The sequence below is a fragment of the Apium graveolens genome, chromosome 5, assembly GCF_009905375.1.
Source record: "Apium graveolens cultivar Ventura chromosome 5, ASM990537v1, whole genome shotgun sequence".
NCBI classification, from domain to species: Eukaryota; Viridiplantae; Streptophyta; class Magnoliopsida; order Apiales; family Apiaceae; genus Apium; species Apium graveolens.
This window is the reverse complement of record NC_133651.1, coordinates 31,522,877-31,594,965: the sequence shown is the minus strand read 5'-3', so window position 1 is coordinate 31,594,965 and position 72,089 is coordinate 31,522,877. Positions and strand designations below refer to the sequence as shown.

At 34.0% G+C, this 72,089-nt stretch overlaps 2 protein-coding genes across 2 annotated transcripts; both read left to right on the top strand.

The window, feature by feature from the left end:
* The first annotated feature begins 36,753 nt into the window (after window positions 1-36,753).
* LOC141659955 (uncharacterized) lies at window positions 36,754-39,428 on the top strand. The gene is made up of 7 exons (XM_074466900.1): window positions 36,754-36,813; window positions 36,924-37,094; window positions 37,238-37,303; window positions 37,759-37,848; window positions 38,359-38,417; window positions 38,517-38,586; window positions 39,339-39,428. The coding sequence occupies exons 1-7, from the start codon at window positions 36,754-36,756 to the stop codon at window positions 39,426-39,428; spliced, it is 606 nt and encodes a 201-aa protein (XP_074323001.1).
* A 2,316-nt stretch (window positions 39,429-41,744) lies between these two features.
* Window positions 41,745-43,030, top strand: LOC141723291 (uncharacterized). Its single transcript, XM_074525091.1, has 3 exons — window positions 41,745-41,847; window positions 42,454-42,589; window positions 42,660-43,030. The coding sequence occupies exons 2-3, from the start codon at window positions 42,464-42,466 to the stop codon at window positions 42,954-42,956; spliced, it is 423 nt and encodes a 140-aa protein (XP_074381192.1). The 5' UTR covers window positions 41,745-41,847; window positions 42,454-42,463; the 3' UTR covers window positions 42,957-43,030.
* Window positions 43,031-72,089: the final 29,059 nt, after the last annotated feature.

Genomic DNA, 72,089 nt, shown 5'->3' with positions numbered 1-72,089 from the left:
AAAATAGTCAAACAATGCACATGCAGTCATATTATGCATCAATCAGATCACATTTAACATGTAACACTTAAGATATTCGATCAAAATAATTTTTCGAAGAAGATTCGAGGTTAAAATAATTTTCCACGTATTTAATACGAATTTTTGAACATTTTTGGGAATTAAAACGGGTCTCTAAATTATTTTATAATTAAATAATAGAGTCCAAACACCCGAATCGAACTTTAAAAGAATTTTATAATAATTTTCGAGCTTTGAAAATAATTTTACATAATATTTTAAAGCTCGAAACTATTTTTTTCGGAATTTTTAAATCAAAAATAAATAATTAAATCTAATTATTGAATCAATTAAAACTAATTATTAATTAATTAAATTAACTAATCAATTATTATTTAAATTAATTGACTAATTAAATAATTAATTATTAACTAAAATTAGTTAAATAATTAATTTAGATTTAATTTCAATTTAAAAATAATTTTCCAGAATTAAATATTGATTTTTAGAAATTAAAAATGAATTTTTTAGAATAAAACAGAATTTCAAAATAATTTTTATATAAAACAAATTCAGAAACAGAATTCAGAGTTGGAAATAGAGTTTCAGAGGATCAAAACCGTGTCAAATGGGTCAGCTAAACGGGTTACGAAGAACTTGTTCAACCCGGAACCCAAACCCAGAACACGGCCACCAGAGAAAAATCCAGCGAGCCAAATTCATGACCATTCATGAATCATTTCATATCAACCTTGATGCCAATCAATTCTTGATCAACAGAGGATCGCCAGACGGTACTTTACTATCGTTAATAACCTCAGGAACAAATTTCCTGACGAACTCGCCAGTAACGCCGGCGAGTTCGAAGGTTTTCCGGCGGGTCAATTCTGACCTCCTTTTTCTGATTTATTTGCATAATTGGGCTTCTCATGACACGATCTACAAGTTAGCACTAGCTAATCATACCCAGAATCAATCAATTAGAAGTTCCCATTTCTAACTAAGGACATTCAAACATTCAAAACCCTAATTTCAGTTTTTCAGAATCAAACATCAATTTCTATATGTTATTGAACTCTATTTTTGACATATAATATACCAAAATGATCAGGAAGAAAAGATCTACATGATAATGCCATCAAATCACATCAAAAACATCAAGACTAAATATTCCTAATTTAATATATAAATAATTCGAATTAAAATAATTAAAAAGGAAAAATACCGTGATTTCTACACACAAATAGATGGTTGATTCAGAAAGAGTTTTTCGAGAGCTTCGTTTTGATGTATTGCACGCTTGAATCGGAGCTCGATAACGCCTTCGTTCGTACGTTTGATTCTTAAGAACGTAATATTTTTAGGGTTTTCTCTGTATTTCTTATATGTTTACTGATCGATTATAATTTTATGAATAAAATGAAATAATAAAAGGGCTATATATATTTATGGAATATTGGTTCGTGTTGGATCATTTTGGATCGATAAATTAGTTACTTAGCTAAGTAACTGCAAAAAATGATCTGATTTAATACCCGTATTGGATAATTATCTCAACCGGGCTTTTTATAAAACACTTTATATGGAAATAATATAATATTATCCCGTCTTTCGAGAATACGGGTTTTGTTGATATATCGAAATAATTATTATATCGAAAATTGTATGCTGGGACGCGTACGGGTCAAACCGTAATCCGGATCAAAAAATTCAAAACAGTAAAAAATGTCCGGAATTACTAAATTGGGTTAGGAAGGAGTTTTCGGACGAGTTTCGGGTTGTAAAAACGTAAAAAAGGTTGAGGTTGGACGATTCCCGACTTTATAAAATGATTTTGTAATTATTCAAAAAATAATTAATAAATTCATAAATTAATATAAAGTCATATAACATTCCAAAAATTATCAGAAAAATACCACACTTATCTATATTTTATTCTGGACATATTTGAATTAACATACCCATATCCTGTCACATATAAATATCTAAATATTATTATCAATCAATAGATAATTCACCAAAATTCACATAATAATTATTTATTGATAAAAATAATTACACGCGATATCCCAGATATTACATATATCTTGAGTAGTCATCCACCATCACCAGTGCATATTTCTTTCTAGAAATAGATAAGAAATTAACTGGTCTAAACAGGTCTATGTGAACAAGTTACCATCGTGCACTTATGGGATTCACAGTTTTGCTCTTGTGACTGGACCTCTTCATTTTTCCTCTCTGACAAGCCTCACAAACTTCATCTTGAGCAAATTCCAAATTTGGCATGTCTCTCTCTAATTCCTTTTTCACCAAGGTATTAATTGCTTTGTAATTCAGGTGAGAGAGTTTCTTGTGCCACAACTTGCTTTGCTCAATGGATGCATCGGTATAGAAGCAGAAAATTCCATCCTTAATTGATAAATTTAGATTTTAACAAACAAGCTTCCTTTTCTTACTCCTTTCATAGAAATTTCACCAGTCTTCTTGTTGATAACTGAGTAGTATTCTTTTTCAAAATTCACCTTGAATCCCTTGTCAGTAAATTGGCTGACACTTAGAAGATTTACTTCTAGTCCAGCAACTAGTGTTGCATCATCTATGATAACATTTCTTGAAATTAGCTTGCCATATCCCATTTTGAATCCTTTGTTGTTGTCTCCAAAAGTCACCAATGGGCCAACCATCTCCTAAAATTATGATAGCAAGGCCTTATCACCTGTCATATGTATGAAGAATCTACTGTCAATGATCCATATGACTCTCTTCATCTTTCCCTGCACATAATGAGGATTAAGTGTGTTTAGCTACCCAAGCAGTGTTGGGCACTTTATTCTTTCTTCATAGAAGTTGCAGAAATAGAATTTGAATTTTAAAAAAAACAGCATTCATGGTTTGATCAACATTTTCCCTTTTAATTTCAGATCCAAGATTAACCTTCTTGAATTCGTTTATCAATTTATGACAGCTTGTCATAACCTTCATATTGCAAGGAATGCAGCCAAACTTATTACAGAGTGAATAGGAATCTTCAGCCAATGCATCATTGTATTTGCAAGCTCCCAACTTTGGGTCACTAACAATCTTTTTACAAAGGTGACTTAGGTGATTTGTTGAGCCACATTTTGACACTATTTCCTGGGAGCATCTGCAATAAAAGCATAGTTGTTGCTCTTGTTCACACCTATTTTTCCATTCCTGTTTTTTTATTTTTTCCAGCATTCTCAGTTTTGACCTCCTTGGTTGGTGTCTTGATAACTTGATTGACTATTGGTTTCTTTTCAGTTTCATTTGTAGTAGTGGTTTCTGCATCTTTCTTTTCACTGTCTTCATCTGCAAGTTCTTGCTTGATGACCATCTCAACCTCACTGAAATTAACCTTACATGCCTTGAACAAATGTGCATTTACTTCTCTCAGCACAATTGGGACATCTTGATCTGTAATTTCTTTTCCTTTGTCACCTTCATTTTTTTTGTTTCCGTCCAAGGAATCAAAGTCCAAACCACTAGCTATGTTAGCACATGGTTTGTTTTTCTCATGGTAATGTCCAATCAGCTGAGATGTATTTTTAAAGGACTTCAATTTTACTTCATTCTTTTCCAATTTTTCCCTCAGCACTGCTTCAATTTTACTTGAACACTTGAGCTTGCTTTTTAGATATTCATTTTTTTGCTTGACTGTTTCAAGCACAACAAGCTGCATCTCCAACTCTTGCTTTTCAATCTCAAGCTTCTCATTGACTTTTGACAATCTACTAACTTTCCCAGTAGCTTCCACCATGCTTGCGTAGATGTGAAACATCTTTACACTCATCTTTTCAATAGTTTCTTTATATTTGTTTGTATTTAAATCAATTGTGGTTAGAGTTGGTACCTCTGATTTTGATGTGGATGATTCTCATTGCTCTAAAGCCATGAGTGCATAATTTCCATATTCATCATCATCATCATCATCTTCATCAGTGTCATCCCAACTCTTGCCTTCATCTATGTAAGTCTTTCCCTATTATTTTCTCAAGAGAGCTTCATAATTTGCTTCCAACTCCAAGTAGGCTTTATTCTTATTCACTTTCTTTGGCTTCCAACACTCAGCTGCAAAGTGGCCCAACTCATCACAATTGTAGCGCCTTATTTTTGATCTGTCAATAGATCCAGTTTTGTAGCCACCTTTCCCAACTAACTTGTACTGAGTTTTTCCTTTCCTGTTATTGCTGTTTGAGGTTTGTCCCTTGCTCTTAAAGTACTTTGACTTTTTCACCCTAATGTTAGAAAATTTTCTAGCAAGGTAAGACATTGATTGATCCATCTCACTAGTTCATCAAGGGTGTAATATTCATCCTCTTCTAGCTCCAATATGACCGATTTCTTGGGCTCCTTGTTCTTTTGCTCAAAATCATGAGTGACTGGAGTTTGAGCTTCTTGTTCATCTTCAAGTATTGTACTGTCATTGACCATCAAGGCACTAAATCCATCAACCACATGTCCTTGGTTTGCCTTCAATGACTTTTTCTGCAATATCTCAAGCTCATATGTTTTCAAAATCCCATATAAGACCTCCAATGTCATTTTGCTTAAGTCTATTCCTTCTCTAATAGCGGATATCTTCTTTTCAAGATGGTCAGGAAGGGTAAGCAAAAATTTTAGGTTAACCTCCTCACCTTCATAATACTTATCATGAAGTTGCAAGTCATTAATCAATTTGTTAAATCTTTCAAAAACTTCAGTAATTCCTTCTTTAGGTCTAGCCATGAAACTCTCATACTGAGACATAAGTATTCTTCTTTGATTTGATCTGACTTCCTCTGTACCATCACACATAATTCCAATTTTCTCCCAAATCTGTTTAGCTGTGTCACAATTGATAATGTTGTTGTACATTACATTGTCAAATGACCCAATCAGTATTAACTGCAAGCCACTATCCAATAAAACCTTTTCCTTTTCAGGCTCAGTGTATGTTACAGGGTCTTTATGTGCAAATAAGCTTATATGACCATATCTCCATCAGTAGACTCAGACCCCTTTCCATAGCAATGAAAGGTCCATTGTTGAGAATCTGAATGTACATGGGGTTGGCTATTCTTATGAACAGCATCATCTTCTTCTTCCATAGTATGTAGTTAATTTTGTCAACGGCTGGTATCTTGATACTGCTTATCTTTTGATCACTCATTCTTCCAAGATCTTTATCTATTTACTTTCAGATTTTGCTCTGATACCGTTTGTTAGATATTAAATGCAAAGAAAAGCAACACAAAGGGGGGTGAATGTGTTTATTGGATTTTAAAATTGTTTGGATTTGTTTGAACAAAATAGTTAAGAAATGTAGATATTATGACATAATTCACACAAAAATACAATATATGAAAAACTCACTTAATTTTATTAATCAAGTTTATCTTGCTACAAATCTGTGTTCTTAAGAAAATAAGAACTCAGCTTCTATGCAGAGAGAATACAAGAAAAATCTAGATTTGTTTGTTACTTCTAAACTAAGGGCCTGTGTATGCTTTATAGACTAGCAACACGGGTTCACAAAACTTGCACTAAATGTAATAAACCAATTTTTAAAAAAACCTCGTCTATTTCCTTTTCTAGTATTAGCAAATTTGTGCAGAATCTTGCAGGTCCGTGACCACCCTTTGTCCAGTGAATCTTGGCCCTTGATCTTGTATTCTTCAAGCTGCTTTTGTAGACTTTCCAATTCAGTGAGTGAATTGTTTGATGACTGATAATCTTGAATCTTGAACTTATCTGCATTCTGAATTTGAGATAGTATATCGAGATCTCCAATTGTTCTATAGAGAAGTGACATATCAATAAGTATAATGACTTATCGATATCTTGAGTTCTCTATATGCATATTTGACTTGTCGAGGTCTCTAGTTTTTTATATATGAAATGACTTGTCGATATCTCTGAAATCTCTACATGTAGAAGTGACTTGTCGATATCTCTGAGATCTCTATATACACCATTCGACTTATCGATATCTCTGAGATCTCTATATGAAAAATTGACTTGTCGATATCTCTAGTTCTCTACATCTTCATTTGACTTGTCGATATTTCTGAGACTTCTCTATAAGTCATTTTGGACTTCTCTACAAGTCATTTTGGACTTCTCGATATACCTTGATATGTGACTTGTCGATATGTCACAGCCCCAAAATAAAACTAACAAAATACTTCTGATAAATATAAATTTATTACAAACGGCTATTAACAACAAAATCCAAGATCGCAAAGGTACAGTGTTTGAACAGTCCAACACCACAACTATTATAACTTATATATATAAGGTCACTTCTACATGTAGAGATCCCTAGGCATCTTTTAAGCCTAATATAATAAGTGTAAAAAGGGCTTGCGTCTTAGTCCAGTCCACCAATCTCAAGAAAACATTCTTTTATTTGAAGAGCAATTATCTTTTATAAAACTTATGCCATGGAGAAATTTACAAGGATAATAAACAATAGAGTTTATATTATCAGTCAAGGATTGGAGTTATGGAACTCTTATCAGAAATAAATTAATTCTCACTAGCAGGGTCTTCAAAGATGAACATCAATGGTTTATCAACCAAGGAAGAAAGTATTGAAAAAGAATCATAACATTAATCAACAAGATAGAGATCTCAAATTTTGAGGGTTATATATGGCATATATCTAGTGACAAAGTTTGGGTATGATCATAAGGGTATATGTAAAGAGTTGAATTATTGGTATCTTGGGGTGTCGGGGTATAATGGAATAGCGTTTAATCAAGACAGGTTACATAATCAAGGCAATTGAAGTATTTTAGTTTATAAGGGTATCTCGGAATGGCAAAACATGTGGTTTAAATCAAAGGTAGGTACTAGGTCAAATTGAAATAAAATAGTGATAAGGGTATGATTTTTATATGAGCATAAATAGACTTGAAGCAATTCCAATAATCGTAAGCATGGCATAACATTTGAAATATCTGAATCTAAAATTAGAGTATTTGTGACGATATATCATGGTGACAATAATATCAATGATCATTATACAAGCATGCTATCATAATTCAAAGGAGTGGTTTGGAACACTTGCAATACATCTTAAAAAGTTCAAAATAAACTCACAACATATCTCGAGAGGGTTTAAGGACACTTGCTTTAGGAAGGCTTGACTAACTTTCGTCTTGATCGTGGAAGCAACCGGGAGCACTACTCGAATTTAAAAACAAGCTTACTATCTTCTCTTGATCTTACACAATAATATTAAATCTCATCATGATACATTCTTACAAAATCCATCCTAGTTTTAGAAGATTCGAATCATAGTGGCACTTAGGCCTATTTACACGTTCGACTCTTAGTATACACATTATAGCATCATGTCCCAAGTAGTCATTTAGGATCACATAACACATTTAGTCATATAATATATTATTTAAATCATAGTGCACTATTAAGTATTAAATGATCTCACTCCACCAACATAAATGACTCGAAGTGGTTAACTAGTCTAGTGCAACCCAACTATCTCTCCAAATTCGAAGTGTCCTAACTAGAAAATCTCATTTCACTTGACCACAACCATGGCCTAACTTCCTACTGACCTCTAACAATCATACAAACTCAATGGTCAACTCATGCCTTACCTCTAAGAACTCAAAAACTAAGTGTAAAGTCAAAATGTTCGTAAGTGCAACACCTAGGTGACATCGAATGGTGCTTAGTGTCATTGATCCCCCTTCAACTCAAAGTTTGCCATTCAAATTAATACACTGGAATATCAGAAAATAAATATAACTTATTCATTTGTAATGACACCAAGGCCTATCTAGGCCTCCCTAGGCCTTCTCTCAATGTTGACTCTCCCCTGTTCTAGTGACACTCAAACTGCTCTGTTTTGTTATTACTTCATATCCTTGGTTTTAAATCTAAACTCCAAAACTATGGATTTTAAACCTCCCACATACTCCCTTATATCAGTGCTAATTGAGTCCTAATGAGGGCCTACCGATGACATCACTTTCTAAGCTCAAACTTGCTCCTAACTCAAACTGTCCCTGTTATGGCAGAATTCATGTTTTGACTTGTGCACCTAACTAGATGGGTTGATTTCCCATATTTAAAACTTCTGGGATCGACTATAGGTCAAGTCCTAACCCCTGGTAGCTTGAGACTCCCAATGCCTAACATGTGGCCACTCATTTCTCACTCACAAACCAAACCTCAAATCTGGAAAAATTTTGAAAATCTATTCCAACTCCTTCCACGTTAACTCCCTCATTCGAATAAAACCAAAACCTTATGAGATCATTAAAGACATAATATCATGACACACTTAAGCTCTATATTAACTATCAAATAAGCTCATAAAATACTCTAAAAATAACCACAAAAATTGAATGACAAGAAGTCATGTTAAGCATATTAGCACTAGGTCATTGCTTTCGAAAATACAATATAATTTTGCTTCATAAATCCAAGTTTAAAAGCATAATATCTACTGGATTTAACTTTATTGACAACATGGCATACTCAAGTTTATTGAAATAAATCATAATCAATTGGATGCAATCAATTTAAGATAAAAAATCAAGCACATAGTCTAGTTTTCAACATGTATCCCTAGTACTACAAGTTTTTATGTATCAAACTAACATGCAACCACTATCAACATAATATCTAAACTATTCCATGACATGCAAGGGTTTTAAAGTAGGTGGTTCAAAACAAAACTTGGCTTTGAACAACATGCAACACATAACAAGTTCACTTAAAGCATGCTCACATCATATAACATTTCAAAATAAATTTTTGATCAACCAAACTCATTCCATTCGGGTCCAAAGGAGTAATTGCCGAATGGAGGGAGTGAAATGGTATCATGGGAGTGAAAATACTTTACCATTAACCATTTCCAATCTTGACAATTTTTCCTTATGATTTGGACCTTAAATTCATAAGAATCAAGGTCTTCATCTTTAGGCTCACCTTAACTTCAACATACAAGCTACAACCAAGTACTTGTATCACATAATTTACTCACTAACCAAAGATTTATGGTTCCAGGGAGTGATTTTTGTAGGTAACTTGAAGAATGGATGAAAAAATGGACAAGGGGTGAGGGTGGGGCTTCGGCCGAGAGAGAAAGGAGAGAGGGGGGGGGGGAGCGAGGGTGGTGTGTGCAAGTGGAGAATGATCACACTTTTGATCATTTTTTTTGTTGTGAAATTGGGTAGTGGAGTAGGTAATTACCTCTTTGTACCTCTCATTTAACTATCAAGAATTGCATGCAAGGTTATACGGGTAATTAGTTTAGTAAAAGTAGTGCTAGTGGGGTTGGAAATGTCAACAATGCCCTTCTCTTCTATTGAGTGGAAGTTGCATGCAAGGTTTTATTGGTAATCTACTAATCATTAATCTATTTAAATACAAAGAATAAATTTTGGAAATAAAACTACGAATCTATAAATTACAAGAGTAGCACCGTAAAATAGCTTAGAATTTTAGGAATTTAATAAGATCAAATTCGAAATTTATTAATAAAAATAATTTTATAAACGATTTTCTTAAATAATAAAATGCATTTTATAACCTACATATATAGCAAATAATGTATTTCTTATTTTCTAAAATTCTAAATAATATCACATAATTATTTAGCCTAATCTAATCATACAAACAAATATTGACAACATTTTTGTTTAACTCAATTAGTATATATATATATCAATTAAAGGATAAATGAAATACCGGTTATGACATCCTCTTCCCCATAGAGGATTCAGTCCTCAGAATCTAAGGAAATAAGTAAGGATATCGGACTCGCATTTCTGACTCTAATTCCCATGTCGATTCTTCGACTTTGGGATTCCTCTAAAGCACTTTCACTATCTTTACTGACTTATTTCTAAGACTCTTCTCTTGCCAGTCGAGTATTTTGACAGGTTGTTCCACATATGACAAATCTTTCTGAATTTCTAGCGGCTCGTACTCTATCACATGATTGACATCTGAATTATACTTTTTAAGCAAAGACACATGGAATACATTATGAACATGCTGATATTGAGGCGGTAAAGCTAACTCATAGGCTACTTTTCTTACTTGATTTAAAATTTCAAAAGGTCCAATATACCGTGGTGCCAACTTCCCCTTTTTTCCAAATCGGGTTAAACCCTTCCATGGTGACACTTTCAGCAATATGGCTTCACCTACTTGAAAACTCACATCCTTTCGGGCAGGATCTGCATACCTTCTTTGTCTGTCTTGAGCAGCAATTAGTCTCTTCCGAATTAAGGCGACTGTTTCCTTCATTTGTTGAATTAATTCTGGGACGAGAACTTTTCCTTCTCCTACCTCATCCCAATTTGTCGGAGATTTGCATTTTCTTCCGTATAAAGCTTCATATGAAGGAATTCAGATGCTAGAGTGGTAACTGTTGTTGTATGAGAATTCTATAAGTGGTAAGTGATCATCCCAGCTTCGTGCAAAATCAATTGCACAGTTGCGCAACATGTCTTCAATTAGTGGTGTTCATCAAACCGCACAAACCTCCCACCCTGCACCACCCCGCACCGCTCCGCGTGGTTTAAAATTTTCGTGGTGCGGTCGTTGTTTGTATTTTTGTCAAACCGCGCGGTGCGGTTTGCGGTTTGGGACTTTGCTCTCGTGGTTCAAACCGCACCGCACCGCATATTATTATAAATAAATAAATAAATATATATATATATATAATATTATTGTACCTTTATAATAAATAAATATTTATAATATTATAGTCCCTTTATAATATAAATAAATATATATAATAAGCATTTATGTAGTAATGTTGCAGTTTACAGTGGACGGTTGCATGCTACCGTTTATTATTTTTGTCAATGACTAAGATAATTTGAAATTTTATCTGATGTATGCCAAAAAAATAGAAATTATAGTTCATGATTTAGATTTACTAAAATTGTATTTTAAAGTAATACTATCAACTTGGAACTTATTTATTAATTTATTTATTGATGTATTGAAAATTATAAACCACCCGCACTAAAATTTATTATTTTCTTAAATAGTTTAAACCGCTCAAACCTCTTAAACTGCATGACCTCACCAGACGGTGTGGTTTGCGTGATTTAAGACTTACGCGATGTGGTTGCGGTTTGAGAATTTGGACAAACTGCACCCGCAGTTTGGTCTGCGGTTTTGGTCCAAACCGCACCACACCGCACCGCGAACACCCCTATCTTCAATTATTTGTATAGTTCGCTCACTTTGACCGTCCGTTTGTGGATGATATGCGGTGCTCATATTTAGCTTTGTGCCCAAACTTTCCTAAAACTGTTTCAGAAATATTGAATTAAATCGTGGATCTCGATCTGAAACTATTGATACCGGTACGCCGTGTCGTAATACAATTTCGCGCACGTACATATGAACCAACCTATCTAATGAAGTCTTCTCATTTATTGGTAAGAAATGTGCCGATTTTGTAAGGCGATCAACTATAACCCATATAGCGTCGTGTCCCAGTTTTGTTCGAGGTAGTCCCACTATGAAATCCATGGCGATATTTTCCTATTCCCACTCAGGAATCTTCAATGGCTGAATCAATCCACCTGATCTTTGATGTTCCGCTTTTTCTCTTTAACAAGTGTAACCAGGAGAAGAAAAATGAAATCCGTATTTGGACGATACTTGGAAATCCATTCTGCAATTTCTCTTTTCATATTTGGCCACCAAAATTTCTTTTTCAAATCCTGGTACATCTTTGTGCTCCCTGGAAGAATCGAAAATTTCGAGTTGTGTGCTTCCTGTAGTATCTCGTTCTTCAATTTCATCATTTGAGGGATCCAAATCCTTGATGAATATCTTAATATTCCTTGCTCATCCTTTTTCGTACATATTTCTTCTCCTGTCAGTTGATTATTCTCCCAACTCATCACTTCTTCTTGACATTTCTTTATCTTTTGTAACAGTTCTAGATGAAAAGTCATGGCATAACAAATCTCTTTCAATGTCCCACAAACACAAAGTTCTAAATCAAATCTTTCAATCTCTTCAGATAATTCCCTTGGCATGGTTACCATACTCAACCTTTCCTTCTTACTTAAGGCATCGGCTACTACATTCGCCTTTCCTGAATGGTAATGTATCAAACAGTCATAATCCTTGATTAGCTCCAACCATCTATGTTGTCTCATGTTGAGTGTCTTCTGGGTGAATATATACTTCAGGATTTTATGATCCGTGTAGATTTCACACTTCTCTCCGTATAGGTAATGTCTCCATATCTTGAGTGCGAACACTATGGCTGCCAATTCCAGATCATGGTTTGGATATTTCAATTCATGAGGTTTCAACTGTTTTGATGCATATGCAATCACCTTATTGTGTTGCATTAGCATACAACCTAATCTTTTATGTGAAGCGTCGCTATATATCACAAAATCTCCTTTATCATCTGGTAGTACCAATACTGGTGCGATAAACAATTTCTGCTTTAATTCTTAAAAACTTTCTTCACATTCCGCATTCCATTCAAACTTATGATTCTTCCTTGTCAGCTTGGTCAGTGGCGTAGCGATCTTTGAGAAATCCTTTACGAACCTTCTGTAGTACCCGGCCAATCCTAAAATGCTTCTTACTTCTGTAGGAGTCTTTGGTCTCTCCCAACTCATAACTGCTTTAATCTTTGCAGGGTCCATTCTAATTTCTTTACTTCCAATTATATGCCCTAAAAATTGAACTTCTTTTAACCAAAACTCGCACTTTGAATATTTTGCATACAACCTCTCTTGTCTAAGAATCTCCAAAACTATCCACAAGTGTTGCTCGTGCTCTTCTTCCATCTTCAAATATATTAGAATATCATCAATAAATACCACAACAAACTGGTCCAAGTATTTTTTGGAAATTCGTTTCATTAAGTCCATAAAAGCTGCAGGACATTTGTTAATCCGAAAGGCATTACTAAAAACTCATAATGTCTGTATCTTGTCCTAAATGTCATTTTTGGGATATCTTCTAGTTTGATATTCAACTGATGGTATCCGGACCTTAAGTTAATCTTTGAAAAACACTTTGCACCTCTCAGTTGATCAAATAAATCGTCTATTCTCGACAACGGATATCGATTCTTAATCTTCATCTTGTTCAGCTCCCGATAATCTATACAGAGTTTCTTGCTTTCATCTTTCTTCTTTAAAAAAAGAATTGGCGTTCCCCATGGCGACGTACTTGGCCTTATGACTCCTTTATCCAAAAGTTCTTAAAACTGAATTGCTAACTCTTTCATACCTTCTGGTGCCATCCTATAAGGTGCTTTGAAATGGGTTCAGTGCTTGGAGCAAGATTAATCTCAAACTTAATCTGTCGATCTGGCGGTAGTCCTGGTAATTCCTCTGAAAACATATTTGGGAACTCTTTCACTACTGGAATCTCTTCTATGCTAGGAACTTCTTTCTTTGAATCTACTACATAGGCTAAATATATTTCACATCCTTTCCTAAGTAGCTTGCTGGCTTGTATAGTGGTGAGAAATAGTCGCTCTTGCTTCTAACCTTTAAATATCACCTTACTCCCATTCTTTGCTCTTAAATAGACCTTCTTAGATCGATAATCTATCTGAGCATTATTCTTTCCTAACCAATCCATTCCTAACCAATCCATTCCTAACCAATCCATTCCTAATATTATATCAAACTCCCCTAACTTGAAAATTATCAAGTCGACTGAAAACTTATGCCCGGAGATGTCAATCTCACATTGAGGGAGAAATTGACTCACATGTATCTTTTCCTGATTGGCAATTACTATGTTCATCATTTCACTCATATTTTTCTTATCACAATTTAGTCTATTAGCAAAAGTTTTTAATATTAAAGACCTTGTAGCTCCTGAATCAATAAATACTTTAACTTCAATATTGTTTATCGAAAGCTTACATGTTATGATCACCTCGGAATTTTGAACATCATCCTATATTTTCAGATTAATAGTCCTTGTTGACGCTTGTGGAGTCATGGTAGGTGGTGGAGGTAACGCCAGCATTTCTGGTGGCATCGCAGTGCTAGTGCTTGCTATATTTATTATATTTTTTATTGGCCCGGTTGACCTACACTCCTTGGCGATATGTCCAACTTTTCCGCACTTTTAGCATGTTACTCCAGGTTTCTGCACCTTACACTCATTGGCCAAATGTCCCTTCTGATTATATCGATAACATGTCATGTTGAGCTTCTTGCAAATTCCCGAATGCTTCTTCCCATAATGCCCTCATTCGACCCTTGGCTGTTTGTCATCATTCGATTGACCCTGATTCTGTTGATGGTTCCCTTTATTGTCTTGTATGTTGTTCACTTCCCTTTTCTTCTGTGCATTCCATCCTTTCTGGAATCTAATTCTCTTCACATTACTGTCTTGCTGATATCCTGATTCTGACCTCTCCCTCTGATGAAAAACTTTCCTCTTCTTATTATCTTTTTTTTCTGTATAGTGCTCCATTACTTTTGATCAATGCCACCTTCTGAACTACCCCGACATAGGTACCAATCTCAAACATCGACACTCTATCTCAAATCCAATATTCGAGCCCTTGTTGAAATCTCTAAGCCTTCTCTTCATCAGTATCCACGTACTTGGTCACAAATCTTGACAATTCTGTAAACTTCTTCTCATATTCCAAGACTGTCATACTTCCTTGTTTCAATTCCAAGAATTTCATCTCCATCTGCTTCTGCATATATCGGGGGTAATATTTTTCCAAAAATAACTCCTTAAACCTAGTCCAAGTAACTGGTTGAACTTCTTCCAAAGATTTGACTGAATCCCACCAATAAATCGCTTCCCCTTTTAAAAAATATGTGGCATATATGATCTTCTGTTCTTCCCCTAGTCGAACCAATTCGAAAGATCTCTCTATTTCTCTTATCCAAGTGTTGGCTACAACAGGATCAGTGGTGTCATAAAATAAAGGTGGGTTCACACTCTGAAAGGTTTTGAAAGTCACAATTTGCTGAGATGGCTCTGGTGGATCTGGTTGATGTTGGTGTTGATCATGGTTCTCTGGGTTTCGAAGTTGTTGTTGTTGGAATTGTTGTTGAAGAGTTTTCTTTTGTTGAACAATTGCATTAGTTTGTTGTTACAGAGTTTCCAGTATTCGAAGGATATTGGGGTCGGTTGCAGAAGAAGTACTAGTTTACTTCATCTTTTTATGAGGCATATTTCTGAAAATAAAATTAGTAACAAGCAGGTGTAATTATAACATATATTTCAAAGCTAGGTTATCACAGGGTTAATATGATCATATGATTTCGATTATTTTATTTTATTTTTTAAGATTATAAGCAGAAAAACAGAAAAAGATAGGTAAAATTGGAACAACGAAAGTGCATAAATGAGCTTGGAACAATTGCGATAATCAAGGCATGATTCTGAAATAAAAGGTTTAACAAAGCAGTTATAAATATGTCTATCATTTCAAAGTCAAGGTGCTACGAAATTAAGGGGTCACATGCATTCATATTTTGATTATTAGCAATAAAAGTGATATACAATTCTAGAAACGAAAGCGAAATTGAAATGAAATGATAGTGCATTAATCATTAAAACAAACTTATATTACACCACAACCAAAATAAGGTTCCAATTTTAAAGGTCAACAACATTATAGTCCTGAAAGGAAATAAGGAAAGTACATAGTTCAAGAAATACAATCAACATAAAGGATGGCCAACTGGAAAGGAAATAGGAAATATGGCTCCTAATTCGGCCTAACAGTCATCTTCCTAAGTTTCCTCATTATCATCTCGAGATATCGGGATCTCTTCCCACTGCTCTCCCTGAAGTACCTTCACAATGCCCTGAAGTTCATCTGCTACCATCTGGATGGTGTACTGGCTGTTGTGGTCACGGTGTGCTGGTATCTCCCCGAGCTTAGTGTTAATGAACTGCATCAAGGACTCAAGTCTTGCAATCAACTATGCCTTAGGTTCTTCCTTAAGTCGAGTATCAACTTGAAAAGCTACATGCAGTCGCTCCATAAGTCGGTCGTACTTCCCTTGGAGCCTATCAAACTAAAGCCTCAAGTCACTGTACATGGAAAAAGCAATAGTGTCAGATGGCGCCGAGGACGAGGACGAATGCATCCTTTGCTGAGAAACAATATATACGAAGGAAAATATTAGCAACTTACTCGAATAATATCTACTTACACTCTCGTATTTCCTATATATATCCTATAACCTATGTGGACTGTTCAGGGACTCTAAACCTTAGCTCTGATACCAACACCTGTCAAAGCCCTAAAATAAAACTAACAAAATATTTCTGATAAATATAAAGTTATTACAAAAACTTGTTAACAACAAAATCCAAGATCGCAAAGGTTCAGTGTTTGAACATTCCAATACTATAACTATTAAGACTTTTATATATAACTACCGGTTCTCACTAGACGCCAACTATACTACCTGAGTTCTCACATAGGCCTCAACATCTCCACCAGTGGACTTACGAGCAGTCTGCTTGAATCTAACCATACTTGCTAGCTAAAATAACATGAATAAATAGCAAGAAGTGATCCAAACGCTCAGCAAGGTATATCATAAGACATAAATTAACATCATAGCAATTGATAAATTGAATTTGGGGTGTATGGCATCATTATTCAAGTCAATTTTTTTTAACAAAATCATTGCTCAAAATCATTTTATGACGCTACGGATTACAGCCGGTGATCATCCGCGAAGTAATCCCGAACCTCGCTGGGTTCTAAACAATTTTATAGGGATCCCTAGGCATATTTTAAGCCTAATATAATAAGTGTGAAAGGGACTTGTGTTTTAATCCAGTCCACCAATCTCAAGAAAACATTATTTTATTTGAAGAGCAATTATCTTTTATAAAACTGATGCCAGGGAGAAATTTACAAGGGTACTAAGCAATAGAGTTTACATTATCAGTCAAGGATTGGAGTTATGAAACTCTTATCAGAAATAAATTAACTTCTCACTAGCAGGGTCTTCAAAGATGAACATCAATGGTTTATCAACCAAGGAAGAAAGTATTGAAAAAGAATCATAACATTAATCAACAAGATAGAGATCTCAAATTTTGAGGGTTATATATGGCAAATATCTAGTGACAAAGTTTGGGTATGATCATAAGGGTATATGTAAGAGTTAAATTATTGGTATCTTGTGGTGTGAGGGTATAATGGAATAGCCTTTAATCAAGAGAGGTTATATAATCAAGGAAATTGAAGTATTTTAGTTTATAAGGGTATCTCAGAATGGCCAAGACATTCGGTTTAAATCAAAGGTAGGTACTAGGTCAAATTGAAACAAATAAACAATATAATTTGATAAAACAAGATCATAATCAATGATGGTTAAATACTTAAATAAAAACGTAAGTAATCTCATGGATATCTCAAGGGTATATCAGGATATGTATGAGAAACGGTTTTCAGTTTGTACAAGGGTCAGGTATTAGACCAGTAATGATTTTCAGGATATGGTTCTTTGATATTATAAAGAATGATTGGAATATAAAAGTTTATGTGTTTCAAATCATTCTCTTTCAGTGTTTGGTGTTTGGTAGTTATACTTTTGAAGAGTAGTATTATATTTGTATGGTTTGGTGTCTGAGGATCAACAAAAGGGCGGTTTGCAAAGAATAAGGCTTACGACTCAAGATCAAGAAAGAATCAGGGTTTAAGGGTAAATACTTTGAAGCATATGCATTATAAAATAGGAGTTATGTTTAATAATAGCAACATGTTATGAAACAGTTCGAAAAGATTGGTAATATATCTTGAAGAAAAGTTCAGAAATACTTGCCTTACAAGGCGTTACAACTAGTAATGATCAACTCTGAGTCGACTCTGCTGCTCAGGCTCTAACGTCCAATCACTAGATCTCATTGGATTCGACTTCGACACTTAGGCCTTTTTGTAGAAACTCTACTGAGCTCGTTGACTGACCACTAGGTTATCTTTAGTCCATCGTCCACTTTCAGGTTCCCGATTATAACCTACAGGGTCGAAATGCCCTACGTTAGACGTCTAGGTATGCTCGACATATCCTTGATACTAATTCTTACCCAATGATATTCAAACCCGACTCGTAATTATTCATATTAGAATAACACAGACAACAATTAGGGTTCACATTCTCGAAATCGATTCAGTATTTATTTTCCGAAAATACGTATACTCGTCATTTTACGAAATTAGGGTTATTGTGTTTTGGACAAAACATACAACACAACATACAATCAAGTTTTGTATAAAACATACGTATATATATTTACTTATACTCGCTCAACGTCCCTATAATCCTCGGATACGCTACCGTATTTCCGGAAATCGGACAGCGTCCCCTTTGTTTATCGGACTACCCGTCGAAACATCAATCGACGTCAATTCAACAACAATCCAATTTAAACCACGACAACCAGTTACAACTTGCAAATTCGAATCACCGATACAGTTTAGTTATTAATTATTATTACTCGTATGTTTATATTTTTATTTGTAGGACTCATAAATGATTCATCAGTGTCCACCGTCGGCTCGCCGAGGCTCATCGTCGACAACGGCAAAATTTTCGGGGCACCCAATTATTCGGGTTCCAACACAAAAATTCCACCAATTAATTCAGTTAAAATCAATCGCACAAAATTATTTATATCATGAATCGTAGTCATAATTCCCTGCAATTAAAATAGTTACACGGATTAATTCAGATTACTGAACCAGAATACAACCAACAGAACAAGGTAACAGAACAGGGCTACACGCACACAACGCGCCACAACACAAACACCGCAAAGCAACCAAGAACACAGGGACGACCGGAAAGCCCAAAGCAACACACCCAAACTTCACCCACATAGACACACACATACACGAATTGTACACACACATCAATACACATACATACAATCACGTATGTATACATATACATATAATAGCATAGATGAATTGATTAGCAATCGAAATAAAAAGGCTGGAAGTAGTTACCGGAACACAGGCGGCATAGGGAGTAATAAGAAGGAACGACAACAGGAAAAGAAAGGAAAGACCGAGAGAGATTGATGATAGAGAGAGCAGAGAGAGAGTAGAGTGAGAGAGAGAATGAGAGATGAGAGATTGAGAGATTACAGATTGATGTTTACAATATCAAATGACTCACACCTTTATTTCGCTTAACAACACGACACGTGTCCCGTTTAATGGACACGTGTCGTGTCCTGACTGATTACAAGCCGATTCGCATCATTTTAATCGATTTTAATGGTAAAATCTGCAAATAAATATTACCCAAACCGTACCAAAATAATCCTAAAATTTTCTAAAAGTCCCGAAACTAATAAAATAAAATTTTTATAATTTTTAAAACATTTTTGAAATGCAACACATATCGGCATTTAACAATTAATGATCTGAGCTGTACTTAAAATAATTTCAGAAAATCACGAAAACTGTCTTAAAATGTTAGAAATATCCCAAAGTTTATAAAAACGTAATTTTCAAAATTTTAGAGCAATTTTCTGTACCCGCTTTTTAACAATTTAATGAAACAACGCGCGGGTGAAATTAATCCCGAAAATTTCCAAAATAATTTTAAAATTCTCAGAATATTATAAACTTAGAAAAATATGAACTTCATAATTTTTGAAGAATTCTGGAATTAAATACAGATTTTGCAATTAAATGGAGTGAGAAAAATCATACAGGGTTAAATAATTGATAAAATATTGATTTCTAAATTTTGTAAAATCCCAAAAATAATTATTGAAATTATAAAATCATAAAACTAATTTTAGAGACAATCCAAATATTTATGGATTTAAAACTGTAATAAATTCACCTTTAAAATAAAACAGAACAATATAGCTCAACTTTTAGCTACACATTCCAATCCTTTACACCAAAAATTCGCAGATAAATAGTATATATTAGCACACCGCTGCTAACACCAAGACACATATTTTAGTTAATTAATACTTCCATAATTATATATTTAAATAATTCAAATATACACAAGTCGTTATATCCTTCCCCCCTTAAAAAGATTCTATCCTCAGAATCCGGTCTAGTTACATAAGTGAGGATATCTGTCAAGCATATCTGACTCTAGTTTCCAAGTAGACTCTTTTACTCGAGGATTTGGAACGTACTTACTATAGATATACACTCATTTCCAATTACTTGTCGTTAACGATTAAGAATTTAGATCGATTATTAAGTACAAATCAACTTGGACGAGAGTCCATTGGCTACTGATCAATCACTTGATTCAAATCAGATACTTATCGCCCTAACCTTGACAGGCAAAATAGTTTATATGTGCACACTGATGCGACTGTAACATCAACTCATGAACAACTTTATCTATATTTATCAACACTTCGAGAATGGTTTACTAAGTTTAGGACTTAACCTGTCCCTTCTACTTAGACTTATCCAATCTCTTTCAAGAAGACACTTTTACTATCACTACTGGTCCTATTTCTATACTTATACTTTCTCTTAATACAATTTCGCCTTCTTTCTTTGTCTATTCCGAGCTGCTTCAATCAATATTACTATGCTCTTGGTGTGCCGATTTAACTTAGAATTTGACAACTTTCTTTCTCCCACTTTATTTTAATAGAAATGGGGACCTACATTTGCGTTCACATAAAGCTTGGTAAAGTGGCATTCCAAGCTGACAGTGTTGATAAATAATCACTCCAGTGTTTCCTTAAAATTCAACCTCTCAACATACCTTATAGTTCCTGAATCGCTTTATCATTCTGACCCTTTGCTTAAGGATGATAGGCGGTGCTCATTTTCAACTTGGTTTCCAAACATTTAAACATCTCTTATTCTTTTTCATCAGTTAAGGCTGAAAAGTAATCTCATATATTCACGTATTATCACCTTTAAATATTTGAACTTCAGATTCCACTCTTTCCAATTCGTCTATTAACTCCTTAGTGGTCTTAATTGTATCCAATCCTTTTTGTCGGCATAAGGCATTTGTGAATATACGACTTTGCTTAGGTAGTTGTTAATGGATTAATTTAGAATCTTTTGTTATCCTTAAAATTTCATTTTCTTTTGAAAACTCAACGTATAGTTGCTTTCCTTCTGATCTTTGGAGAAAAATCCTTGGACATCCCACGCAGACTTTCTTATTCCTTGAGTAGCTGAGAATGTTATCAATAAATACAGTTTGCTTATCCAAGTACTCCTTATACACCACGTTCCTTAATTCCTTATAGCCACCTGATACACTTGTTATTTCACATATTATCACCAAAGCTTGCAATGCTCTTAACTTACTTTAATCATAATCTCTGATATTTTCTTAGGTCGGATTTGAAGTTAATCATCGAGATATAGCACACTTCTTAAATTAGGTCTCATAGGTAATCATTCCTCATAGGGGTCATTTATTCTTATTCGTTGTTTTATTGAACTCCCACTAATCAGTACATAATCTCATAATTGTATTCCTTTTCTCCAATAACATCACTGATACATTTTTACAATTTACTTCTTGTAAAATCACTTCCTGGGTCTGCCTTATCCACTAGGCCTTCCAATACTTCGTCTTAACTCTTTGATATGTCCAACACTTCCTGATCTATCTTGAAATTTCCTTCTTATACCTGGTTATCACTATTTTTCTTTAAATTTCCATATATCTTGGCATTTCTTCAGTAAATTAAATACTTTATATTGTGAATTCCCTGTGGCATCTCACTTTTTAATCCTTCTGCTTACAACATCCAAGTGTTGGAAGAAATCCTGGGGATATCATGATCATGCTTCTGGGTGTATAAATTTCCTCTTACTAACTGCTAACATCATGATCCATTATCTACTCTTGACATCTTCTTATCTTTCCTTTAACAACTTCGACTGAAAGGTCATACTATCCATCCTTACTCCTTTTGGATTATAAACTCTGACTTCCAATTCCAACTTCTAAAATTCCATAGATAATTCTTTTGGTGCAGTTTTTATGTTCGTTTTCTCCTTTTTGCTTGTCGCTTGCCTCCACATTTGCTTTTCCTCGTGAATACATACTTCAAACTCTTATGGTCTGTATAAATCTTACACCTTTCTCCATACATATCATGTTTCCCAATCTTTCAAAATGAATATTATTACTGTTAGTCCCAATTATGAGTAAGATACTTCTGCTCATAAGGTTTCGGTTTTCTGGGTGCATATACAATAACTTTATGGTGCTGCATCAACATACTTCCTACTTCCTTATGAGAAGCATCACTATACACTACCAAATCTCCTTAATACTTTTAAAATGATAAAGCAGGTGTTGTAACCATTCTTTCATTTATCCTCGTAAAACTTTCTTTACCCTTCCCCATTTTATATAAACTTCTTGCTTTTCTTGGTTAGCTTCGCCCAAGATGTTGCAACTTTCAAGAAATCTTGCACAAATTTCTGATAGTACCCGGCCCATGATAAAATTTTTTACTTTTGTTGGTGTTTCTGGTCTCTTTTCATTCATAGTAACTTTAATTTCTGCTGAATCTCTTTTGATCTTCACCACATTGACTATTTATGCTAAGAACTATATTTCATACAACTTCTTTCTTCTCCAACTTCCCAGTTATCCTTATATGATTTGCATGATTCTTCGTTGACTTTAAGTGTTACACTATAGCTTATCCAGATATTCCTTAAAGTTTCTGTCCATCAAGTTCAAATATTACTGGTATATTGGTTGATCCAAATGGCAGTACAAAAATTTTATAACACAATACTTAGTTCTGAAAATTATCTTTGATATATTCATAGGTTTAATCTTCAATTTTTGTTTGCCTCTAACTTTTATTTATCTCATAATTACCGTAATACTCACATCTTGATCATCGTAATCATCGTTAACCAATTCTTTACCTTCCTTTTTCCTTTATGCCTCATCATATCCTCATCTGACGTCTTCAGAGCTATCTTTTCATCACGACGGTTTGTCTGGGCATCATGCTTCCATAGTCAATCCATTCCTTAGAATAATGTCAAGTCCTCTTGTCTTAAATGACATCAATTCTTCACAACTTATTGCCAGAAATCTCAATTCCATCATTGGTATTCACTTATATAACAATTACACGTTCTTGACTTACTAGTCCTTTAATCATAATCTTATCAATTCAACAGAGTAATTCATCTCATCAACAAAACCTTGAGAGATAAACACTTTAGTTTCTCTCACATCTTTTGATACTTTAACGCATGAGGTATTTACCATAATCATCCATGTTATCACGCCCGTAATTTGAACAACATATTTCACAGGAAAATCGTATATTCTCATTCTCGAAGACGTATTCCTTATTGGAGTAGATTCCTTTGGTCCTTAGTGCATCCCTGACTGGGTTAGTAATTTGCAATTCTCGCCATATGCCCTTGTTTGCTTCCCATGCGTGAGAAGTAGATGGAACTTTGCCCGCTTGGTCCATAATTCGTTGATTTCTGTTTGAAAAACTCTTACAAAGAATGACAGTACAACGAAGCAACTGGAAGGATTCACAATTCAACAAAATTTAGAGTTGAAAAGAAAGAAGAAACAAGGATTTGAATATGAATGAGACAACCACATTGGTACTTAAGATGGCCAGTCTTTCATACCATTTGACATACAACACATGTTTAGGTGGCGTCCCACCTGACTCTTCGTCATTCCGACAAAGTTTCTTACCATAATACTATTTGTCCCAATCAGAAAGCAAAACTTGAGGAAACAATTAAATTTGAAAGGAATGCAATATCCTCCTTTTTGATATCATAGAAAAGAGTTTATTTAAGAAAAAAAGTTCATACATTTTTAGGAATTGAATAGGAATATATGCTATAATATTGAAGGCAAGAACGATACCATTGGTCACCATCCATATTTCATTTGTATTCATCTTTTGAGCTCATTCGATCATATCCCAATTGCGTCATATAACAACTTTAGAAAGTCCGCTGAAATGTCTTCACAAACCAAGAATTATAATGAATTCTTACTTGCTAAGTTTTGCGTCTTTAACATCGCACTTACATGTATAAGACCTTAACAATGCGATCATAATGGCATTCCTACTAGGTAACTTCGAGATTCCTCTTTTAATTTAGAATAACCACGTACCATTCGACATAATGATCCTTTTGTTAATAATATTCTGCTTTTAGAGAGGTCTGGAAATCTTTCCAATCTTCTGCGATCACGCTCCGACTTCTGTTAAATCAATGAATTCTTCGAAATCTGATAGTCCTAGTAATTGAATGTATAGTTACTCCGTACGCTGATTCTGTTGTAAATTTTATCAAACAATACTTGCACTTTACTGTTAGGAATAATCAACTTCTTCATAATCATAGGTTACTTCGTTCTTGAAATTAGCAATACTAAGTCTGAAGTAAGTATCCTTTTGGCAATCCAAGTTTTTAACAAACAAGAAACTCAAGTAGTAACTTGACAACCAAGGTTTAAAACTTATTTTATTCAAAAAGGCTTTTAGAAATTTGTAAAGAAAAATCTTTTTCGAAAACTTGTTTAAAAAGTTTGGAAAATCACAAACCTAGTTGTCTTTACTATATGAGTTGGTTGTTGTCCTTCCGACCTATAACAAGGTACCAAATTAATGGAACGATCATATAAAGGTCCATTCACTTCAATCTACCTTTTCTCCTTCATCGTGTCCACTTACCTTCCTTAATCGACGAAACTTCAATTGTTGTCGCACATTATCTTATTCGTAGCTTCACATCAAGGCTCCCATACTGGTAATACTCCCAACATTATCGTTGCAGTAGTTAAGTAGAACAGGCTATCCAATAGTCAACAAGTCTATTTCATAGAACAAAGTTTGCTCGTATCACATCACATCACTACTTTACATATCACATTTATCATAGCACTACCATTTGATTCCACCAAAATTCCAGATTTATACCTTTCTCTCTAACTTTTTCAAGATTCATCTAATTCATCCCATAATTATTCACGGGTGGCTTAGTCACTAATGGCTTCTTTTAACCCGATAACAGCTATCCTCTGAAACACTTAAATATCCTCTCTAAACTTCATCTCACCTTTATTTATATCTCAAGCGCTCACCATTTACTTAGCTCTCGAATCCATCCTAGCAGGTACAATCGCTTCATAGGACAAGTTCTAAACTGGGGGTATAGAACAGGATGTAGGGTAAACTAAAGAGATACACTCACAGCCGAATGTCCAGTGAAATAAGAATAAACAGATGGAGGTTCTTAAATAGGTAGTCTCATATCAAGAGGTGGTAGAATAGCGTAGAATATCTTGAAGGGGTGCAACTATCATAACAGAAGGTAATACCATTAATACTAATAAAAGAACAAGGTGCGAACCAAATATAGGAAAAGATGACGATCCTTGAACGAAAAGCTCCAAATAATCAGATGATGCATGGAAATCAGGATCTGCCATTGCCGTTGTCTGGAGATCACGTCGCAAGCTAAGAATCCTGAATCGTAACATGAACCGTGCCGGAGACCTACTATATAGTTGCACTCATCCTCACGACATCTTATCTTTCTATTTCTTATTCCTAATCCTAACCCTCTACCCAATCCCGATAATCCAGGCTTGTTTCAGTGACTTATAACCTGTAGCTCTGATACCAACCTGTGGCGCCCTCCAAACCCGGGTCAGAAGTTCGGGGTTCACAATACATACACAATATATAAACCTGTAAAAGAGATATTATATATAATGACCCTGCTTCACAAAACCACGGATCGCAACAGGTTAAAGTATGAAAACAAGCCACAACCTTAACTTTTATTACAACGTACCAAATTCCCCTTTTATTTAACTTACAACTAATAATAAAAGTATTCTTATAATTTGATTATCTCTCTACCGCATGAAGCTTCTGCTAGCTCAATCCAACTCAACTGGAACCTTAGCCCGCACTTTGGACTGAGGAACTTCACTATCATCCATATCATTTTCAAATGTAACATATATAAAAAGACTCGCAAGAGTGAGCTAACTAGCCCAGCAAGTCGTGATAACGATAACTGAGGTGAAACAATGATCAAATGAGATGATTCAAAGGAATCAAGTTTCTTTTTAACTAGTCATTAGAATTGGATATTCATTTTAAGTTTTTAAAACCAAGGTTAGGATGCTGATCAGTCACGCACTAACCTCGAGCAAGCACACAACACTGCTCTAATTACTGGATCCAAGGCACACATTGGCCTAACTTGACCATTGGTATGGTCTGACCACGAATCTGGTCCACATGAATAAAACTATCCAATCCTAAAGCAGTTCAATGTGATAAACAATATAATTCGATAAAACAAGATCATAATCAATGATGGTTAAATACTTGAATAAAAACGTAAGGAATCTCATGGATATCTCAAGGGTATATCAGGGTATGTATGAGAAACGGTTTTCAGTTTGTACAAGGGTCAGGTATTAGACCAGTAATGATTTTTCAGGATATGGTTCTTTGATGTTATAAAAAATGATTGGAATATAAAAGTTTTTGTGTTTCAAATCATTCTCTTTCAGTGTTTGGTGTTTGGTAGTTATACTTTTGAAGAGTAGTATTATATTTGTATGGTTTGGTGTTTGAGGATCAACAAAAGGGCGATTTGCAAAGAATAAGGCTTACGGCTCAAGATCAAGAAAGAATCAGGGTTTAAGGGTAAATAGTTTGAAGCATATGCATTATAAAACAGGAGTTATGTTTAATAATAACAACATGTTATGAAACAGTTCGAAAATATTGGTAATATATCTTGAAGAAAAGTTCAGAAATACTTGCCTTACAAGGCGTTACAACTATTAATGATCAACTCTGAGTCGACTCTACTGCTCAGGCTCTAACGTCCAATCACTAGATCCCATTGGATTCGACTTCGACACTTAGGTCTTTCTGTAGAAACTCTACTGAGCTCGTTGACTGACCACTAGGTTATCTTTAGTCCATCGTCTACTTTCAGGTTCCCGATTATAACCTACAGGGTCGAAATGCCCTACGTTAAACGTCTAGTTATGCTTGACATATCCTCGATTCTAATTCTTACCCAACGATATTCAAACCCGACTCGTAATTATTCATATTAGAATAACACAAACAACAATTAGGGTTCACATTCTCGAATCGATTCAGTGTTTATTTTCAGAAAATACGTATACTCGTCATTTTACGAAATTAGGGTTACTGTGTTTTCGACAAAACATACAATATAACATACAATCAGGTTTTGTATAAAACATACGTATATATATTTACTTATACTCACTCGACGTCCCTATAATCCTCGGATACGCTCCTGTATTTCCGTAGTTCAATTTTCCGGAAATCGGACAGCGTCCCCTTTGTTTATCGGACTACCCGTCGAAACATCAATCGACGTCAATTCAACAACAATCCAATTTAAACCACGACAACCAGTTACAACTTACAAATTCCAATCACCGATACAATTTAGTTATTAACTATTATTACTCGTATGTTTATATTTTTATTTGTAGGACTCAGAAATGATTCATCATTGTCCACCGTCGGCTCGCCGAGGCTCATCGTCGACGGCGGCAAAATTTTCGGGGCACCCAATTATTCGGGTTCCAACACAAAAATTCCACCAATTAATTCAGTTAAAATCAATCGCACGAAATTATTTATATCATGAATCGTAGTCATAATTCCCTGTAATTAAAATAGTTACACGGATTAATTCAGATTACTGAACCAGAATACAACCAACAGAACAAGGTAACAGAACAAGGCTACACGCGCACAACGCACCACAACACAAACACCACAAAGCAACCAAGAACACAGGGATGGCCGGAAAGCCCAAAGCCACACACCCAAACTTCACCCACATAGACACACACATACACGAATTGTACACACACATCAATACACATACATACAATCACGTATGTATACATATACATATAACAGCATAGATGAATCGATTAGCAATCGAAAAAAAGGCTGAAATTAGTTACCGGAACACAGGCGGCATAGGGAGTAATAAGAAGGAACGACAACAGGAAAAGAAAGGAAAGACCGAGAGAGATTGATGATAGAGTGAGCGGAGAGAGAGTAGAGTGAGATAGAGAACGAGAGATAAGAGATTGAGAGATTACATATTGATGCTTACAATATCAAATGACTCACACCTCTGTTTCGCTTAATAACACGGCACGTGTCCCGTTTAATGGACACGTGTCGTGTCCTGACTGATTACAAGCCGATTCGCATCATTTTAATCGATTTTAATGGTAAAATCTGCGAATAAATATTACCCAAACCGTACCAAAATAATCCTAAAATTTTCTAAAAATCCCGAAACTAATAAAATAAAATTTTTATAATTTTTAAAACATTTTTAAAATGCAACTCATATCTACATTTAACAATTAATGATCCGAGCTGTACTTAAAATAATTTCAGAAAATCACGAAAACAGTCTTAAAATGTTAGAAATATCCCAAAGTTTATAAAAAAGTAATTTTCAAAATTTTAGAGTAATTTTCGAAGTGCACTATGTACCCGCTTTTTAACAATTTAATGAAACAACGCGCGAGTGAAATTAATCCCGAAAATTTCCAAAATAATTTTAAAATTCTTAGAATATTATAAACTTAGAAAAATATGAACTTCATAATTTTTGAAGAATTCTGGAATTAAATACAGATTTTGCAATTAAATGGAGTCTGAAAAATCATACAGGGTTAAATAATTGATAAAATATTGATTTCTAAATTTTGTAAAATCCCAAAAATATTTATCGAAATTATAAAATCATAGAAAAAATTTTAGAGACAATCCAAATATTTACGGATTTAAAACTGTAATAAATTGACCTTTAAAATAAAACAGAACAATATAGCTCAACTTTTAGTTACACATTCCAATCCTTTACACCAAAAATTCACAGATAAATAGTATATATCAGCACACCGCTGCCAACACCAAAACACATATTTTAGTTAATTAATACTTCCACAATTATATATTTAAATAATTCAAAAATACACGAGTCGTTATATTTTTTGCATATTTCATCAACTAGAAACACCGAAGTGCAATCAAATCTCACTATATCACAGCTGAGAAGTATTAATAAGATCATTCACCTTTCTTGATGCTCAATCTATCCCCCGGACTTGCGCATGATCATGGTTAAATATAAATTGATCCATTTTGTTGGTAAATGCAGGTTAATATAGATTAATCTTCCTAACTGTGATACATGCAATTGAGCTCTCTAGAATCTCTAAAATGATATAAAATGACAAGTAATGTATTAGTGTGATTTATAAAATTGGATAGCTAAGTGTTTTTAAGCCAGCGGGGTATAATTTAGAGCCATAAACACAAAATAGAGGCGCAAGATTCATTAGGTATGATTCAACTGCAATATGTAATGTGTATAAGATTTTGCAATCTTTAATGTTTAATATTATGGAATCTTGTCTGATTTTATCCAAAACATATCTACCTGTATTCCTTGCTGTGAAGTCTGAATGTAGTGATTATATATGAACATGCCTATATTTGGATCTTTCATCTCTTCTATGCTAAATTTTAGGTAAAATTATAGAGTCTGGAATGATGTTATTTAATATTGTAAGAATTTTCCGTTTGGTGTTGTTATGCGTAGTTTTTATGAGTCCAAGTTAAGTAGTAGTTCTGCCCATTTTTTAATTATCATCTGCTATTATGCTTTAATTTGATAACACCATACGATGCGAAATAGGTTACACTGTGAGAAAGTACGGAAATATAGGATTATTTTGGAGTCTGTACTCTCTTTTGTTGTTCCATTATTGCTATGTAGAGCAGTTTTGAACAATTGTATTTCCTTTTTCTTGCCAAGAATAATGTTTGCTAACATTCCCACTACTTTCCTGAAATTTTAACAAGGTAATGTTATACACTAATGTAATTTTATATTTTGGGGTAACTATACTAGATCAACACAGTTTATTACTTGTCTGATATAATAAAGATGTTATATTACTTACATGGTTTATTTTCACCTCATATTTATTTTCCAGGAGAGTCCAGTAGAGAAGGCTACAACGGTGGACGACACAAAGGTTGTGATAGTGGATGGCACCGATAACTTTGTAAATGAAGACCCACACACACACATGTATCCTCTTCTTAAGGCCTACTACCTTATTTTTAACTTATCTTTTGGAACTTTTAGTTCAAGTATGTAATGAAAAATATTAGGCCATGTATGCAATAGAAAATATTGGGCTGATTTAGCACTTTGATTTTGGGTTATTAGTTATGATTTAACTTATTGTTACATGTTGTATTTTTAAGCATTATAGAATGTCTTGGATCATAATAGTATTTTATCACTTGTGAATTCTTATTTGGGGATTATAAATGCAAAATGAGATGTTGTGAGTGGTATTACTATAAACAGGTAGCAAATTTCTAAATTGCATATTTAATTTGATTGGAAAGCAATTAAAGCTTTAGTATGTTAAATACAACTGAAGTTTGACTAATATAGCTTGCAAGAAAAAATTCGGGTATATTATATTCGACCAGAAAAAGTATTTTTTAATGTTAAAATCAACCAAAGCTGGTCGAATTTATTACAATAAGATATGGTCGAATTTAGTGTCTGACTATATCAGGTCTAATTTATATTTGACCAGAGTTAGTCGAATTTGATTTGCGACTACATTAAGTCGAATTTAGGAATGACCATATTTGGTTGAATTTAGTATTTTTGCGGGATTTTTGAATTTTTTGAAATTTCATTCAAAAATTGGATAAAAACTTACAACAAAAATCAGTCGAATTTAGTCGGTCTAATTTAGTTGGTCAAATTTATTTGGTCGAATTCAAGTCGGTCGAATTTATCTAAATTTGAACGGAATTGTTATTCTCGACCAGCCTTTGTTCTACCAAAAAACTTCCGGTCGAATTTAGCTAAGTTCGACCAGAAAATTTCGGTCGAATTTAGGCGTAGTTCTTGTAGTGTTGCTAGAATATAAGCATCCAAATAACTCCATTAGTATGAGGCCTTTTGGGGGTGACCCAAAAACAAACCCGTGCGTACTCGGCCCAAAGCAGATAATAACATACTAATGTGGAGTTAAGGCTCGCTCGCAGCCCAACAAGTGGTATTAGAGTTAAGTTTGTAACGGTTCATAACAATCTCTATTGAGTTTCCTGATGGACCTATGAAAAGGTAGATGGGCTAACCCAATATGGACTCTAGAAAAAGGAAGATGATCCTTCCGATATGGGCCTAGGGGGAGTCAGAATGCCAGAAAGATTCCAGTATGGGTCAAGGGGGAGACATACCACACAATTAAGAGGCATAAACGATATGTGTCAGCCCGATGTGTAAAGGGGGAGATTGTTGGGAGTTGTCCCACATCATTTGTAGGAGGGGCAAATTCCTAGAATATAAGCAGCCAGTTTAACTCCATTCATATAAGGCCTTTTGGGAGTGACCCCAAAACAAATTTGTGCGGGCTCGGCCCAAAACGGATAATATCATACCATTAATGTGGAGTTAATGCTCGTTCGTGGCCCAACAAGTGGTATTAGAGTTTCATGTTCTAACGGTCCATTAAAATCTCAGACAGGCTCCTAGAATGGACCAAGGAGGAGGCAGATGGGCTACCCAGTATAAGCTCAAGGAAAAGGCAGTGGACCTTCCAGTATGGACTAGGGGAAGCCAGAAATCCAAAAATATTCCAGTATGGGTCAAGGGGAAGCTATATCACACAATCAGGTGGCAGATTTGGCAGGTGCCGAGCCCGATATGTGAAGAGGGAGATCGTTAGGAGTTATCGAGCCCGATGTATGAAGGGGGAGATTGTTAGGAGTTGTCCCACATCGTTTGTGAGAGGGGTATTTTACTAGAATATAAGCAGCTAGATAACCCCTTAATATGAGGCCTTTTGGGGTGACTCAAAAACAAACCAAAAACAAATTTGTGCTGATTTGGCCCATACTAATATGGAGTTATACCTTCTTAGAAAACCCAACATGGAAATGTTTCATTAGACACTTTTTTGATAAAAGAATCGATTTTTTTTCTTCATTGTAACTCCGTTCCCATTTAAATTTCATAATTTGATTAATTCATTGCGTATATTACTATTTTTAAATTGTAATTTCCTCAAAAAGAAGGTTTTTATAATTATTTTTTCGCAGCTAACTGACAAAAGACACATAGCCCTTGCATTTAATTGTATCGGTATAAATATTCATATTTTATGTCAGTAATATATTTTGCAATACTTGATAGGGTTATTACATTTACTTCTTCTTTTATCTATATATGGAACTCTATAATATATTATGCAACATATGATTGGGTTATTAGATTTAACTGTTTTATCGATATATTGAAATCGGTATTTATCGATACATTGAAATCAATATTACAGTTAATCTTTTCTCTATTATTTTTTCATCATTCAATAGTTATGCATATATATTTATATGTCTTTATCAAATGAAGTATATATAGTTTCTGATTGATTTTTTTAGGTCATGAATAGATTTATTTTAGACCATTTGATTAAAAATATTATCTATTTATTGATTTAAAATCTCTGATTTAATTATTGTTTAATTTCCTTGTATAATGTTAAGTTTGTATAATTTGTTTAAAAATTTTTTACCGTCAATATATTTTTCCTTAGTTCTTGCACTCCACGGTCCGTCACTCCGTACTCCCTATCTGGCACACCTTTATGAGCGTAAGACAAATTGGTCTCAAGCTAAGAATATATAGAGAAAGAGGACGCTGGAACGCAGGCAAGCTAGTTAGCACGCAATGACATCAGGGATTAGTCTAGATGGCTAGTACAGATATGTGAACTGTGTTTCTGTAGGCTTCATGTAGAACCTGATATCTTGCACAACTGCTTGAGGCTAATGGTGCAATGCTCCCAAGTTTGAAGACTGAAAACTAATATAAGTTGATGTTGGCTGTTGCAAATCTTGGACAACTTTCTGTATTAATATATTTCTGAGATGTAATATTTGTGAAGACTTAGCTGTAATTCTTTAAGGGGTCGTTTGGTTGGAGGCATTCCCGTATCAAGTATGGGTTTAGTTCATTCCAACCCCTTACCTGATATTTGGTTTATAATTTTTTTTTCTGCAAACCCATTCCTCATACCCTGAGGTATGAGATTTTGATACCCACGAGAAGAGGTGGGTATGAGAAAGGTGTATGGGAAATCAATTTTATTTATAATATTTCAACTTTATTTAAGCAATTAAATGTAAATATTTAATTTAAAAATAATTTAATGAACTAAAATTTATTAAAATAATAATTAAATAATATTTAAATTACTTTAAATTAAAAAATTAAAAAATACTTTAAATCTAAAATATTCATTCCAACACTCATCAAACACATGATATTATAAATGATACCTCAACCCCATACCACCTTAACCTGATTCATGATTTCAACCCAATACCACTTCTCGAACCAAACGACCCCTAAGTACCTTCTTGATTCGTAAGTTCGTTGTGATTTTTGACCAAGTTTGTTATGTACATTCTTGGGTTTGACTTAGAAATTTGGTTTTTTATTTTTAATTTTAAATACTTGAAATATTTTGAGTATTGTGAGAAAATATAAATCATCCTGGAGTAGTAGCTATTGATTTCGAGCATTACTTTATGGAAATTGTCAGACCCCAAAAATTGTTACAAAACTTTTTCTCAAATACTTTATAAATGGTAAGTTTCTCAGTTATATTATAATATGAGACACTGAATGCATTCATATGTACCCATGCATTAAATTTCAACACGCAATTTTGTAATTATTTGGATACAACTTTTGAATTACTAGTATTACTCTTACTTTATATACTTTATTGCTACACTAATTTACTGACGTTTCTTTAGTCCCTTATTGCCACACTAATGTAATGCTTCAAGCTAGCATCCATTTATTTGGATCAATTATCGTATTTTGTTGTAGCAATACTATACTGAGCTTGATTCTCTTGGTTCACATCAGAGATTGCATAGCTTACATGGATTTCTATGTAGGGAAGACACAGTTTAAGATTGTCGGACTATTTGTGAAAAAAGTAGAGCTGCAAAGGAATGGAACCGAGCCGAGTTCTGTCCGAGCCGAATTCTGACCGAGCCGAGCTGAACATAATTTTTTTTAAAACGAGCCGAGCCGAGTTTAAAAATCGAGCCGAAAAAAATGTTCTCGATCGCTTCGTTTATAAACGAGTCGAGCCGAGTCGAGCTGAACACGAGTTTGCTCACGAACAACCGAGCCGAGGCGAGTCGAGTTGTCCACTAATAGTTCGCATATATATATTTTTTAATCGACCAAACTTAAGGTATAATTTATAATTTTATAAGTTATATGGAGATAAAATACTAGTTTTCATCTTACAATTTTATACGCACACTCACACTCTACACTTGTTTCTTTATCCATATAATTTTATCAATTTATTTCACAAGTCGAGTTTTAAGAACTAAATCAATTTTATTTTAAATTATTAAGACATTCATAACTTTAAAAATCGTACATTACTTTTAAAATGTTGATGTCGATTGTCAAAGGTTTAGTAATTTTTGATATTTCAGTTAAATTGGTTTAGATTAGAAAAGACATATAAAATAAAATAAAGGGAGCAAGCCCCTTTAAGTGGTCGAGAAATATAAATATTAAAAATTATTTTATCTTTTTCTTAAAAATATTATAATGTTATAATTTATTTTAACAACTCACTATTTTAATTTATTTGTAATCCTAATTTTGGTCGATTTTATTATAGACTCCTCTAATAAAAGTGTGAGGTGAAATTTTAATTTATTTGAAATCGTAATTTTGGTCAATTTTATTATACATTCCTCTAATAAAACTGTGAGGTGAAATATAGGGTTAAGTTTAATTAAAAATTATTTGTCAAACTAATCAAGTTCCACTGATATGTATTAAATTAATTTAACTAATTATTTTATTTATTATTAAAATATGTATTAAATTTAAATTAAATTAATCATTTTACTTTAAAATAAGTATTTAACTTTAATTAAAAATTTTAAAATATGTATACAAGTAATTAGTAAATATTTTTTATTTGTTATATATAAAAATTCTATCCCATCTGAGTCGAGTTATCGAGTTCGAGCCGAGTCCGAGCTAAATGAGCCAGTCCGAGCCGAACATATAAAAAACTCGGCTCGGCTCGTTTAATTATCCGAGCTTATGTTTATGTTCGCGATCGACTCATTTAAGAAAACGAGCCGGGCCGAGTTCACTTAAATGAGCCGATCCCGAATTTTGTTCACAAACGACTCTGTTCGTTTGCAGCTCTAGAAAAAAGTGTTGCACGAAAATGATGTCCAGGGTGCCGTTGATTTTGCTAAAGGGTGCAAACTTCTTCTGAAAGTTCAAGAAACTTTTGCGCTATCTAGCCTACATATCTTTGTCCAAGTTTCCAGCGAACATGAGGGGTTGGATCCTTGGGCTGATTTCAAGACAATGAAGTAATATTTTGTGTGTTTTCTCTGGCTAAAACAATCAGACCAATTGGGTCACGTGCAGCCCACAAACTTCTCAATGAAGCGTGGGATACCCGGGAAAATAGTGCTCCTCATGAACGACCTTCAGATACTTTTTTGACTGAATTCCCCAATTGTCACTTGTCACTATGAATCTTATCGAGTTTGTCTAATCTGACTTTTTTCAATGCTGCTATCGAAGTCCCTCTCCAGATGCTAACCATAAATAAGGGATGAGCTTCGCTCAAGACACTGGTGACATTATCAAGAATGTGCTAGAAAACTACAAGTCTGTAGGAAGTGATTGTCAGAGAGGCACATTTCTTTGTTAGATGGGAAATTGCAGAAAAAGTATGTTAATCCAAGAGTAGCAAGGGAAATGGAAAGTAGACACTACAAGAAAAAGTTTAATAGACATCACACATTAGACATCGTCCAGTCCTGCAACTGATGATGTCTAATATTTAATAGACATCATCCCACGTAAATGTGATGTTTTTCTCTATTTAGGACATCGTCTCATATTCGAACTGATGTCTTATATTTCATAAAAAAAAAAAAATCAATCCGCGGCAACCCCAATTCTTTCCCCCCTTAGCCAAAATATTCCCTCTTTACCAAATTTTTTATGTTCCCCGTCTTTCATCTTTCACTAAGAAAAATTCTCTCTCTCAGACTCTCCCTCTCATCCCTCTCTAATCTCTCTATCTCTCCCCGACTTCCATTTTAAAATTAAAATTGGTCTTCAGCTATCTCTATCTCTGCTCTCGTATTCTCATCCTCAAACTCAAGCTTGCAAACCATAGTTTTTTAGATTGGTTTTTTTTTCAATTAAAACCCTAATTTTTAAAATTAGGGATTTTATAAAATTGAAACTCTTATTTAATATAATGAGCACTGTATGATTTTTAAGTTACTAACTATTTTGATTTCATTTTTGTACAGAATAATTGTTGTTGTATTTGTGGCGTGTTGTATAAGAGGAATGGCACGAGCTTTGATTCCAACTCGGTTAAACCCCAATAACAACACACCGAGTCAGCTCAGTTGTTTCAGGTATTGACTCAGTAACTGTTGTGCTTTTGAATGGTTCTTCTTATTTTTGTTATAGTTTGAAGAATTGTAGTGCTGGATTTTGATAGTTGTAGTAATATTGCTGATGTTTTTTGAGGAAATTTTTGAGTTATTTACATTTGAGTTGCAATGACAAAGAGCCTCGCAATTAAGTGGAATTTTGATTTCTTTTTAGTAATTATTGTTGAGGTTTCTTTGCTTCTTATCATTATTTGATTCTATTATGAAAATTTAATGGTTATGTTGTTATAATTGATGCATGATGATGCTCTATTTAATATATATATTGCGATTTGCAGAAGAATTTGCAAGATTTTGAGAACTTAGGTGCATTCGGTGGGCCAGGTTCTTCGTCGTCGGCAGTCAGAGCTCCGGTAAACAAAGATCAGAAAATGCAATCAGTGGAGCAGCTCGTGCTGGATCTCAGTAATCCCAATGTCAGAGAGAACGCTCTTCTCGAACTCTCTAAGGTTGTTTTACACACACATTGTTTTTATTGTTTGTTTTTAATTCAATTGATGTCTTTTGTGTTTTCTGCGATATCAATTTGTTGTTAATTAAATTAATATTTCTGTTTTATTCTTTTCTTACTTTTTCAATTATTTGATTTTAGTTTTATGAAGATTCTTCTGAAGATGCATACATGAGTCCGAATTGTTTGTTACTTTCCTTTATGAATGTTTGTGTTGGCAAAGATTAAATATTGCTTTTATTTGCAGAGGAATCTATGATTATTTTCGGGTTTTTAATCGAGATTTAATTTTTAAGGAAGCGTTTCTTCTTGTAAGGGGGACAATCAGTATCTTAGTATTGAATTTTGATATTTTTTGTGATCTATTAAAGCTAGAGCATGTCTGTTGGATTCCTGGAGGCGGTGGTTTATGTTTCATGTTAGTTTTTAGAATTTATTTATCATTATTTTATACCTACAGTAGAATTCATTTATAAAAATTCTTTATTGTGATATAGGGGTCTACCTGTGTATGTGCAAGTCACTAAACATGATATCCACTATTTGTTCCATGTTTTTGTCACACTGTAATAATTGAAATTAGTGGGCACCTGAGTTAAATTAGTTTCATGAACAAAGATTTATAATTAGGAATTGTGTGCATTTTGTCTTTATATTTGCAGGAAATTGTTTCAATTTACCCTGTCTTGTCACCACCAAACTTGACGCTAGTACAATCAAACAGAGTTTGGAATGCACTAGTGCTTCTCCAAGTAATTTTCTTTTTCTTTTTGTGACAAATTTATAGCAAAACATTCAGCAAGTGCAACACTAATTTACAGTAGTGTTAAGAGATGCCTTGATACTATGCACTTCAATTATATTATAATTATTTATAGATTTACCTACAGTTCTATACCAGTTCATTACTCGTGTTATTATTTTTGCAGTGTGTGGCTTCCCACCCAAATACGAGAATGTTGTTCCTTAATGGTAAATATATTTATTTTGTTCTAGCTATTTCCATTTTGATACAATTACAAACTACTGTTCAGTGACATAAGTCACTTCCTGTAGTTGCAGACTCCGTAGTGTCTTATGATTTTCTAATTCGATTATACTCTATAAATCTATTTTTTTAATTCATTTCTAATGTGTAGCAGATGTTGACATCTTATGAATGTTTCAAAAATAAGAGAGACAACTTGTATATGTTATTACTATATATAAGCTATGGAGTGAATTATCTAAAACAGTTAAGCCTGAATTATCCTCAATGTCAGGTGGCCACATTAATAGTGCAAAAAATCTTATTAGATGATGTTGGCTGGGATAATCCAAGGTAAATCATATGCTATCCACTTTCTTAACCTCCATTGGGCTTCTTGTGTTGCAACATTCACAATTTACAGATGTCTATATCTTATTATCTGTCGTGCAGGGCTTGTGATTTTTTGAGAAGTTGCCTGCTAGATATGCTGAGAGATTCTACATTTAGCAGCTGCCTAAGGGTAAGTACTTTTCAGAAGCGGTTATTGTCAAAGGAATTCTTGTAATGGTTCATGTGTAATCAGTGATGGTGTCCAAATATATTAGAGAAAACTTTATCTGGCCCACCGAATCAAAGATTTTGAGAACTTAGGAATTTGCATGATGGTTATTGTTGAGTGTTTGCTGTGTATGTATAATTGGTGGAGAATTTAGGTGATGCGATTGAGAACGGGACTCACGATCAGCATTCCGTTGCTCTGGTTTGTTTTCTGTTATTTTTGCGGATATCGAAATGCTATTTTTTTGGTTATGTAATTGTATTTGATTTGTGAATTGTTTGGTTAAATGGGAAAGGTCAACTAATTAAACAACCATTTTGAGAAGTGCCAGCAGCTTTTGAACTCCATTTCTGGGTCTATCAACGAATCGGTAGTTGCTTGCTTAGTGATTTTACTTTTGACGTATAAATTTTTTCTTTCGCCTTGCTACTGTTTTTATACGGCTCTGGCATTATCTTTGGTCGAAACAAGTTTTTCCTTTGTTAGTTTCTCAGCCAATAATGGCTTACGTATTATACATTCTTGACTGGTTTGTTGATATGAATTACGAATATGTTAAAAGGGATTCTATCATGTGATCTATGTTCTGCAAGATTTTGATTTTATATTTTTGCTGCTTGCATTTGTTTGAGTTGACTACAGTCGAAATTTAATTTAGCTGACGATATGTTTATTGTTTACGTCTTCTGGTCATTGGATAGTTTTCTTTACAGCTGACAATTTGGTGGGGGCTGACATCTAAAGTTTTTGAGAGCAGCTTGGTCACCGATTATGGGCTTGTGGAGTTGAAAATATGGCAATAAAGCTGATAGTTAATGAAGTTGGTGATTGCTAGTATATAAAGTTGGTGAGTGCTAGTATATTTCATAGTTGTTCAAACACAGATATGCTCCTCAGTTGCTTTGTAGTTTAGTTTTATTTTTTCTCATCAGGTTCTTATTGCATAGGTAGAGCATTTTGAGCGTTGGGTCCAGATAAAAAATTAAGAATTATGCGACAAAACACAATGAATCCATATGGTGCAGTTGTAGATGACTTTGGTCTGGAAACAGTGCGGGACAAGTTGATGGAAGAATTTATTCGTCCCATTTCTAAAAGTAATAAGTTTGGGGTGATATATAGTTAGGTTTAAATGTGTTAGTTTTAGTCGTATAGTTTTACAAATCAATGTGTTGACAATTTGGTTATGACAAAATAGTATGGAAGTTATATTTATTTTAATGTTATGAGAATGATATCATTCAATTTTTGTTGTTAATAACGAATTCAGTTTTAGTTATACTTTTGGAGCAAAAGTAATTTGGTTATTTTATTATATAAGTAGTGTAACACCTAAAAATAAAAATATTCATCACTTTTCCTGTGTTAAATTTGATGTTTAAGAAACAAATTCAAATCAATTTTCGTAATAAAATGGATGTCTTTAGGCACATTGACATCATGCAAAACTGATGTCTAACATCTTAATCAATATCGTTATTTAAAAAATAAAACTGATGTCTATATAGAAAAAGACATCGGGGAAAAGTGATGTCTAAGAAGCACAAATACATCGTTTTTTTAGAAAAATATCGATGTCTTGAAGAAAATAGACATCGTCCAAAACCTATGTTTAATACACCTTTGGACATCAGTATTTTTTTTAAAAAACGAGGTCTAAAAGCTCAAAGACATCGTTTTTAGGCAATGTTTAAGGTTTACAGAAACATCACTAATGTTTTAAAAACCGATGTCTAAGCCTTTTTTTTGTTATGTTAGTAGTTGTTCAATGTAATATATTTAATGTAATTATAACATAAAAATAATTATGTTTAACACATTTTGTAAAAATTGGGACCTTAGACATCAGAAAATTACTAAAAACTGATGTTTATGCTAGTACAGACATCGGTTTCTGGCCGATAATAGACATCGGCGACTAAGACATTCGTCAAAAACACAAAGATATCGGCCAGAAACCGATGTCTATTAGCTTTTTTCTTGTAGTGAGAGGTTATCAGATGGAAAGAAATATTTAAGGGGAACCAGAATTAATTATGTAATGGATCAATTGTAAATATCACGAAATGAGAGGAGACTAAGTTCTCACCTTTATACAGATTAAGAAGGTCCAAACATTCCAAGAAGCTCGATATTACAATTATGCCATTTGGAGCTTCTCAAAGTTATTATCAAGTATGTATAACTGCAGATGTTTATTGCTCAGTAGGATCTTAATTCTAACAAGTGAGATTCTGTTGATACCTACTGGCCACTGATGAGGTTCAGTACAAAGTGCTGTTTAAATTTTTATGCAGATACTTTTTTCGAGTGTTCTTCTAATTTTAATATTGCATGAACCCTGCTAGATGTTGCTACTTTCTGCAATAATTTTTCTTTATATTTAATTAACATCAGTTCACTCAATAAGTTCTACTCTGGATGTATATGATGAAAAATTACATGATCATCATTTTTAGCAATAACTAGTTTTAAAGGCTCATTCTTTTTTATTTATCTTTCACCTGTTACCTACATGTAACATTTTGCCAACTGTTTCCTAACAACTGTTTTCTAACAATCAAGACTTTTTGGTAAAAGCCAAGTAGATACTTGAAAATATTATTTTCTTAAATATGAAAAAGGCAAGAGCTGTTTTTGGAAAAGTAACCGTCCCTTTAGAGATAATATTTTGGTAGAGTATATAAGATATTCAGTATTTTATTATTAATATCATCATTATCATACAAATATTCACAACAGATTTTTTTCCTAATTTTCCTTCTTGAGATTTATTTTCTTTCTTAAATTGCTAAATCATCAGCTATATCTCTATTTTATGAAGACCAAGATGTCTACTTTCATGACAGTCTATTAAAAATTTATTGTTGCATTTCATAAGGAACAACTAAAATAAAATTGTGAGAATAATTAATTATAATTTTTTATGAAAAAATCAAATCAAATTCATTTTAGACTAGAATAATAATTATATTAAATTGAGAGGTATAAACAAATACCAGATAAATACAAAATTCACATTAAACTTACAGTCATATCTTTTTCCACGCGGGGCCCACTAAATTTGTAAATATGCAGATACTGTCCCGTCATTGCATCTACATTTAGCCCTGCCTGAGGTTTTAAAATGCATGCAGCTCAGTATATATATATACACATTATAGACCCCCTCTAAACACACACACAACAAAGCATCACAAACTTCTCAGATTCATAAACCAGGTAACAATCTTTCATAGATGTTACGGGCCGTTTGTATCTATATCTGCACACACCATCCACACACACTTGTATGTACATGTTTTTAAGCAAGAAACTCGGATTAGATTATAATTATTTTGGAATTGTTTGATGTTTTTTGTGGTTGATTTATTTATTCAGATTATATGAATTGGTTTCTGCTAATTTTCAAAAAATTAATTAATATTATATGTGTTTATTGTTCGATAACTTCAATTTATTGAATTTATTTATATATATTAAGTTTATTTGAATTCTTTTACATACTTTGTATGTTTAATTTTCACAATTTCATTTCATAATAGATGTGCTTATTGTTCGATCTAGCTTTAATTGTTGAAAGGATGATAATTTTTTATGTGTTTGATAATCTAATCTCCTTTTTTTTATATATAAGTGATGGACTAATATTTAATTGTTAATAGAGTTTAATTGTTGCAATTGGCACACATCAATTTAGATACACTATCTGCTTAAGATACCTGATTAATAAAAAATAAAATATAGATGCAGTGTGGATCTTTGTGTACTTGGTAGCATCAATTAGTTTTCAAACGATTTAGTAATTTTTTTGAATTTTTTGTTTAGGTGTTATACCATGTCTTCTGCCGGAAAGAAAGTCTTGGATGATCAGGAAGCTTCCAATGCTGGAGAGGAAGTCTTGGACGATGATCAGGAATCTTCCGATTCTGGAGAGGAATTCTTGGACCAGGAATTTGGACCGGTGAATAATCTTGAGAACTATCTGATGAATTATTACTATATCAATCTCTAATGATCCCAACTCCTTTCAGGTTGTAATCATGGAGCTACGAAATTATGGAAAACAGAAAGTTAATGAGAGAACTACAGCAATGATGCTCAGTGACCCGGAGAATATTACTGAGGACCTTGAGGAACTACAAAAAAGGCCTTTTATCATGTCTCTCCCAGCTCCCTCTATAGCAGCAAGGATGCGAAAGATATTGCTAACTGAGGACACTGCTGATGCACAGGGGGTTGCGAAGGAGGGCGCTGCTGCCCGCAAACTAAAAGCACTCAGCGATGACCTCAAGGTGTGGTCCGGATGTCAAGTTTGGTTCCTCCTCTAGGTGTATTTCTTTGGTTTTATGTATCTTCAATGGTAATCTTTATAGACGGGTTTTCAAGACTTTTCTGCAATTCTCATGTGTAGAGATAGGTTTCATTAGAAGTTTATGCCTTCTATTAATAAAATAAAAACTTAGCAAAAAATAAATTGCTTTCACAAGTTTATGTCATTTTATGTGTTACTTGATTTATTTAATACTAGCCTCTAACCCATGCGATTACTTTTAACATTCGATAGTTTTTAATAATATATTTTATAATATAATTTTCAATAGTTGAAAAATAAATCGAAGAATATAATAAATTATAACAATATATATTTTATAATAATTTGAGACTTGACTGAAAATAAATAATATAATATAATATATTGTTTAAATAAAGAATATAAAAGTTTAAATATAATAAGCTGTTGACGGGTTCGAACCCTGAATCTATGAGAGCAGTTTAAATATTAATATAATAATATTTTATTATTGTATCCAATGGTTCTCATTTTTCTGACTTTAGATCTGACGGTTGTTATTTGTCGTACCAAACGACCGTACCGAGCAACTACCAAATAACTGTACCGAGCAGCTACCAAATAGAGGGTGTTCTGCTTATAATAGTATAATATATGTTTTATAATAATTTGAGACTTGACTGAAAATAAATAATATAATATAATATATTGTTTAAATAAAGAATATAAAAGTTTAAATATATTAAGCTGTTGACGGGGTTCGAACCCTGAATCTATGAGAGCAGTTTAAATATTAATATAATAATATTTTATTATTGTATCCAATGGTTCTCATTTCTCTGACTTTAGATCTAACGGTTGTTATTTGTCGTATCAAATGACCGTACCGAGCAACTACCAAACAACTGTACCGAGCAACTACCAAATAGAGGGTGTTCTGCTTATAACAGTATAGTATAGATAACTTATAACCGGTAATATAATTGTTTTATTAATATTTTAAGTATGTTAATTCACAATTTTTACAATTTTATAAAGAGAAATAATTTTTAAGTTTAGACCCTCAATTCAACATTTATAACTTCAAGTGTTCACTCAACACTTACTAAACAATTTTTAATTTAGTGATGGTTTAACAATCAAAATTTAACTGATATTATCTTGAAAATATATATATAAAAAAAGACTGATACGAAATTTTTTATTCACTATAAAATCGTACTTATATTTATTTTAATCATTAAAAATATGGGTAAAAACTGAATGAACATGATAATATAATTATCTAAGTATTTCCCCAATTAACACATTAATCTCACTATATAGTTTTAATATATCATATTATATACATATATGATGTCATCTTTTTGATTATAAACTTATCTTGTTCAAAATTTCAATCAGAATTAGAATTAATGATTCTTTTTCATTATCTAGGAGAGTAATATTTTAAAAAAGAAGTAATATTTATAATTTCAGTTAATATATGATTTATTACATAATATCTACATGTATACAATATTAATTTAATTTTCAACATTATTTTTTATTATATCCAATTTTTTACACCCAATTAAGTGTGGGTTAGGCTCACCTAGTCAAACTAAATTTCAATTTTTAGAATATTATTTTTAGTGTAATCTTATTATTTACCCGGGCTCTTGTCATTTAACATGATATACATGTTCCACAGTTACCCTCTGGCCTTTGTATCAAGTAGTGGAAATAGTCACTTTAGCTCTTTTGTGTAAATTTATTATTTAAAATTATTTATATTTCAAGTTTATTTTAATTTTTTAAATCTATAATAAACATGTTATATACAAAATGTTGTTTATTATATATTAAAATATCTTATTGACAAGATTTTTTTTCATTATTGAGTATCGAACCTCAACCTTTGATAATACTTTGAATAAATCATTTTTACTGGTATTTTATATATGATATAATTATGATACTTATTCTACTTATAATATTTTAAAGATAATATGAACCTTTCTAAATTCGAATACATGCTCGAATAAAAATATGATAAAAAATTAAAACTTCTTTCCTTTGTAAATTAGGATACCGTTTTTTCTATAAATTTCAAAATTATCTCATTGATAGTTTAGGATACCTATTTTACTTTAAAAGATAATTTAGTTATCAATATTTCTTGCAAAAAGAATACCAATATTTTCAGTCCTAAGATATAATTGTGTATAATTAAATTTAAGTAAGTATTTGATGAGTTTCGAACCCTTCACAATAGTACTTTAAAATTATCCTGATTACTCATATTATATAATATGATATAATTCAACATCAAATGAGTTGGTAGCTATAAAATGTAGCAGTATCTCCCTCTCATTCTCATAAGACCAATTAAAATTTAAAATAATTTTTGATAATCAGATTTAGGTACAAAAAATTCAGATTCTTTTCAAGATTGATGTTTATTTTCAATCTAAATTTTCATAATTTGATTGGTTCATTATTTACATAACTATTCATACTTTGTGTTTATAATTAACGAAACATTTGATTAATTAGTAGAATTATATTAACTTAAATTGTTTTATGGATATGGAACTGCGCTACTTAGGGAATTTGCAAATGTTTTTAAAGTTTTTGTTGGATTACTTCTTTAACTTGTTACTGAATTTTTGTTGACCAATGTAAATCCCAATATATGGATGTGCTTATTTACATTAGGATAATTTTATTGCATGGCTACCATCTTAGAAAAAACTAGTTTTGAAAAGTTTGAGTGCTTGCAATAGTAGTAGTACTGTCACCAGAGAAAGCCTCAATCTTTGTTTTTATTGTATACACACACATGGGGAAGAATCCGGTAATATTTTCATACTAATAAAAAAAAATCATATATTAATTTAAAATGAATTAGCGCATGAATAATGAAAGAAAAGAAAAACAAAGAGCTTTTCTGATAAAATAAAATCATGTTTACAAACATATATTCATTTTTTCTAGTTTGGGGCTTTAACTAGTTCTATTCGTTTTATTTTTTATCAACTTCGTCTCCAATTGTAAGCTTTATATACTTTTTTTTCAAGAGTTTTGTCGATGATTTCATGGTGTCGGGAGAGGTTTTGTTAGATACACGTTCCTTGTTTTAATAAGAATGCTTTCACTAGTTCTTGTCCTATTTTTTATTGCGTTAAGTACTGTTAACTGATTTGATCTTAACCTAAAATGATTCGGTAGCAAAGGTAAATGAATTAGACGAATAAAACATAAAATAATTTCTAGACAATACAATGCTAGTGATGTTGATAATCATATTTATACCTATAAAATTTATATTTCTTTCTAGATTAATGTTGTTCATTTCCATGTAATTCCATTGGTTTGTTATTTAATTTCCTTTGAAAGCTTTCACGACTGATTATTGGATGACACTATCTCTCCATATTCATATTAGGCCTCAATAATTTGCGAAATTTTTAACTAAGGATATTAAATTTACTTAATTATTAGGGAATTTGTAATTGGTTTTAAGTTTTTGTTGTATTGTCTTCTCAACTTGTTACTAGATTTTTATGGATTATAGTAAAATAAGTTTTCTATATATATATATATGTGTTTTTAATACTGCCCTAGTATGAGTTTATTAATTCCATTGATTCCCTTGGTACTTAGCTAGTTTTATCTCAAGTATTTATTTCTTGATCCATTATTATATTTGGTTGAAACAAATACAATACTGAGCTTTATTTTTTGACAACCCCCTCTCTCCCCTTTCTTTTAATAACAAAAAAAATGAAGTTAAAATTCCAATCTTTCTGGATATCTTCATGGATGTTTCTCAATCCTCACCATTTGTATCTGCACACACGCATCCCCACACTTTATGTTCATATTTGCAGTCACAAAATCCCTTATAGTGGTTTCGATCAGAATCATTTTGTGATTGTTTAACAATATTTTTTAGCTAATCTATTATCAAGATGTTCGAGTTTTATCTTATCATTTTTGTTATAAAATTTATGAAAGTTCACGGTATTAGATTTATTATATTCCTACTAGTAAAAAAAAAAATCTCATGAGTATCATTTTAGCAATAACTAGTTTTAGAATCCTTGGTACAATTGCAACATTTTTTATATTTTATATGCCACACGAAATGTGGAAACATTTAATCAGATACATATATTTGTGCCTATTTTTATAGTATTATTATTTATATGAGCCATTTATTCAAAAAAGTAGTTAAATTTTTGAATTCTAAAAAAGGTTGTCACCTTGTGTTTCCGCTCACATTAACTTCACTGTTAGATCCAAATTTTATAAGAATAAATAAAATAGTTGTGGATGCACTTTACATTATTTTTTTAAAAAGTGGCCGTACATTCAAGTTTTCAAAATAATGGGCCATTTTTTTATGCTTGTGTAAAGTACTATCACAAGTATATATGCTATGTACTGTAATATATAATTGATGATGTCAAAAAATATTGGAGATAACAATGTCATTAGCATCTTTGATCAAAGTATGAAGTAAGTCAAATGGACATCTGATCTTAGTAGAAGATTAATGAACAGTTATTTTCAGTAATCAGTTAAGCTTGGGGTCTACCCTGAATAAGTTGTATTGTTATCTAAATTTGTATTTTGTATTTGTAACACTTAAAGTCTGTTAAAATGTAAAGGAGTAGACTGCAGTCTTTTTCCTAAAACAGTATCAAGCCTAAGGATTCTATCTGGAAGAAGATCAAGAAGATCATGGCTCAGAAGAATTTTGAAGAAACTTGGAGTTGAATAAATCTGTTTGGAGAAAAATATTATAAGTCAAGATCTCTACAAGTCACATATTTAATGTTATAGAGAAGTCATTCGAGAACTCCAGAATGGCTTATCGAGAAGTCATTCAAGTTGCAGAGAGTACCGACGGATGAGAAACATCCATCGGGATAATAGTTTGGCTAGCCGACGGATGACGGCTGTTGGACACATCCGTCGGGATACAATCATTACTCGACGGATGAGTAATAACCACCGGGTTAGAAGAAATGAATGAACTCGGAGTGGAGAAGTCAGGAAAGCTACTAGAGAACTCAGGAAGATATCGACAAGTAAAATTGAAGAACTGGATTAGAGATATCGACAAATCATTCCTTCACTATAGAACTTAGAGTTATTGACAAGTCTACATTCAGTAGAGAACTCTGAGTTATCGATAATTCAAAGTGAAGATGTGAAGACTAGAGATTTCGACAAGCTGAAGACCTCTACAAGCCAAACTCAATATGGAGTGCTAGAGATCTCGATAAGCCTATGTACTTATCGAGATGTCAAGTGTTCTATTTATTCAAACTGGAGATCTCGAGGTATAGTCTCAAAGTATAGAATTGCAGATCACTTTAATATCCAAGATAAACGATCAACAAACAATCCAACAGCTGGATTGACAAGTCTATAAAAAGTAGCTTGAAGAGTGTGCAAGATCAATAGCAAAGATTAACTGACAGAGGAAAATTAAAGTAAACACGGGATGCTAAAGATATGCTAAGCCAGAAATGGAATATTTGCTTTTCTATCAATAGAAATGACAAGTGACAGTTTAGAAAAGCTAATAGCATATTTATTATCCACTGTGTAAACCAGCAGTTAACTGAGTTATAAAGTTAACACTGGTCCTCTAGTTAGAATTAACAATTTAGATCAAATCTCTTGTATCACTCTCAAGAAGAAGCTGAGCTCTTTAACATCAAAGAGCTTAGAAATTTTGTAGCAAAATAGTCTTAATTTTTAATATAAAATATAAGTGAGTTTTGAATATCTGTGTTATTTATTTTCTGCAAGTTTAGATTCTGCATGAACACTTTTATATACAAGATTTAATTTACTTTGTTCAACCAACCATTAACTTTCAAGAAATGCCTAAAATCAGAAAAACACATTCACCCCCCCTCCCTATGTGATTCATTACCTAACAAGTGGTATCAGAGCAAAATCTGAAAGTAAACAGATTCAAGATCTTGGAAGAATGAATACACAGAAAATCAGTAGCATCAAAATTCCTACCTTTGACAAAGCTAACTACACTCTTTGGAAAAAGAAAATGATGTTGTTTATCAGGAAGGCCAATCCACTCCATATTCAGATCCTCAAGAATGAACCCTTCATTCCTATGGTAAGAGTTGAGGAATCTACAGATGGAGACATGATCATACCAGCTCATTATGCTCCTAAAGATCCAGCTGAGTATTCTGACCCTAAAAAGGAGAAAGTCTCCCTGGATAGCAGCTTGCAATTGATATTGATTGAGTCACTTGACAATGTGATGTACAACAATATTGTTAACTGTGACACTGCCAAGCAAATATGGGAGAAGATTGAAATACTCTGTGAAGGAACTGAGGAGGTTAGATCTAATCAAAGAAGGATACTGATTTCACAGTATGGAAAGCATATAGAGTCTACAATCTAAGAATCTACATTGTTATGGAATCAGTACGTGTTGTGTTTGATGATAAAAAGATTGAAGGACTACAAGATGGAGATTTCCATGAAAGCCTCAAGTTTGATAATGTGGAGATGATTAGTGATGACAGTGATGATGAAAGTGATCAAGAAACAGTGACTAAGGATAATGCAGAAAAATCTACAACTAATGAAGCACATAATTCAACATATGTCGAGTTACAAAATGTTTCATCCATCGGGAGACAATCTGCCTTATCCGTCGGGAGACAATCAGCTTCATCCATCGAGATACAAAGTGCATCATCCATCGGAACAATGAGAGAAGCTGAGAGTCATAATAGATCACCTACAGAAAGTACCCCTTTCTCAAATCAAATATTAATAAATTCAGGGGGAGTTTCTCATAATCAAAACTCAGTCACACATCAAGACAACAATAAGGCCTCTTCATCTAGAGCTAATCTACCTCAACAAAGAAAATGGATTAAAGATCACCCTTTTGAGCTCATCATTGGTGATGCATCTTCTAGAGTTCAAACAAGGAAAGCAACTCAAGAAGAAAGTCTATATAGCAGCTTCCTTTCTAAGGAAGAACCGAAGAAGGTAGAAAAAGCTTTGTTGGATCCTGAGTAGATTTTAGCTATGGAGGAGGAGCTAAACCAATTTGAAAGGAACAAGGTATGGAAGCTGGTAACAAACCTAAAGGAAAGAATACAATTGACACCAAGTGGGTATTCAGAAATAAGATGGATGAAAATGGCATAGTGGTCAGGAACAAAGCTAGATTGGTTGCTAAGGGCTACTGTCAATAAGAAGGAATAGATTTTGATGAAACTTTTGCTCATGTTGCAAGACTTGAAGCCATCAGAATTTTCTTAGCCTATGCATCCCATGCTAATTTCAAGGTCTATCAAATGGATGTCAAAAGTGCCTTTCTGAATGGAGATTTGGAGGAGGAAGTCTATGTTAGTCAGCCTCCTGGTTTTGAAGATCTAAATTTTCCAGAATATGTCTACTATCTTTTGAAATCACTTTATGGACTGAAGCAAGCACCTAGAGCATGGTATGACACTTTATCAAAGTTTCTTTTGGAAAATCAATTCACAAGAGGTACTGTTGATAAAACTTTATTCTTTAGAAATGTTATTGGCTCTAGTGTACTTGTTCAAATTTATGTAGATGATATTATATTTGGCTTTACATATAAAAAACTTTACAGAAAGTTTTCCAAATTGATGCAAAGTAAGTATGAAATGAGCATGATGGGAGAACTAACTTACTTTCTTGGTTTACAAGTTAAGCAAGTTAGTGATGGAATATTCATTAGTCAAACTAAATATATTTATGATCTTTTAAAGAAGTTTGATCTAATGGATTGCACATCTGCAAAAAATCCCATGGCCACTGCAACTAAACTTGAATTAAACACTATTGAAAAGTATGTGGATATTTTAAGATATAGGGGCATGGTTGGCTCACTTATGTATTTAACAGCTAGTAGGCCAGATATAATGTTTGCTACTTGTCTTTGTGCTAGATTTTAGGCTGACCCTAAAGAATCTCACTTAGTAGCTATAAAGAGAATTTTCGGATATCTCAAGGGAACACCCAAACTTGGCATTTGGTACCCTAGAGATTCTAGTTTTGATCTAACTGGTTATCCAGATGCAGATTATGCAGGTTGTAAAATAGACAGAAAAAGTACAATAGGAACCTGTCAATTTCTAGGGAACAAGCTTGTGTCCTGGTTCAGTAAAAAGCAAAATTTAGTTTTTACTTCTACAGCTGAAGCTGAATATATTGCTGCTGGTAGTTGCTGTGCACAGATTTTGTGGATGAAAAACCAATTGTTGGACTATGGTCTACAAGTGGACAAAATTCCCATTTTCTGTGATAACACAAGTCCAATTTCCATCACTGAAAATCCAGTACAACATTCAAGAACAAAGCACATAGACATCAAGTACCACTTCATTAGGGAACATGTGATGAATGGTACTGTGGAACTTCATTTTGTTCCAAGTGAAAAGCAGCTTGCAGATATCTTTACCAAGCCACTTGATGAATCCACCTTTGGCTAAGTCAAAATTTACATCTCGACGGATGCTCATTATTCATCGAATTTGATCATCCGTCGGAATAGTATTTTTTAATAAAAATCAATTACTTTTCTGGATTATTTTATAACCCGACGGATAATTATTTTATTATCATCCGTCGAATTGTCTCAATCTTAGTCGTTAAATCTCTGAACATTATCCATCGGGTATACTTACAGTTTGTAAGTATAACATGATGAAAAATTCACAGAATTTTGACAGTTTATTTATTTTAAACGGCAATTTTTGGCTATTTTGATTGGTTAATTTATTTCACTTTATTATTTTTGACAGTTTATTTCTGAGATAGTATAAAAGCAGAACTCATTTTTATTCTATTCTTTTATCATTCTCAAATCAATTACTCTAACTACTTTCTTCTCCAAAGCAAATACTCTCTCTACAAATTTCCATACTTTAACAATGGCACCAGTAGTCAAAATCATGTCCCAGTCTGGATTTATCTATGAAAAGTACAACTTTGTAGCTCTTGTGAACAAGAAGATTCCACAATCTGGAGATTTTCACAAAATGATGGACTTTGTGAAGGGCTGTAAACTCAGTTATGCTATGCTAGAATCACCCACAATCTATTGTGAAGTTGTGGAGGAGATATGGACAACTGCAGTGTACCAATATTCTGACAAGACCATAACTTTCACTCTTAAAGGTAAGCAGTTATGCATTAACAGTGATACAATTCAAGCTTGCTTTAAAATTCCTCAAAACACTACCACTGTTCCACACACAGATACTGATTTAGTTAACATACTTAATTCTATTGGCTATGCTCTCCCTACCTCTAAATTAAGTGAGATTAGGAGACTAGGTCTTAGAAAAGAGTGGAGTTATGTGTGTGATGTAGTTACCAAAGTATTTTCTGGTAAAGTGAGTAATTTTGATTATGTTAACATTGTCATTCTTAACATGCTTTATATGTTTACCTTCAGTGTCTATTATGCTAGATTCTTTATGATGTTTGCTAACCATCTTATTGAGAATATTGATGTTGAGAACCCATCCAACAAACTGAATTGTTGGGTTCAAGAAAGGAGAATCATTGCAGATCTCAACAGAGCAAGTCACCACAAAGAGGTGCCCCTCTTCTACTTTCCAATCATGAGGGGGACCTCAGATAAGTGAGGTAAGCACCATTGTCTCTGCTCTTCCAACCTCACAAATTTCTTTGCCTTCAAGTGTAGCTATGGCATCTGTGTTAGTGACCCAACAGATGCCTACCCAAGCTACCAAAACAACAATTTCAAAATCCAAAGCTAAGAAAGCCCCCTCCGGTTTCTCTCAAAAGAAACCAGTTGCAAAAACTATCAAACACAAAGAGGGGAGTGTGAAGGAGAGTGATTTAGGTGAGGGACAGAGTGAAAGTAAAAGAAACTTTAAGGATAAGGCTGGTGAGATTAGTGTACCCAAGCCTACCCACACCACAGTTTCCCAACAAACTGTGGTTGTTGATAAGGAAATCAGCTCAATTCTAGTTTCATCCTCCCAAAATGATGTTACTATTGAAACAAGCTCGCAACCAGGAGCACAGGCCAAGAGGTTTAGGGACACAAGTTCACCACAGACTTATGCCAGAAAGAAAAGATCTAAAACCCTTGGGGATGCACAGGGAACACACACAGTGCAAATTGGAGCTAAAGACTCAGTCACTGCACCATCTCAAAGTCAGCTTGATGTGGCTCCAATAAATGTGGAGTCACAGCCAAAATCATTAATAATTGAAGCACCCCAAACAACAAATTAACCCATACACTCATTGGATATAAACATGATTCATACATCACTTCCCAATTCTCCATCTTTAACTTTATTGGAGAAGCCAAAAATCCAAGCAAGTGAACATCATCTTTTAGATGATTTGTTGGCTCACTTGCCAAAATTTTCTGAGTTTACTGAAACATCTGTGCCAAATCTTAAATCAATCACCACAGATGCAATAGTAGTCTCCACTCCAAACTCATTCATTTCTTCTATCTCGACGGATATTGTTCATCCTTCGGGTGGTGATTGTATCCCGACGGATGTGCCTAATAGTAGTCATTCGTCGGCTAGCCTAACTACTATCTCGATGGATGTTCCTCATCCGTTGGTATTCTCTGCACAATTTCAATCCCAAAAATTGTCACAAGTGCAGATGACCTAGTAGTGTACAATCACCGTTAGGACTGAGGGCAGGGAGTGAATTGAGTGAGAGAATCAATCTATAACGACTCGTGTATTTTAGAATTATTTAAATATGTGATTATAGAAATTATTAAATAAATAAAATATGTGTATTGGTTTTGACCGCTATGTGTTGTTTGATTATTATCTATGTGTGATTTATGGTGTATCGGGTTGTCTGCGTGATTAATTATGGAGTCGTATTGAATTGTTTTCAATTTTAAAAGTGGATTTAGTGCAAATTTATTTGTATAAATATTTGGAATGTCTCTAAAATCATTTTTCTGGTTCTATAATTACAATAATTAAATTTAGGAATTTATAAAATTGAGAAATCAATAATTTATTAATTATCTTTAAATGATGTTCTGATTGCTTTTATGTGTAAAATCTATATTTAATTCAAGAATTCTTCAAAAATTATGAAACTCATATTTATTTAAGGTTGGAATATTCCGAGAATTTTAAAATTATTTTGGTAATTTTTGGGATTAATTTTACCCACGCATTGTTTCGTTTTATTGATAAAAGCGGGTATAAGTGGTATTTCAAAAATTGTGTTAAAATTATGAAAATTACGTTTTTATAAACTTCGGGATATTTGTAACATTTTAAAATTATTCTCGTGATTTTTTGAGTTTGTTTTATCGTAACTTGATTCGTTAAATTGCGAATTTCAGAATGAATTTATGCTAGCAGCCAGTAAGTAAGGACGCGTGTTTGGGTTTTATGCAGTTAGAGACACGCGTCATTGTTTCAACTGTAAAATGAAATAAAATAAAAGAACAAAACATAACAACCACCGCAGCATTGCCTTCATATGCTCGGCGGTATCATTTGTAGTGGCGTTCGATCTCTCTAGTCTTATTCCTCCTCTCGACCCTCCCTTTTTCTTTCTCAGACTTCCTGTTATCCCCTGTGTTCTGGTTTGCTATCGGGTAATTACCCCGCTGCCGCCTTGCTTCCCGATTGATTTTCCGATTGATTTTCGGATGTGTTCTTGCTTATTTGCTATATATACATACGCATATTTGTGTTAAGTACGTATGATATGTGTGTGCAGTTTACTTGGTGCTACTGTGCTGTCGTTCTTCTTCTCTATTATTACCGTCCGCCACCGTGACTTTCTCCGGCGAGGTGGTCGGCGTGCGTGTGACGCACATGCGTGCGTCCATTTGTGTTGTTGTTGTGCTACTGTTGCCTTGCCAGGGTGCTGTCTGTTGATTTCTTTCCGGCCGCCGCCGGATTCTTTTTCGGTTAGGTGGCCCGTGACTGTGTCGATATTGTTACTATTGTTCGGTTGGGGATTGTTTTATTTTTTTATTACCCTGCATACTAATGATTAATTGATTTTTTTTCTTTGGGAAATAATAAATTAATATTGTGCGGGAAATTAATGTTTAATCGGTGAAATTTATTTAGAAACCCGACACGTATCGTGCACCGATAAATTTTACCGCCGTCGATGGTGAACTTCGGTGAGTCGGCTTGGACGGTGATGAATTTATTCTGAGTCCTAATTTTATAAAATACATAAAATGAGTCATGTAATTAGTTTCGTATGTGAATAGTTGTGGAACTGTGAAAATTGGATTGTGATTTGTTGTTATTGACGTCGATTGATGTTTCGACGGGTAGTCCGATAAACAAAAGAGACGCTGCACGATTTTCGGAAAATCAACTATGGAAATGCGGGAGCGTATCCAATAATTATCGGGACATCGAGGGAATATATATACTTATACTTTATACGAACTTGATTGTATGTTATGGTGAATGTTCTGTCCAAAATTCAGTAACCCTAATTTCGTAAAATGACGAGTGTACGTATTTTCTGAAAACGAACACTGAACCGATTTCGAGAATGTGAACCCTAATTATTGTTTGTGTTATTATGATATGAATGATTAAGAGTCGGAATATGTTATCGTATGGGTAGGTGGTTAGCGAGGATATATCAAGTATAACTGGGTATCTAACATAGAGTATTTCGACCCTGTAGGTTCTAGTCGGAAAACCGAAAGTGGACAATGGACTAGAGATAACCTAGTGGTCAGTCGACGAGCTTAGTAGAGTTTCAACAGGAAAACCTGAGTATCAAAGTCGAACCGAATGGGATCTAGTGGTTGGACGTTAAAGCCTGAGCGACAGAGTCGGCTCATAATTGATCAGTAATAGTTGTAAAGCCCTGTAAGGCAAGTACTTCTGAACTTTTCTTCAAGATGTATCGCAAATATTTTCGAACTGTTTCATAACATGCTATTATTCAAAATTACTCCTGTTTTATATTGCAAGTATTTTAAACTATTTAACCTTGAACCCTTATTTTTCTTGATCTTGAGCCATAAGCCTTATTCTTTGTAAACCATCCTTCATTGATTTTCAGATACCAAACCACCCAAATATGATACTGCTCCCCAAATGTATAACTACCAAACACCAAACACTGGAAGAAAATTGTTTGAAAACACAGAAACTTTTATACCCCAACCATTCTTTATAACATCAAAGAACTATACCTTGAAAAATCATTATTTGTCTAATACCTGATCCTTTTACAGGCTGAAAACCGTTTCCCATACATACCTTGATATACCCTTGTTATACTCATGAATCATATTACGCTTTTGTACAAGTGCTGTATCAATATTGATTATGATCTTGCTTATTGAATTACATTGTTTATTACACTGAATTGTTTTAGAATTGGACAGTTTTCTAAATGTGGACCAGATTCGTGGTCAGACCAGATTCGTGGTCAATTATAGGCCAATGTGTGCCTTGGATCCAGTAATTAGACTAGTGCTGTGTGCTTTGCTCGGGGTTAGTGCGTGACTGATCAGCAGCCTAACCTTGGTTTTAAAACATAAAATGAATATCCAATTCTAATGATTGTTTAGCAATAAACTTGATTCCTCTTAATCATCTCGTTTGATCATTGATTAACCTCAATTATTGTCATGGTGACTTGCTGAGCTAGTTAGCTCACTCTTGCGAATCTTTTTATGTATTCTACAGTTAAGAAGGATACGGTTGATAGCGAGGTTTCCCAGTTCAATGTATGAGCTAGGACCCCAGATTGAGTTGGATCGAGCTAGCAGGAGTTTATTGCGGTAGTGAGATAGTAAGATTGTAAAAATAATTTCATCATCAATTGTAAATTAAATTAGTTGGGATTTGGTGTGTTGTAATAAAAGTTAAGGTTGTGGCTTGTTTTCATACTTTAACCTGTTGCGATCCGTGGTTATGTAAAGCAGGGTCATTGCAATTAATATTTCTTATACAAGTTTTTATATGGTGTATGTGTTGTGGACCCTAAACCTCTGACACGGGTTTGGAGGGTGTCACACAATCCAGACCATTTCTTCAGGTCTAGCAAAAGTGAGTGAGGGGAGTTCCATCTTAGTAGGTGAAGGTGAGGGTGTGAGGGTGGTGAGCCAAGGGGAGTCCTTAATGCAAGAACAGAGAGAAAATGAGAGAAATGCAGGTACAGGAGAAATAAGGATGGACATCATTGTTAGTGAGTCAATGAATGTCAATGATGCAGAAAGAGAGAAACTATCTCAGCATGATCAAGTTGTCATAGATTCCATCTCTTTTGATGCTGACACATTTACTCATCCTGTTCCAGCATATTAACTTTTGGCTGGACAGGGCAATGAAAATGCAGAAAAGATGCTAAACTTGGTGCATACTACTCAATCAATGCAAAGAGCAAAAGATGCCATCACAGCCATGGCACCTAGAGCTAGTGATGATGTTGACTATGGTACTGGTGAGTCTATAGATTTCTTTGGAGATGATGGTGATGATAGTGAAGAGCTCATAGACATAGGGGGAGAAACAGGCCCTAGCTCTGGATCAAATATTCCTTCTTGGGTGTTTTCTAAAGAGTGTGATGAGCATCATTTCAAAACAACTCTTTTTCACATTATCTAACAGACACAAAATGCTCTTCAAGCCACAACCAATGCTAGCACCAAGAAGCTTCTTCAGGCACATCTCAACTCTCTGCAACTCCATTAAATACAAGTTCTTCAACACAACCAAGATGTCACTTCCATCAAGACAGAGATTGACCAAGTCAAGAAGAATGTCTCTGAAAGATTGGATGCTAAATTTCCAAACACAACAATGCTTCACATCAACAGACAGTTAAGGAAAAATTTTGATCTTGCAACCAAAATGGATTATTTTGACACTACACTACAAGTTATGGAAGCCTCTCTAATAGCCATTCATCTTCATCAAGCACAGCAAACTCAGTTGCTACAAAAGCTGGTGGCTGCACAAACTTCTGCATCTACTCTACTTGCTGATAACAAAAAGGGGGAGAAAGAATCAACAATTCAATTCAGTCAAGCAGAGCCAACCTGTGAGGGGGAGCATGTGAAAAATGTTCAGATCAGTCAAGTAATTGTTCCAGAAATTACCCTGCCAAAGCCACCAGTATTGGACAGTATTGATCTGATCCAAATAGCAGCTGCTAAACTTAATTCAAAGACAAATCCCAAGATGCTTGATATTGCAGCTGTTGAGAAGGAACTAGATGAAAAATGGAAGATTATTGATGTATATATTCAGAAGAAATTTGGTCTGCTACAGAAGTCAGACAAGACTTTTCATCACCATTCTCAAGTCAAACATATCTCAGTGCATGAAATGAGTCTGGGCAACTTGGAAAAAGGACAAACTTTATGCATCAAATCTCCAAAAGCTAATCTGATTTTAAAGCCTAAAAGGAACTATCCAAAGCTCTTAGACAAAAACCCTGTGGATCTCATGTTTGAGACACCTAGGCCAGATGAGAAGAAGCTGTTGGAAAGGTCAATTGCATTTTACAAAGATCCATCTGATTCAGTTCAAAAGAAGAGAATTGCCAAAATCTACAAGAATGGAAAAGAGATCCGTGTGGTGGCTGGACACCCTCTGTTTGTAGAAGCTAAGAAGGAAGAAAAAGAAAGGATCAGGAAAGAAAAGAAGCATGCTGCTTTAGAAGCTAAGAAGCTCATATAAAAAAGGAGCAAACTCCTATCTTGGCCAAACTTCAAGCTGTCAAATCTACAACTGAGATTTATGAAAAACCACCTGTGATTACTGATGCTCAAGATTAACAAATACAAAATGAACCTCCACAGAAAAGAAAATTCGGATACAAGCTTCATTCTAAAAGAAAATTGGACTTCAGTGATGAGGAAATGGAAGACTACATTCCCAAACAGTCTACAACTTCAACTCAAACATCCAATCCCTCAGTGGTGCATGAGGAATTCAAGGTGGATCCAAAAAAGAACTTTCATGGTGAGCCTATTATTCCCAAGGATGAGCCAATATACTGGGAAAGTTTACCAATTCCTGAACTCAACTTACCTATCTTCAACAAGCCAAAGAAAATAAAGACTAGAGCAATCAAGAAAGTGAAGCCTGTGACTCTTAGATCCAAGACCCTAACTAAATCTCAACCCACAGTCAACAAGGAGGATCTCTTATACATCTGTGATATCAAGGAGTTTTCTGAAATAAACCTCTACTTGGATGAATTGGAAGAAGTAAGAGGGATTGATGCTCATAGACATCTTCCTGAAAGGCTGGTGTTCAAGTACAAGGGAGGAAAAGAAATCACTTGGCCACTTCACAGGATTCTTCAAGAAAGCCAATATGTTCTGATGAAAGTCTTCTCATCCTTCAAGAAGAACTTTGGGTTCAATGTAATTGCAAGGAAACTGGTTCTAAAGAAGATAAAAGATCTAAGGAGTAATAAATCCAAGAATGCACTTCCAAGAACTCTTACAATCCCCTTCACAGGAAAGAGAGTGCATTTTAGGCCTTATTAGCTAATGGAATTCATGGATGATAAGGGAGTTAGAAGATTCTTCAGACTGGATGACCAATTGAGTATCTCTAGCAATGAGACTCTATTGGAAATGCAATAAATGTTGGATTTATCTGAAGCTGATGAACTTGAATTCCATAGAAAACTCCAGAATCAAATAGAGGAAAACAACAGGAAGCTTGAGAAGAAATCCAGACAATCAAGGAAATAGAATCATCTGCTCAGGCTAGAGGATTACCTTGAAAATAATTGTGAGAACTCTTTGTACACTTTGCTTTGTTCAATTTTCAATAAATTTTGTAGCACTTATCAATTTTATCTACTACTTTTTAATCTGTATTTTTAGGGTGTTTTGTTATCATCAAGTTTCTCTTAATTTTTGGCTACAATTCTAGTAGACATAAATTGGGGGAGATTGTTAGGAATATGTTGTGAACTTGGTGATAAGTTAAACAAAACACCTTAGTAGATTTAACTTAGTGAAATTTGTAGCACTCGATGGATGATCTAATATAGTCCCGACGGATGAACTTTATAGTCCTAACGGATGACAAATTGACATCCATCGAGTGAGTAGCTTATGTAAAAAATAAGTACTTTTGAATCCCCAACAATGCAACAAGAATTACAGAAGGGGGGTTGAATGGAATTCTTGAAACTTTTTCTGAATTGTAAAATGTTCTAACTTAAGATTATATATGACAGTGTTTTGATTTGTAAAGTGCGGAATAACAAGTTAAATATGAATCAAAACACAAAATAATAAAAACACAAGTCTTTAAAACTTTCCGGTGGATTAGAATGTATCCGCTAGATATATATATATATATATATATATTAAGAGAACTCTGTGAAGCTTGAATAGCTCACAACTGCTTACAACTTAGAACAACTAAACTTACAGAGAAATGCTAAGGATACAAATTACTAATGTTTCTCTGAGAAAATATTTGCTTAGTCTTCTTTTTGTTCTAATTGCTACTCTTGGTTTATATATCACCAAGATTACATAGTAATAAGACAAGATGCTAAAACAAAACCTATTGAGTCTAACATTATGCTACTTCATTACTCTGTTCCAGCATCTTTGAATATCTTCAAAATAGCATGGAAATGGCAATGCTTCTTTGTTCTCAAAAACGCAGTTGAGTAGGCTTCCACATTCCTTTTGCATACATTCGATGCATGTGACTATGTTATCACTGTCAACAGATGTTTGAATTGATTATCTGTCGGGCACATGATCATCCATCGGGTTGCCTTGTTGATCATCCGTCGAGTAGCATTGTTGATTATCCGTCGGGTAGCTATTTGGCACTTGACTTCATTTCATTTATGCAGAATTACAAGACATCATCTATGTACAATTAATCAACCTATTCTACATATCTAATCAAAGTCAAAGTGACTTATATGCTACTACAGAATCTAAACAAAGGTGTTTGCAGAAATGTGCTACATGACTTATTGTTACATAAGCTACTCACTCGATAGATGTCAAATCATCATTCGTCGGGACTATATTGAGTCATCCGTCGGGACTATATCTGCTTATCCATCGAGTGCTACATTTTTCACTAAGTTAAATCGACTAAGGTGTTTTGTTAATGAAATCATCAAGTTCACAATATATACACAACAATCTCCCCCAATTTATGTCTACAAGAATTGTAGCCATAAATTAAGAGAAACTTGATGATTACAAAACACCCCAAAAAAATATAAATTTAAATAAAAGTAGATAAAACTGTAAAGTGCTGTAATTAACAAAATGTACAAAGATTTGCTCACATTCATTTTCAAGGTGCTCCTCTAGCCTGAGCAGATTAATCTATTTCCTTGAAGATCTGGATCTCTTTCCAAGCTTCCTTTTGTTTTCTTCTATCTGATTTTGGAGTTGTCTGTGGAATTCCAGTTCATTAGATTTTGAGAGATTTAGCATTTCTTGCATTTCCAAAAGAGTCTCATTGCTAGAGATGCTCAATTGGTCTTCTAATCTGAAGAATATTCTAACTCCTTTATCATCCATGAATTCCATCAGCCAGTAGGGCCTTAGATGCACTCTACTCTATGTGTAAGGCATAATTAGAGTCTTTGGAAGTGCATCTTTGGCCCTAATACTCCTCAGTTCTTCAATCTTCTTTAGAACAAGTCTTCTAGCTGTCACATTGAATCCAAAGTTCTTCTTGAAGGATGAATAAACCTTTATCACCACAGATTGGCTTTCTTGAAGGATCCTGTGAAGTGGACAATGTATCTCTTTTCCTCCCTTGTACTTGAATACTAACCTTTCAGGTAGATTCCTGTAAGCATCAATCCCTCTAACTTCTTCCAGTTCAAATAGATAGAGGTTTAAATCTGACAATTCCTTGATGTCAAAGATGTACATGATGTATCCCTTGTTGACTTTGGTTTGAGCTTTGGTTAGGGACTTGGATCTGAGAGTTGAGGGCTTCACTTTCTTGACTGCTCTGGTCTTTGTCTTATTTGGCTTCATGAAGTGAGGTAGATTGAGTTCAGGTATTGGCAGACTATCCCAGTCTATTGGTTCATCTTTTGGAATGATAGGTTCACCATGGAAATTCTTGGATGGATCTATCTTGAATTCTTCATTTGCCACAGAGGGCATGGATGTTTGAGTTGTTGTAGAGATAGACTCTTTGAAAAAGTATCCTTCCATCTCCTCATCACTGAAATCAAATTTTCTCTTGATTCTTTTCTTGTACCTTGGCTTCTTTGTCTGTGGAGGTTCATTTTACATTACTTGATCTTGAGATTCAACAACTTCAGATGGTTTTTCAGAAATTTGTTGTGTGGGTTTCACAGCTTGCAACTTGGCCAAGATAGCAGCTTGCTCCTTCTTTTATTTGATCGTTTTAGCATCTAGAGCAGCTTGCTTATTTTCTTGCTTCAATCTTGCCTTTTCTTCTCTCTTTGCTTCAGCAAATTGAGGGTGTCCAGCCACCACACAAATTTCCTTACCATTCCTGAAAACTTTAGCAATTCTTCTTTACAATGCTGAATCAGCTGGATCCTTGTAGAATGCTATAGACCTGGCCAATAGCTTCTTTTCATCAGGCTTTGGTGTCTCATACACTGTGTCCAAGGGGTTCTTTAGTGAAGATTTTGGATAGTTCACCTTTGGCTTCAAAATTAGTTTAGCCTTTGGAGATTTGATGTAGGATGGTTATACTCTTTCCAGATTATTCATGTTCATTTCATTCACAGAGATTTGCCTGATTTGAGAGTGATGAATGGCTGATTTTCCTGGCTTCTTTACTAACTCAAACCTCTTTTGTATATCCTCATCAATTTTCTCCCAGTTGATTGGGCTCAACTGTTTCTTTTCAGCTGCTCTCAATGTGGCTGCTGCTTCATTGATCAGGTCAATGATGTCCTTAGTTGGTGGTTTGGTGAAAGCAATTGTAGGCATAATTACTTTGCTAACTTGAATATTAAGTTGTTGCTCCCCCTCACTAGATCCTTTCTCCCCCTTTTTGTTATCATCAAGTTGTGTGAAAGGGAGTTGAGTAGCCACCAACTGTTGGAGTAGTGCAGTCTGAGCTTCATGATTGTTAAGTATCTTGGCCATTGACTTCTCTATAACAGATAGTCTTGAGTCCATGGCCTCAACTTTCCTATTGAGATCAGCCTCCTTCCTTAGCTTTTGAGCAATTTCAGTCATGATGGTTGCAGGGAGTCTAGCATCCATCCTTTCTATAACATCTTGCTTGACTTCAAAAATTTCCTGCTTGATTGCATCCACAGTCTGACTATGTTGAAGGGCTTAAATTTTATGCAGCTTGAGTGATTCAAGATGTGCTGTGAGTAGCTTCTTTGTGCTAACATTGGTAGATGCCTGAATGGCTGCTTAGATGTCATGAATTAGCTTGAACAAAGTTAATTGGAGATGTGAGTAGGAAAATTCTTTTGTAAGCATCCATGCAGGAACATCTGTATCTCCCCCTATATTCATGCTGTCTTCCTCATCATACCCATCAGCATCCCCAACAGAAGCTTCATCCAGTTCAAAATCACTGCCAATGTTGGAAGGCATAGCAGTGATTGCATCCTTTGCTCTTTGTAAAGATTGTGTAGTGTGAACTAAGTTCAGCAATCTTTCAGCCTCCTCATTGCCCTGTACAGCTAGAGTTTGGTAAGCTGTTACAGGGTGAGTAAATGTCTCAGCATCCAGGGAAATGGAATCTATAACAACTTGATATTCTTGGTAAAATAGCCTTTCCATTTCTACATCATTGACATTTATTAACTCACTTGCAATGGTTTCCATCCTTATCACTCATGTACCTGTATTTCTCTCTTGATCTCTCTTTTGTTGCATCAAGGTCTCACCTTGGCTCCCCACCCTCACAATTTTACCTTCACCATCTAAGGTGGGACTCCTCACACTCACTTTTACCAATCCTGAAGAAATGGATTGCATTTGTTCACTCTTTTCCTCTCCTTTTTCCTGGGAGCAACCCAGACTCTCACTTATTTCACTCCCTTCCCACAATCTTAGGAGTGATTGCACTACCACTAAGTCTTCTTCACTTGTAATAATTGATGAAATTTGAAGCTGTGCAGAGACACTCGATAGATAAGGGATATCCGTCGGGTTAGCAATTTGACTATCAGACGGATAACTGTTGTTAAGCTTATCCGTCGGGATACAATCACTACTCGACAGATGAACAATATCCATCGAGTGAGTAGAAATAAATGAGTTTGGAGTGGAAACTATTGTGGACTCTGTGCAGATTGATGAGAATTTTGGCACAGATGTCTCAACAGTTTCAGAAAGAAATGACAAGTGAGCCAACAAATCATCTAGAAGATGATGTTCACTTGCTTGGATTTTTGGCTTCTCCAAGAGAGTTAAAGATGGAGAATTTGGAAGTAATGTGTTTATCATGTCAACATCCAAAGAGTGTGTGGGAGAATTTGGTGTTTCAGGGGCTTCAATTGTTAGAGATTTTGGCTGTGACTCCACATTTATTGGATCCACATCAACCTGACTTTAAGAAGGTGCAATGACTGTGTCTTTAGCACCAGTTTGCACAGTGTGTGAACCCTGTGCATCCCCAAGGGTCTTTGATTTCTTCTTTCTAGTGTAAGTTTGGGGTGAGCTTGTTTCCCTTACCCTTTTGGCCTGTGCTCTAGGCTGAGAGCTTTGTTCAATAGTCACATCCTTTTGGGAGGATGCAACTAGTAATGAGCTTATATCCTTATTAAGCACTGCAGTTTGTTGGGAAACTGCAGTGTGGCTAGGCTGGGAAACACTCACCTCTCCAACCTTATCCTTAGGGTTTCTTTGATGTTCACCCTGTCCCTCACCTTTCTTACCCACCTTCACACTCCCCTCTTTTGGTTTGGTGGATTTTACAACTGACATCTTTTGAGAGACACCAGAGGGGGCTTTCTTTGACTTTGTTTTTGAAATTTTGGGTTTGGTAGCTTGGGTAGGCAACTGTTGGGTCAATGACACAGTTGTCATGGCTACACTGGAATGCAAAAAAGTTTGTGAGGCTGGAAGAGTAGAGACAGTTGAACTTACCTCACTTATCTGAGGTGCCTCCATAACTGGAAAGTAGAAGAGTGGCACCTCTTTGTGATGGTTTTCCCTGTTTAAATCTGCAATGATTCTCCTTTCTTGAACCCAACAATCTAATTTGTTGGTTGAGTTCTCAAGCACAATATCCTCAAAGAGGTGGTTAGCAAGCATCATTAAAAATCTAGCATAGTAAACATTTTTACCCCTCTTATTTAGCTCCCGTAACTTAAACCCCAACTCAAATATGATAAGATCACTAAAGTTGAAGAATTTATCAGTTACTAGCATGTAAAGCATGTTAAGCATAGAGATATTAACTGAATCAAAATTGCTAATTTTACCAGAAAATACTTTAGTAACTATATCACACGGATAACTCCACTCCTTCCTAAGACCCAATCTCCTAATTTCACTTAATTTAGAAGTAGAGAGTGCATATCCCATGGAAATTAGCATATTAACAATATCAATGTCTGTGTATGAAGAAGTTACAGTGTTATCAGGAATTTTGAAATATGCTTTAACAATATCACTATTAACACAGAATTCCTTACCTTTAATAGTGAAAGTGACAGTCTTATCAGTTGAGTTGTATGTTGCAGTTGTCCACATTTCTTCAACAACCTCACAGTAAATAGTGGGTGATTTCAGCATGACTTAGTTGAGTTTGCAGTTCTTCACAAAATTCATCATTTTATGGTAGTCCCCAGACTGCTGAATTCCCCTGTTCACTAAAGCTGTGAAGTTGTTCTTCTCGTAGATAAATCCAGTTTGAGACATGATCTTGACGACTGGTGCCATTGTTAGAGCGTAAAAACTTGCAGAGAGAGAGTAAATGCTTTTGAGAAAGAGAGAAGTTAGAGCAGATGATTTGAGAATGATAAAAGAAAAGCAGTGAAAAAGAATTGTGCTTTTATACTCTCTTAAAAAATAATTGTCAAAAATAATAAAGTAAAATAATGTAACCAATAAGAATTTCCCAAAATAGCCGTTTAAAAAATAAACTATAAAAATTCCATCAATTATCCGTCGTGTTATGCTTACAAACTGTAAGTATACTCGATGGATAATGTTCAGAGAATCAACGGCTAAGATTAAGATAATTCGATCGATGAGTATAAATCAGTTATCCGTCGAGACATAAAATATTCCAGAAAAATAATTGATTTTATTAACAGATTGTATACCGACGGATGATCAAACTCGATGGATAATGATCATCTGTCGAGATGTAAATTTTGACTTAGCCAAAATTTCATCCAAGACTAAAAAATCAATTAAATTTCTGGCTGCACTGCAACTAGCAAATTATCTGAAAAGATTCTAGAGTAATTAGGCACATCTAACTCACTTACCAATCTTGAAAAAGGTGGATTCATCCAGTGGTTTGGTAAATATATCTGCAAGCTGCTTTTCACTTGGACAAAATGTAGTTCCATAGTACCATTCATTACATATTCCCTTCTTCAAGATCTCTTCTTTCTTCAAGGACTCAATTAATTCATCCTTAGTAATTTTACACTCAATTCTCAATTTTTCAAATTCAATAAACTAAGATTCTAGCACATTATTCCTCTCACTTAAAAACAAATTGTTTTTTTTTGATTTTAGCATTTTCCTTAGTAAGAGACTTTAGTGTATCACGCAAATGATATAATTTTGTAGACATGTCATTTATTGCATCATTACACTCAGCTTTAGATAAATGTGCAAGGTAAGTGGTGATTACCTGATTACTTGAAGAACTTGTCTCTGTTTCATCAGACTTGGCCATTAGGGCTAGATTGACATAGCTGACATCATCATCCTCATCCAGACCATCTACTGCCCAGTCATTTTCTTGTGTAATGAAAGCCCTTTCCTTTTGTTTGAGCAACTCAAAATATTTCTGTTTATAATCCACAGGCTCAATGTAACGACCGAGAAAATTACGCTTGTATTATAGTATAATAAAGATAAATTATGTGTATTATTATGTGATTAAATGTGTTGAGTCATTAAACCCTAATTGCTATGTGCTACGTGTTGTCTGTTTTGATCTGAACGTGTTTTGGATATTTATTGAGTGTTTTATAGTAAGTTATTTATGTTTATATCAAAACCAGTACAAAAATCACATTTTTATTTTTATATGATCATGAAATTATCATACATCATTTTTCTTTGCATTCTTGTAATATTCATAATTTTTGAGAATTTTAGCATTAATTTTGTATTTATTGGATATTGAAAAATTCATTATTAATACCCAAAAATTATAAAAATTGGGGCCAAATATTTTTATTAGATGTGTAATTAGCCCCTTAATTTTATTTAGGGGTATTATTTTCCATAATATAAATAGCTGATTTATTATTAATTAATTAGTTAATTATTATTAAAAATTCTGAAAATCATGAACAAGAAGTTGTTGGTGAAGAACAAGCAGGGAATTAAATCTCAGATTTCATAGTGATTCTGTTGTCCGATTTGATCATGTGAGTAACCAAAACGATCCTCTCGATCTCTACTTTCTATTGATATAATCAATTTCATGTTTTATAGTTTCGATTTTCAATTCGTTTTCTTAGGGTTTATGCTTGATTTAGGGATTTTCGATTTAAGAATTCTTTGTTTGTTTTGAGGAGTTGTATAGCTTTATATTGATGTTGGGAATGATTTGGTATAGTTAACTTGATTATATGACCCCTGGAAGGCTATAACCGAGTTCTTGATATTTATAAAATTTTGAATTCGTTTTTATCAAATTGTAGATGTTGTTGGTTATTGTGGATTGTTGGGTTAGATTAAGGGACTCTGTAGCTTTGATTTGGCATATCAATGTTGAAGTTTGGGGTACGAACGAGGCAAATCGTCTTTTCGCCGGAAATACGCCGGTGGCGGGCTGTCGGTTGGCCGTAGAAGACGGTGGGGCTCCGGGACGGGGTTCGGTTGCAACGACGGGGGGAGGGGAGATTGTGGTGATAGAGTACAGGGGAGAGGGGAGTCGAATCGGTGAAAGGAGGAGGTGAAATCAAGTCGCCGGAGTGTTGGCCGGAAACACACGCCGGCGTTGGGCTTTTCCTGGGAAACCTGCTGTTCTTGATAGACCCGAGGTCGACCCGGTTTCGACCCGGTTTCGACCCGGGAAACGACCCGGGTTTGATCCAAAAGAACCCAGTCTGATTTCCTATTTCCTATTTCTGGAATTTTTTTTATTTAATTATTTAGTTTTAATTTTACAAATTCAGAAAAATAGTTTTTAAAATTCTAAAAATCTAATAAAAGTTAGTTTTATATTCTGAGAAATATTATTAATAATTTCTAAATTATTTTATTAATTTAGAAATTCGAAATTAGTTATTTAATTAAGTATTTAATTATTTATTAGTTATTTAATTAATTAATAATTAGGTAATTAATTAATAAATAAGGATTAAAAGTAATCGAATAATACGAATAATAATTCGTTAACTAGTTGAATATTGCTAGTAACTCGTATTTATACGAGTAGTGTTTCGATAAGTTGGAATTAGTATTCGAGCGTTAATTATTCAAAGAGTGTCGTAATAATTATTCGTATCGAATAATTAAATACAGATAATTAATTAATTAATTAATCGTGTAATTTATTATAATAATAATAATAATAATAATAATAGTTCGATAATTATTCGAAGAATGCGAGTAGCTCGTATTTATACGAGTAGTTGATCATTGAGTTAGATTATAATTTGGGTAATAATTATTTATTCGATAAATAACGTATCAGTTAATTGTATCGATTGGTTATTTTTAAATAATCGATCTAATCGAGTAAGTAATAATAATTTGTAAATAATTGTAATAAATTATATTTAATCCTAATAATTAGGGATTAATTATTTTAAAATACAACAATTATTAATTAATTATTTAAAGATATAATTAAAGATTATTTAATTATAATTAATTATTTATAATTGATTATTAATTAATTAAATTTTGTTCCCTAGACTCAGAAAAATGAAACGAATCCAATTAAAATAATTGTAAGCCATAATTACTTCCGAAAGAGAGTGGTCTTGTGATAGTTAATTTTTTATAAGCCCTATTAGGGGTAGAATATAGTCAAATAAATCCCGAAAAATTATAAATAAAATCAAATAAGGTTAGTTAATACAGGTATGAGTCTAGTATCGATTCAAAAAATAAATATGAGTCCAAAATCAATTATGTGCTTTATGTGCTATATGCTTTACATGATTATATGAAACTTATGTACTATGTAATTATATGTTTAGATATGCGAGTCAGATAGAAACGTATGGGTAGATAATTAAGGTTATGTGGTATCAATCCGAGATACGCGTATGTAGTAAGTTATCTAAACGACTATCTTTCTATGATTGAGTCAGTATCAGCAAGGCAGATCAAGTAGGAGACCGAAGGCGCTGAGTTAAACCAGGTTAAGTACGCGCAAGGCAAGTTTTTCCCCTATTCTAAATTCAGAATAGTGAATTATACCCCATTTCCCATATCAGTTACACTTTGATAATTCCTGTTCATATACACTGTTACGCAATTATTGATTCTTGTTTTTGTTTCATTTCGATTTTTGATTTCTCTCAATTTATTGAATCCTCTATTCATATTCCAATACTTTTACCCTTGTTACATATACTATGATATATCCTGATGTTGGGATACAGCAAAAGCATTTCGATTATTCCGGATGCTAAGCTTTGGACTAGATGGTTACGATACGGGCTGGGCATTACCCAGACCTTTAATTAATAGGCCATAGTTGCCTGGGTACTCCTTATGTTGGTTGGGCCTATGCAGTTGGGTATAGATCCGCACTGTATCCTGACTGATCAGCGGGTTATAGTGCATATGTTGGTTCTTGTCTCCAGTCTTGATTCATTTGGCACTTGCTAGTAATGGCAATTTATTATTCAGTATAATTTCAATCGGTTATTCAAACCAGCGGGTTACCGGTTCACTTATTCTTTTCCTTTATACTATATATATTGTTGCAGGCTTGTTGAGCAATTTTGGCTCATCCCCTTTTATTGTTATTCCTATTATTTTTCAGTTAAGGTAAAGAATGAAACCCATCAGGACTCGTATAGTCAAGAAGCGAGTCAGGCGGCGGGACCCTCTTATACCAAGAGTGTTCCTCCCTATTCCAGAAGAGAGTTTTGTGCTACCAGATCAGGTGTAACAAGATAAGTAGTAGTGTTGAGTTGAATAAAAGTTGTTTAGTTTGAGATGTAAATAGAATAAAGTTTTGTAATAAAGAGAGTTCTTGAGACAGATTGTTTTTAAACTGGTTTGTAATAAAGTTAGTGTGTCGTTCTTGTTTTCAACTCTTAACCTTAAAAGATCCTGAATAGCAGTAGTTCAGGGTAATTATTATATTTATATTCCGCTTGTGCAGGTTTAAGTTTGTAATTGTTATTAATAATGCCCCAAATTTATACCCCGGATTTGGAGGGTGTTATAGTTGGCACCAGAGCATAAGTTTTGACCCTTGAAAATAAGAACATTAGGATTAAGATAAGATAGGAAGATCATATAGGATAGAAGTAAGAATGTTAGAGTTGTTTGTTTATGTAATTAGAAGTTATGAGTTTTAGGATTGTGATTTGATTGTTCTTGTGTTATTATTACTATGTATGTTAGATGGCTTCTTTGTCATCCTCTACGGAGCGGACTGAGTCAGACCCAGTAGCAGCACCAGTACTAGCCCCAACATCAGTGCAGATTTTTCCTCCATTACCACCACCTCCACCATTACCACCTAGACCAGCACCAGAGATACCCCCTCCACCAGATGTACCAGACTTTGCACCATTAGAGTTCCCGATGTTCGATGTTCCTGACATGGTTGACATTCCACAGTGGGAGGACTTAGAGCCACAAGTTCCTGTGCCACAGTTTGAGATTTCAGAGATTTCACAGATGGAGCCAGAGTTAGAACTACCGGTATATGCACCCATGGAGCAGCCTATTTTATTTCCTGCACCGCTAGCTATCTATGCCCCTGTTCCCGGAGTATAACAGTTCTCGTAGCCAGAGTTTATGGACGAGGTAGTAGTAGATGAGCCAGTACCATTGCCTTCTTGAGGTTCCCGCACAGATCTTCGTGAGCATCACACGGTTACATATCAGCGGTATCAGTCAGAGAGAGAGGAGAGGGTTAGATGGCAGGATCAGTGTAGAGAGATCCTTGGGTTGTTTGAGATACAGGAGGACGATCCAGTTCGAGCACTTCACCCAGACTACATCTTGAGAGAGAGACTACGCCAGATCCACAGGGTTGGTTCTCAGGAGCTTACTGACTTGAGGCAGCAGGACATTAGTGCAAATACAGCATATCACGGGGCGATGAGACTTACAAAGGCAGTGTTAGAGGCTTTGCTGGAGGAGCTGAGCCGTGTGCCACCAGGATTCTGATCTTAGTAGATGGAGGAGTGTTGTATCATGTATTTATTTGTAGATAGAGGCAGCGTAGTATTATATGACTAGTTTGTATGAGTGTAACTACTAGTTTTGACTGATAGTAGTAGCAGTACGACTGACATATTATAGACTTTTGTATCAAATATTGACACCTGCAACTGGTGTCCTACCTATATATATAATATGAACCTTTTCATGTTTTCCTTATTTTATTTTTCCAGTCATTAATGCATTTACATTTATTTCACTGTATTACCGTTGCATATTTAAAAATGTTATTTTATTTATAATCATATTATACCCTTTATGTTCTCAAAATTTTAAAATTATTTTAAAAACGATTTATTTAAATATCGCACTATTTTTACTCATTTATTTAGATATTTAATAAATTGTTTTTTCCCTATATCAATTGTTTTAACGATTGTTTTAATATTATAAAGACTGTTTCTATTCCATAACACATGTTTAGTAAATTGTTATTAAAAGAACCCATTGTTTTATTATCAAAAATATGGCACCCAAAAGAAAAGTACGACCCGACTCGTCTAACGGAAATACCGAGGGCCAAAACAATAATAATCAGATGGATCAGATGTTTCATCTCATGCAACAGCAGATGTTGATGATGCAGCAATAGAT

Coding starts and splice junctions, on each gene's coding strand:
- LOC141723291 (XM_074525091.1), top strand. CDS start 42,464: ATGTCTTCTGCCGGAAAGAAAGTCTTGGATGATCAGGAAGCTTCCAAT. Junction 42,590..42,659: donor TGGACCAGGAATTTGGACCG/GTGAATAATCTT, acceptor AACTCCTTTCAG/GTTGTAATCATGGAGCTACG.
- LOC141659955 (XM_074466900.1), top strand. CDS start 36,754: ATGACAAAGAGCCTCGCAATTAAGTGGAATTTTGATTTCTTTTTAGTA. Junction 36,814..36,923: donor TTTTAGTAATTATTGTTGAG/GTTTCTTTGCTT, acceptor TGCGATTTGCAG/AAGAATTTGCAAGATTTTGA. Junction 37,304..37,758: donor TGTTACTTTCCTTTATGAAT/GTTTGTGTTGGC, acceptor TTATATTTGCAG/GAAATTGTTTCAATTTACCC.